Here is a 72,089-nt window from a genome sequence, read left to right as displayed (position 1 = left end):
CTTTGGCACTCTGGTGAAACCTATTGTCCTCTTCTCAGAATATTCTTTTTTAAATGCATAAAAAGAAAACTCATAGGATTAGAAAGGAAACCAATTATATTGAAATAAAGATGTGATTTTTTTTTCTCCTCTAAATTCATGGATCCCCTGAAATCTAACCAAAGATCCCAAGTTAAGAGCTCATGGTACTTTTGGCCCAAGCTGGGGGTCTGGGGTTGGGCAGACAGCCAAACTCTCCCTGGCTTTCAGGTTTTTTACACTGACTCTCTGCCTCCAACTCCACCACCACTCCCTCTGTAACCATGACAAAACAGGCCATCTCCCTCACTGAGGACTATCTGGCTGGTGGCGTTTCACTGCTATCTCTGAGACCTCACTGTCCCCCACTGAGATAGACTACTACAGCAGGGAAAGCACACAAGTAAACAAATTACTACTAATAAGCAGTATAAAGGCACAATAGACTTTATAGTTTGAATTTCAAAGGAACAAAGTGTTTGTGGAGGAAATCTGGAGAGCCTGGAAATTTCTGACCTACTCCACCATCTTCCCACAATGCATCTTCTCCAGCAGGGTAACGTAACAAATGTCATCAGGTATTTCATCCCACCCAGGCCCTAACTTTGCCTTTAAGGATAAGCAATTAGCAGATCTTTTGGGGAGGATGTGCTCACAATTTTGGAAGTATTTTGCTGGTAATGTGACCTCTGGTGCTGTGCAGATAGAGTCACTTTTCTCCACTTTTTCTCTCTCTTGGATTTTGCAAGAACCCACTTGACCGCTGATGTTGGGAAATTTGCCACTGAAAGAGAATTCAAAGTCCTGGGAGACATTTTGAAAATCACTGTCTGATGGAATTTGTGGCTTGTATCACGTTTTCAATGTCTCAGAGCAAGGGGTTATTATCTATAGAGCAGCCTTCTTGTGAATCTGATACAGTAAAAGACATGCTTCCAGATGCTAAGATCATTCAGACTGTGATAAATTGGATGATTGAACAATCAGTGACTGCGGTAGCAGTGGTGTTCTCCTTTCCCTTTGATATGGTAAGGTGGTGGGTGATGACGCCAACTGGGCACAAGGTAGCTGATGTCATGTATACTGGGACAATTGATTGCTGGAGGAAGATTGGTAAAACTTTCTTCAAAAGTCCCTAGTCCAATGTTCTCAGAGGCACCAGTGACGATTGTGTACTTAATCTAGGTATATCCTAACCCCAAATGGGGTCATGAAGAGTTGGACAGGACTGAAACAACTCAACAACAAATGTATCTTTAAAAAAACATGTCTCTTATTTGTATTTAAGCACTATAGATAACTATTTTGCACAGCTAAATATTTGGTAGTTAGGATCTGTGTTGGGTGCTCTGCTATAAAACAATAAGCACACAAAATACTCTAAAAAAGAACTCATGGTTTAGGAAACCCAGAACATTTTCATATTTCTGACTAGAAGTAGTTGCATGTTCTAGTGACTTGACAAACAAGGGAAAAGCTGTAGACTTAACCCAAACTTAAGCACCACTTTTAGGTATGTTGGATGGATAATAGTTGTTTGTTTATTTGTTGTTTAATTATAGGTGAGTTTTACTTCTATAAATGTTCCAATTTTAAATTTAATTATGCTTCTTTCCATAACAGGATAAGTTTAAAGAAAGTATTGATGCCTTTTAAATTATGAAACATCTTGTTCTTTCATATTGTATGTGGCTTTTATCTTTGTATGGAAATATGTGACCATTTAAATGGGAAAAAAAATTCTATCCTAGTTTGATACTGCTAATGTTGTGCATTTATCCTCCCGAGTTAGGAGGCCCAGTAGTTAAGGCTTTAAGGGTAGTATTAACTTGACCACCTGGCACCATTGCTCAGCCATAACACTTCCCATTCCTGGTGATCCTATTAAATATTAATAGAAAATGCTAATGCATATCAATATTTAAGAGGCCAACTAAATAAAAATTGCAGAGTTCTGCAACTTAGGTGATTCAGCATAGGAATGACAATGCAGACTACTGGTTTTCCATGGATGATGCTCAATTTTAATTCTTCCTAGCCTGTTGTGTTCAATGGTTCACAACATATTGGGATACCAGGAAGAAAAAGAGAAATTAAAACAAATGATAAAAGATAAATTGGTCAGGTAGGAGTAAAGAGGAATGACTATTCATATTACAAAAGGATTCCTGTTACAAAAAGCTTGCTTTAAATAAATAGGTACCCCCTTTACTTAGATATCATTAAAACTTACTGTGGTTGGTTTGGCTGGAGTCAGGGAAAGAAAGAGGGGCAAGGAAATTTACAAATGCAGGGTGAGGGTTCTACTCCCTACCTCCTTTCTTTTCTTTTAAAAAAAAATTTAAATTTTTTTTGTTTTTATTTATTTATTTTAGTTTTTTTTCTGTCACCTCCTATTTCTGAAGCAGCTTGTTGCCATTTAGATAGAATGCTGGACCCAGAGTCAAGAAGACTGCAGTTTAAATCTTACCTCAGACTCTTTCTAGCTGTGTGACCCTGGACAAGTCACTTAATTTCTCTCAACTTCAGTTTCTTCATTCACAAAATGGGGATAATGATAATATCTACCTCCCATGGTTCTTGTAAGGGGGGAAAATGAGATAATATCCAAAAAATGCTTTACAAATCTTAAAATGCTGTATAAATGCTACCTATTATTATCATTTGTAAATATAGATAAAGCATTCCTGGGAAAAACAGGTTTCAGATGAAGTGCAGTTTTGTCCATGAATGCATGTGTCCACTCTATAAACTGAGGTTACTGATACAGGCTGATTACTAAAGATGACAGAGTTGAGGCAATGTGGGACAGTTGAAAGAATGCTGGACTAAGTTTGGACTCAGGCTACTTTTCTGGACTAACCTTATTCTGCAAGGAGAAATTAACTCAAACTCTCACTTCATCCTTCGTACCCCTGGGGACCCTCCCTCTCTCTCATTGGATAGGGTGTAGGGTGGACACTGGAGAACTCCCTCCTAATTCTTCACCATTTAAGGAGGGCACCTAGAGAATTCACCTCATCGTTTCCCAATTGGCTACTTTCCTGGACTTAAAGATCTCCAGACACTCATTATTCTGCAAGATGAAGTCAACTCTGAAACCCTCCCTTCCTCATATTATGTCCTACCTGGACTGTAGGATTCTATCATGCCTAGGTTACTTTCCTCTGCCTCCCCTTCCTCCCCAAGACTTTCCCTTTTCTTTTCTTTTCTTTTTTTATTTAAAGGCAATTAGGGTTAAGTGACTTGCCCAGCATCACACAGCTAGTAAGTGTCAAGTGTTTGGTCTGAGGCGGGATTTGAACCCTTTTCTTTTTATATGTTGTCTTCTCCCATTAGACTCTGAGCTCTTTGAGGGCAGAGACTGTCTTAATTTTTATTTTGTATACCCAGAAGAGCTCAGCGCAGTGCTTGGCACATAGTAAATACTTAATAAATATTCTTTTATTCATTCATCCTCTTTCCCCTTTTCCTTCTTTCTCTTTTTTCCCCTGCTGCTCTTCTGCCAGTTTGTTTGGTTTTAAGGAAGGTTCCATTCTCCCTGATAAACTGGTGAGTGGAGGGGTATTCCTCCATCTTCTTGACCTCCCCTTTTAGGAGATAGATCAGCTTTCATTTTGTGCAGAGATGACTAGTTATAGGGACTGGACCTGTGCCTTCACAGATATAAGGAATTCCTGGATGAGGAAGTTCCCACTTCTAATGCAGCTTGATACCACTGGCAACTCACAGACTTAAAGAATTACCTAGACCAGACCTGCACAACTTGCCAGTAGGTAGGGGCCAAAATTAATAGGCTAAACTTCTTTGGGCTGCAGATAGGTTTTTAGCAGTTCACTTTCCAAGTAAAGGTATAATTAATGATTAAACTATTTTGCAAATAAACCATATTTTAAAAAAGGGAAATTTCAATTAATATTAGTTAATTATACTTATTACTTAAGATTTTTATTTATCATGAAATAGCTTCTCTCAGACTAGAGATGGGTTGGCAATGGTTGGCTGCCATGGGTCATGTGACAAAGAGGAGCGAATGCCCAGTGGCACCCCAAGTTCTATGATGACTGACTAGTGAAAGGCAGGTTAAGTGGGACATGGACAAAACACTTGTTACATCTTCACTTTCTTTTACATCCTCTACATTTTTTCGTGGGCTGTCTGGAATCCTTTGGTGGGTTGCAGGTGGCCCTTGGGCTATATGTTGTATAGGCCTGACCTAGAGCATGGAGAGGACTAGCCCAAGGTCTCATGACCTGTAAGTTTCAGAGGCAAAATTTGAACCCAAGTCTTCTTGGCTTGTTGTTGTTGTTTGATCTTCATTCTGGAAGAAGACTGGTGACATCAAGAGGGTGATGTCTTGACTTGCAAGTGAATTGGACTTAAGTGAGGCAGGGCAATGCAAAGTCATCAGTGAGCCTCATCTGGAGTCATCTGAGCACAGTAGCAAGATGTAGGTCAGAACAGCTGGAGATGGCCCCAGATGCAGGGGGGAGATCTTGGCATTTTTTTTTCCAGCCAAAGACAAGGTTTATTAAAGATCCACCATATTGGCCAGAGTCTTAAGGAATCTGAACATCTGTGAGCTGTTGGCTAGAATCTTAAAGGATCTGAGCATTTGGATAGATTTTAAGAATCTGAGCCAATCTTGGCCTTTCTAAGGTAAGTTCTTTCTTTCCCAGGTCTCAGTTTGTCTGAGGCAATACCCATTCAGTGATTTAAAGCTAGGTAAGAAATAAGGCAAAAGATGACCTAGAGGCCAGCTTTCTATCCACTAAGCAAAGCTGCCACTAATTGATGAATGAATAATCTCACCAGTCAGCTTAGCGCAGTCACTTCCTCTTGCCTGAAACCTCCTTTTATCCTCCAGTGTACTTTTCCATGTGATTCTGTAAACACTACAGGGGATCCACACAACTTGCTGGTGGGAATTTCTCTAGATATTTAAACATTTTTTTGGATATCCTTAGTGTCCATGGCCTGTCCACTGGTCATCCTTCAGTCTTCCTACATGACTTCTCCACCTCCTCGGCTGGTCATTCACTTCTCTGATGATATCTTTTAGACTGTTTCTTGTGGGTAGTCCTTCTTTGGTAACATGATGCAGATTATTTAGATCCACCATGTGTATATCTAGTGCCTTTTGGGTGACCTGCATTTCATTTCATTTTGTTCTTTTTGTTTTGCAAACTGGCTACTATATATTAAAAGCCTGGCTTTATTTAAAACACACACACCCACAATCACACCCACATACCCACACATACACAGGGAGAACCTAAAATAATTTGTAGTTTATTCAAGTTCAAAAGATTCCAAGACTAATATTTTCCAGCATCACTTCCTATTAATACCTTTTGTTTCTACTTCATATTCATTTCCAAATTATCTCTTCCCATTCATCCAAAGAGTCAGTTCTTGTAACAAAAGTTAAAAAAAAAGGACAAAAAGTAATTTAGAAAACCAACAAACATATCTACTGAGTCTAGCAGAACAGTCAATGTTTCACACTCATAGACTATCTCTACAATGAAGGGAGGGAAATACATTGCAGCCACTAGAGTGACAGAGTAATGTAGTGAACAGATTGAGCGGTGGGATTTAGAGTAAGAAAAATCTGGATTTGAATCTCTTCTCAAACACTCTCTGACTGTATAACCCCTGGGCAAGCCACTTAAATTCTCTCAGCCTCAGTTTCCTCAACTGTAAAATGGGGATAATAATATCATTTACCTCACAGGGTTATTGTAAGGCTCAAATAAGACAATTTATTTATAATGCCATGCAAATTTTATATCAGAGGTTTCTGAACTTATGTGGCTTATTGCTCCCTTTAAAAAAATTACTCAGCCCCCCCCCGAAATCTACTTTCTTTAACCCTTTAACAGTTTGTTGGATTTTTTTTTTGCATCATTTCCAAAAAAAAAAAATTTAAAAAAAGACACATCTTAAATTTAATAATTTATTGTATATTTGTGGGTTTTTTTCTGCATTGAAATTTTGATGGTGCAACATTGTGTCATGTAACTATATAGCATCATATTGTAAACAAGTCATTACATGCACCTATTCCTGCCTATGCATGCTGGACTTCCCAATAATGTACGCATGACACGCTCACCTGACAAACTTGCTTGTTAAGACTTGTAGGCAGACTTGACCGCTGATCGGTTGTAACTTATATTTTGTGTGTTTATTTGGAAAATAATGTAGTCATTAGACTTTAACTCTGTTATACAACAGATGAAACATGAACAAACTGTTTTTCAAAATTTTTCTTTTCTTCTTTCCTTATGCTTCCACCACCCCCTTATTTTTATTCAATGCTCCCTAATTGCCCCAGAGGCTACTACGGTCCCCCTCATCGTTCCAGCTCCCCCCAGGGAGCAGTATCACCCACTCTGGGAATCTATGCCTTATATAAATGTTAAGGATTATTTATTTTAAGAAAACTATAAAGGGCATTTTCTCTTTCTATCTTTCACCCAGAAAAATCTGGAGCCAGTTCACCCTTTCCCAAACATACACCCTTATTTCAATGAATTTGTTTGCAAATGTTAAATAATGCTTCTATTTAGGAGGAACCTACAAGCCTGGCATCTGAGGCTATAAAGGAAGCTGTCTTGAAATTTAGGCAATTTGCTGGCCTGCCGTGTGTTGCAAGGGCTGAACAGCACGTGCAGAAAAGATTACTTATCACCAAATCATGGCTGTGAGGAACTTTTCATTGAAATTCTAGACTCTGAGGCTTTGAATTCACTACCTGAATCTTGAACTAACATAGATTTGTGGCTTCCAATTGAATTGTTGAGATCTTCATTACTTGTCAGAAAGGCATTGCGTGTGACCTAAGAGTTCCAACTTTTAGAAAGGTAGCCGTAGGTATATTTGTAAGTGACTGCATTGCCCTCCTGTGGTGAAATGTATACTGCCTGTTTTAGCAAATTGATGTCCTGAACTTTCCTAACATGTGGCCTACATCTGTTATCATGAGACAAATGCTATTACATCTGCTCTTGGGTGCTTGCCCAAATTGTCTTGTTATCATATTTCACAGTATTGACTTGCTTGAAATAAGTGGGACATCAGAAAATGATTTGGAAATATTTGTTTTTCAGCTGGTCCCGAACTTCAAAGTGGATTTTGTTTGCAAAACTTTGTTTATAAGTCAGCTTCTTTCCTACAAAGTTAATTTCCCTCTAGAAACAGTGCTATAAGTGATAGCTAAGTTTCTAGACCTAATAATGGAAGCTTATTTGATTCAAAATGTTCCTACAATCATTGTAGAGATGCAAATTTATGTTTGATGTAAGGAACATGTCAAACATAAATCTGTATGTTTATACACATTATTATTGGAGGCAGGTTTCCCTTCACTGGGAGTCTTCAGGTATGTCTTAGAAGGGATTCTTGTTCAGGTAAGGGTTTGATTGGATGACCTCATAGGGTCTATTGTTATTTAATTATAACCCTGAGGCTTGAGCACCTCCAAAACTTCCCTTTAAAAATGTGCATCTTAGAACCCTGAACCTAATCCCAGGGCTTGATTCTGAACTCCTGAGACGGAAGGAAATAAAATACTGTGGAAAGAGTCAGTGACTGGTCTATTCCCTGGGCACAGTTAATAGAAAGCTATAGTAGCCTTGGGCAGCTAAGTGGCACAGTGGATAGAGTGCCTGGGACTGAAGTCAGGAAGACCCAAGTTCACATCTGGCTTCAGATATTTTCTGTGTAACTCTGAGAGAGTCAATTAATTCTGTTTGCCTCAGTTTTCTCATCTGTAAAATGAGCCGGAGAAGGAAATGGCAAACTGCTCCAGTATTGTTATCAAGAAAACCCCAAAAGGGGTCATAAAGAATTAGGCAAGACTGAAATAACTAAACAAGAAAAATCTGGTTCCTCCGCATAGCTCTGTTAGACTATACTGCCTCCAAAAACTTCTCAGGATCATAGTCTTTATGAATAGCTTTTTTTTTTTTTAAAGGAAGGAGGGGAGTTCTCTATGTCCAGCTATAGTTGCTGCCAACTAATAAAGAACTGATTCCAAAGCTTAATGATGCCTTTATTCAAAAGAAAACTTATCTTTCCTAGGATACCTGGGATGAAATCCTAATTGGAAGTGTGGAAATGAACAAGGTTTTGGCTTGCCCCAGGTAAGAGTTCTAACCCAAAATTAGTACTTAAAGCTTTGTCCAATTGGTTATTGTGCACATTTGCCTAACTCTTTCTTGGCTCTGTTACAGATGTATCATGATAACAGTGGACCCAGACACTGGAATCATTACTAGGAAAGAGCCCCTGGAAACATTGAAGAGGTAGATCATGGTGGGAGACTGGGGGTAGAGGGAGGGATACTTTTGATAGTCATGTATTATCATACTGTCATTGTATTATCATGGCAGAACTAGGTTTAAACATATAGGTAGTTAGGGATTGGACTGAATGGGTCTAGAGCCCTTCAGATCTTAGATTTTTAGATGCAGTGAAGTTAGCTTCTCTACCTTGAAGGCCCAGACTTAAGCGTTGCTTCAGATCACACCCCAAGTTCCTGTAAATACTATCTCTGTTTTCATGGTTGACTGCTCTGTTCTAGAAACCCAGTGATTGATTGATTCATTGTTAAGCTTATGAATTTGTCAGAATTCTAAGGGAATCTGGGCAGGTAGGTGGTGCAGTGGATAAAGTGTTGGGCTTGGAGTCAGGAAGACCTGAGTACAAATCCAGTCTTAGATACTAGTTGTGTGATCTAGGTCAAGTCACTTAACCCAGTTTGCCTGAGTTGCTCACCTGGAGAAGGAAATGGCAAACCACTCTAGTATCTTTGCCAAGAAAACCCCAAATGGGGTCACAAAGAATTGTACATAACTACTGAACAACTAAGGGAATCTAGAGTAATTCTTCTTTTCAGCTCTATTCCATTCAAACTATTATGAAATTGATTTATGTAGGTAGACAGTATATTTGAACAAGTAAATTAAAATTTTTTTTTATGGCCTCCAGGGAGGCCTCTCAACATAGATGCAGATACAATGCTGATAAGTCCATACATAATAACAGGATACTCTTGGAATTGCCAGAAATAAGTCTTTCCTGCACTTTCACTCCTATCAACTTTCCAAGAGAGGTTCTGTTTGCATGACTCCCTGGGCCAGTATATTTGCTTTATATTATATTTTTCTCCATTTGCATGATGATATTTCTTTGTCCCCTTCAGCTACCGCCTCTGTGATCCAGCGGAGAAGCATCTATACAAGTCAGACCCACTCTTTGGGATGTATTTTTCAGTGGAAAAAATTGGAAGCCTAAAAGTCGGTGACCCTGTGTATCTGATGACTCAGTGATGGAGGTCCTGGGGGGTGACTGGTTGATATGGTAAATGCAAAGCTTCCTTCCTGCACAAAATTATGATGAAATAAAAATAAAATTGGCTTATGTTGGAAGATTTTCCATTTTCCTTTCCTTAGATCTCTGGAGAGTGTACTATTCTTGATATGATATTGGAACTTGCAGACATTTCTTTCTCCCCTTCATTCTGACAACTTTAATCTCTATTTTAGTCTCAGCTTTTCCCATTGCAACTTTCCATTAGATTATAAAAAGTTTATATTGGGTTCCCCAGTGAAATGATGTCCATTGGTTAATATTTCTACTTCATTTTAGATGACCTTCATAATGCAGGTCATTTCTTCTCAAGAGTTATCTATTTATATTTTCTACATTTGATAGAAAAGTCAAAGAAAGGGACTAGAATCCAAAAGCAACTGTGTGAAGTTGTTAAACCAAATTTAAATTTCATCAGAATTTTTAAAAATGCAATTTAAAGTTTGAGTGTTTTCTCTCAAGGGCAGAGAACTATGCCTTTTGAGTGATGGTATAGTGCAAAAAGCCCTGGATTGGAAGTTAGAGGCCTTCATTTTAAATTCTGATTTTACTGATTCAGTCAAAGAGCCACACTTGAGGACTTAGAGGCCACAAGTGGTCTCAAGGCCACAGATTCCCTACCCTTGGCCTAGGCTATTACAACATCATATGTTGCATAAGAGACCTGTCTGAACACTCTTAGCTGAGACATTTCCTTTCCTCTCAGCCAAGGAACCTTACCCTCAAAGTTGAACAGGATCTCTTTGGATCCTTAAACAACATTTCCTTCAGATTGGCTGCATTAAAATCATTCTAGGAAGAGGACTGCCTTTTATTTCATCAAATTCAGCAGGGAGAATGTTCCTTAATTTATTCCCTCAGGATTTTAAACAGGAACTTACATTTTTTGCCAGTGTAGTGTTATACTGTTACCTTCATTATTCTTATTGATATTTAAACTAATGTAGTGCTATCTGGGACATCCATTTATTGATTTATGATCCTAAGAACTAGGTGTTTGGAAGAACACCTTGTATTCAGGGTGCAAAGCATCCCACATCCAGGTGACTAAAACAGCTGACATAGGACAACTTGTGATGAATGAGTAATTCTTGCATATCAAGACTATAGGTACGAAAGTATTGGATAATTAATCATTCCATGATGGCTTGACTGTCATAGCTTCTTTTAGTCTCTGTCACCTTGTCTAGGTCTGTATGTTCCTCTGCCCTTTTATAAATTCATTGATTTATTATTCATTAAATAATTGTTTGAGAGAATATTATTTGCCAAGCACCATCATAAGGTATATGAGAGAAAAAACAATGGATGAGACACTATTTTTGTCCCTGAGGAGCTTACAATAGAAAAGAAGACAAAATTACCACAATACAACACATGAATAGAATATGAAGGATACAGAAGAGTTAATAGCATTTGAGCTGTATCTTGAAGGATGGACAGAATTTCTGTAAAGAAAGATTGGGAAGGGGGTATATGTTTTATAGAATGAGAGACTGGCATGAACAGAGGTGCAGAAGCTAGAACTGATAGGGAGTGTGCAGGGAATGAGTATCTAAAACATAGAGTTCTTAGAAGGAACTAGTGGGATATTGGCAGAAAAGGGTAGTTTGGGCCAGGTTATAAGAGATCTTTGACTGTCCAACTAAGGAACACGGTGTTTATTCAATGCACATCAAGGAGCTGTTAGTTTTTTTTGTTTTTTTTTTTTTGGCTAGGCAATGGGGCTAAGTGACTTGTCCAGGGTCACACAGCTAGTAAGTGTTATGTGTCTGAGGCCGGATTTGAACTCAGGTCCTCCTGACTCCAAGGCCGGAGCTCTATCCACTGCGCCCCCTAGCTGCCCCTGCCGTTAGTTTTTGAGAAGAAGAGTGCCTTGATTGATTGGTGTGATATGGTCTGACCACTTGAGTGGAGGAACTGGAGTAGGGAAAGAGGTGGAGGGTTTGTAGGAGAAATTAAAAGTAGGGGTCAGGTAGTGATTGTGGTGCTGAGGGAAACATAGAATCTCAGAATTGGAAGGGACTTTAAGGATTATCTAGTCCGATCTACCGGCAGCTAGGTGGTGCTGGGGATAGAGGGCTAGGCCTGAAGTCTGGAAGACTCATCTTCTGAGTTCAAATCCGGCCTCAAACACATAGAAGCTGTGTGATTCTGGGCAAGTCACTTAACCCTGTTTGCCTCAGTTTCCTCATCTGTAAAATGAGCTGGGGAAAGAAATGAATGCAAGCCACTCCAGTACCTTTGCCAAGAAAATCTCAAATGGAGGTCACAAATAGTCAGACATAACTGAAAAAAGGACCAAACAACAGTCTGATCATAATTGAATTCAAGCAATTTAAAGTTTGAGAATTTTTCCTCAGGGGCAGAAAAGTATGCCTTTGAATGGCAGTGAGATGGATTTGGAGTTAGAGGCTTAGGTCCCTGGAGGGGAGTGTAGATTTAGACATGGCATAACGGAGTCAGTAAGTATGAGGAACAAATCTGGAAGTATAATAGTGTTACTGTGGGTTTTTTGGGTTTTTTTTGAGAGGCATTATGGTATATATAATGGAAAGAATACTAGACCCAAGTTAAGACAGACTTGGCTTTGAGTCCCAACTCAAGCACTTAACTAAGTGACCATGTGAACCTCAGTTTCTTTAGCTGTGAAAATTCATATAATGTAAAATTAAGTGCTTCCCTTAATCTCAAGTTTGTTGGGAAGATCAAATGAGGCAATATATGTAAAGAGCTTTATAAACTTTACAGACCTTATTTTCCATGCATTCTAGCAGCTTTTTGAGTTGTCCATGATTTGTCTTGACTGTTGTCCTATCTATACTAAATTAGTGTAAAGAGATGAATATAAAATTATTAATACAGGATTATTATTATTGTCTTGCTGAAATTAGACATTTATTAATGAATTAGAATTTATTATGCACTCCTTCAGATAGAGGCATACAGTAAATGGTTGTTAAACACAGTTGAATTAGGCCAGAAAAACACAGCTCTGTTATTCTGTTCTGTAGTTATTTGGTCACAAGAAGAAAAAAGATGAATTAGAATTGCCTAGAGTTAGGAAACTTGTCCAAACTCTTACAGATTATTAATGGAAGAGCAGGATCTGAGATTTTAAACACCTTGGGTCTCTTTTGCTGCTCAATTATTGAGAAATATTATTGATCACCTGCCGGCGTTCTGTTGAATGCTTCAGGGAACATGGAGAAAGATACTTGGCCAGCAAGGAAATCTAGGTGGAACTTGGTTTAAACACACACAAACCCCCCCCCCCCCCCGCAAAAAAACATTACTCCTAATACAAATCTCACCTTATATTTATTTTGTGTTATTTCCATCATACTCAGCAAAGGGCTTGACCCACAGCAGACATCCAATAGATGCTTTCTTGCATTTTGTGATTAAATGGATAACATCTAGAATTCAGAGGCCATTCGTAGTCCTTTCAATTTGAACACACACAATTCAATTTCAGCTCCTCACTCTCACCCCACACATGCAGTCCTTGAAAAACCTTGTTTCTACCTCTAAGTCATCTCTAAATCCTCTTCTCTCTTTTCATGTAGACATCAACCTACTTCAGGCCAACATCACCTCTTTACTGGGCAACTGCAGTAATTGCCCCTTCGTTGGTCTTCCTACCTAAAATCTCTCCTTGGTCCAGCCCATCCTCCACAAGGCATCAAAGTGATTTTCCCAAAGCACAAGCCCAACTATGTCATTCCCATACTTAACAAATTACAGTGGCTTCCCATTGCCTCTAGTAACAAATGTAAACTCCTCTGTTGGCATTTAAAGGTCTTTACAACCTGGCCCCATCTTACTTTTCCAGTCTTATTACACATTGCTCCCTTTCCCAAACTCCAAGGTATAGCCAAACTGGTCTTGCTGACACTCCTTTTCCTACCTTTATGCCTTTATTTTAGCTATTTCCCATGTTTGGAATGCCCATCTTCCTCCCTTGTGATTCTTGCAATACCTTTGTGACCTTGAGCAATTCAGAACCTCTCTGGGTCTCAGTTTTCTCATCTGTAAAATGGGTTAGATTAGATGATCTCTGAAGTGCTTTCCAGCTCTAGATCTATGATCCTATGAGTTAATTACACATATGATATCACAAGTAGGGAACTGCCTTACCCTTGCCCCCAAATTAAAAAAAAAATTCTCATCTATTGAAGTGACATGAGGTGGGGGTGGGGGATGTGACCCTGGGATATTATGTCAGAGCAACCTAGAAAGTAAAATAACCAGAGTCTTTTTTTAATTCATTCAGGTCACAATACTGAAAAGGGATTGACCAGGATCTCACAGTGACATTTCTACAGACCCATAACATAAAACCTTTTAGTAGATTTGTCTTGGAAAACCTCTATAATACTTCTGACTCCCTACTGACACTTATGTTCTGTGTGTTAATGTGACAAAAGGAAAAATCTGGGTGGGGGGGCTGAGGAGGGGCTGGAGTAGGAGAAGAAGTGATAATAATAATAAGCTAAACTTTCTGTGGTAGTAAAGAAATGGAAACAAAGTGGATGTCCATTTATTGGGGAATAGCTAAACAAATTTTGGTACATGAATGTAATGGAATGTTAGTGTGCTGTAAGAAATGATGAAGAAATGATGGAGAGAGAGAAGCATGGAAAGATCTATATGAACTGATGCAGAGTGAAATAAACAGAAGAAAGAAAACAACACCCACAATGACTACAATGATGCAAATGAAATTAAACAGAATTAATGTAACCAAATTAAACCGAAAGAATAACCACAAAATAATCAAAAGTGAAACTTGAAAATTTACAAAGAACAAACATGGCCCAAAGAACAGAAATGAGAAGACCCCCCACCTCCTTTGCAGAGGTGGGATATCCACAAGTGTGGTATGTTTCACATATGTTCAGACTTTTTTGATGTATTGATCAGTTTTGCTAATTTTTTTCTTCTTCCTTTTTTTCTTTTTTCTTTTCCTTTAAAAATATAATTTGTAATATGGAATGGCTCTCTTGGATGAGAAAAACACTGGAAGAAATTCTGGTGATGATAGGGGGCACCTAGGTGGCACAGTGGATAGAGCACTGGTCCTGGAGTCAGGAGGACTTCATGTGGCTTCAGACACATAACACTTACTAGGTGTGTGACCCTGGGCAAATCACTTAACCCCATTGCCTAACAAAACAAAATTCTGGTGATGTGAAAAATTGAAAGACATCAATAAAATTCATTTTTGAAAAAATAGGCTAGTTAAAATGGCATCTCTTAAACCCCTAACTTTAGTAGTATTGAGGAAAAGTAACAGAAAGAACTGAGGAAAAATCAGCAAGCCTCCTAAAGTGTAATGTTTCTCACATTCCCTATTTGAGGATAAATTGGAGGACTGAGACATTTGTTTCTTTCACATCTTCCTACTGTCTTTTTACCACTAGTAGACTCTATTTCACGAATCACTTGTTATCTTTGTTTTCCTGCCATTAGGAAATAGGACTGTACTTGATATGTGAGTTTTTAATATGGAGAGACATTATTTTGGAACTTTTCTGGGACAGGAATATTTCTAACAAGAATGGAGGACAAGAGAATAGAATTTCGATTGGAATGGAATGATAAGGCTGGGATTGGCCTAAGGGCAGCATATGAATGTTTTTAGAGATATTGAAAATTAGCTTAAACTAATGGACATTTCCTATTTTAGCAACATGATTAAGAACAAAATCTCCCTGAATCAGTCTGCCAATGAGATAATTTACTTCTGCTTTTATGGCATTTTTATTGTAATCAATATAAATTCAAATGAAACATTCTTGAATTTTGAGGCTTATGGGCTTTTGTTCCTGGCTGTATTCAAATTTTCACCATTTATTTTTCTCTTTATGGTTTAAGAACACAGTAACTTTCAGAGAAATGGCCACCTCACTTTATTATTTTTACTTTGTGTTTTCATATCACATTAGTGAATTAAGGAATTGGGGTAGTAAGAGGATCTTATTTGTTTTGCCCATTATACAAAAGCAAATGTCTTCTAAGTTGGTGATTTTGTGGTAAATCAGAAAAATGAAAGACAACCCATGTGCCAAACTTACTTACATGAAACTAAATTACTAGAAGGATATTTGGGGGGTAGAAGGGGGGTCTCCAGGAAAAGGTACAGGAACATAACACTTCCAATGGGGGCTATGATCCACCAGGTCTCTTGTCTTTGGGTTACAGTTGATCCTTCCAGTATAGGCACTGAATGTTGGGATGAAGGTCTGTGAAGAAAGCAATAACTCAAGGATGGAGGCTTCTGGCATTAACTTATGTTCAGGAGAAACACTATTTCCCCTAGTTGGGTATTATGGCTCTTACCAGTTTTTTCTGTTCAGAAACTATAGCTCAAGGGTCAAGAGACAGTGACTAGACAGAAGCAGAAAAATGCTTGATTCTCATCTTTCTCACAGCCTCAGAGTGTTGTCTTGAGATTGCCCTTAGCTGCACATCCATAGAGCTAAAGGAATCAACCCTCTGCACAGAGTTTTCTATAGCCAGCTATTGCTTCTTGGGATTTTGGAAAAAGGCCTTAATTCTCAAATATACCAGAAGATGGCAAAAGAGGCCTGGGGCAATCCATGCCTGGAAACTGGAACTGCAAGGACTGGACAGAATTTACACATGGCTTTGGAGTCAGAAGGATGTGAGTTCAAATCCAGTCTCAGACACATGACACTTACTAGCTGTGTGACCCTGGGCAAGTCACTTAACCCTGATTGACTCACTAAAAAAGCAAAAAAAAAAAAAAGGCACAAAATATTTATTAGGAAAGAAAAAAAAGAATTCGCACATGGCTTCAGCTGTGTAGCTTCATCCCAAGTTGGTGGGATAGCAGCCACACCTAGAAGATATCCTCATAGGTGGAGCATGCACACACACACACACACACACACACACACACACACACACTCACACAGCTCTGTATCAAGTGTGATGTCTGAGGCCCTGGTTATGCCGTTTCTGCAGTAGGCGTTATTTATTGACTCAAGACTTCTCATGACCTCCTGCCTCCCCTCCCTACTCCGATGCCTAATGTTTGGAGATTGAATACACACAACAACATCATTACTTGCACTATTATGGACCATGGAGGTTGGGGGCACCAACCAACTGGTAATTCCCCAGTCCTATGGCTATCAAATCTGCCCTTTTTTCTCCCCTGAGCACTGTGATTCAGAGTTCTCATTTCTTGAAATAAAAACTCCCCTCCCCTATTACCTCTCTCTAATCCTTTAGGCTCAACTCTATCCTTTCCCAGTCCTTTTCCTTTTGCTTTCTTTCCATTTTCCCCTCCCTGGAACTCCTCAAACTGACAAACTTCCTTTCATCCCAGATTTTCTTTAACATTCTATATTTTTGTGTTCATAGAAACTTAGTTCCTTCCAGAAGATACTGCGTTCTTAGCTTCCAAAATACATTCCAAAATGCATGCCAAAGTACACTGGACCAGAAGGAGGCAGCATACTCCTTGTTCTCTACTGTCATTTCCAGGACTTTCTCATACTACAATCATAAAACCTCCCCCTTTTCTTTTTGAGGGTCACTCTGTTGGCCTCTTGCATTGAGTTCAGATTTGTATTTCAATGATCTAGAGGCCTCCAGGTTACTTACTCTCCATTTGCAAGGAGGCTAGTACTGGTAAATGTCTTCCTCTCAGCCCCAACCCTTGCCCTGATAAAGTAAACATACTTACATCCCACAGTAATAGCCACCTTGTTCAGTGACTAATGTTAATAGACTTAGCCCTTCTCAGCAATGAAAGAATCTAAGACATCTCCAAAGGTCTCATGATGGAAAATACTATCCACATCCAGAGAAAGAACTATGGAGTTTGAATGCAGATCAAAGCATACTATTCGCTAATTTTTTTCTTTTGTGTTGTTTTGTTTCCTCTTTCTGGTGGTTCCTCCTATTGGTTCTAATTCTTCCTTACAACATGACTAATATGAAAATGTGTTTAATAGGAATATATATGTATAGCCTATATCAGATCGCACACTGTCTTGGGGGGGATTTAAAACTCAAAAGCTCATGGAAGTAATTGTTGATAAATCAAAATAAATTAATAAAAATATTAAAAACTACAACAACAACAACAACAACAAAACCAAAACCGAAAACATTCTAACCTTCCAGTTCATTAACCTTCTCAACTTCTATGAGCCATATCTTTACTTCGGCCACATACAGGGATGGTGACATCTTAGGTCTCTCCGTCACCCATAACTGTGCCACCTCCACTGTCTTGAACTGTGAAGTTCCCTTCTCTTATCATAATCTCTTATTCTTCCCTAATCCTCTACATTGTCCTCATTAGAACCTCCATCTTTTTTCCTTCATTCTCCATCTTTCACCACTGCTCTAACCTCACTTCTTTTTCTTTAGTCTTAATCCTACAGAAAGCCAATTCTACTGTACACTGTTCTCCAACCTTGACCCTCCTGCCCCTTTTCTTCCCACTGTTCAAACCTTGACAGTCTTCAAATGTGGACCATCTTCACCATCTCCCATTTCCCATGATACTGAATATCTTTAAAGGAAATCAGACCACCATGCCAACTGCATCAGTACAAATTCAAGCTTTTTTTTCTCAACTAGGTCCTCATTACTATATGACAAAATTTTAATTCTTCCCTAATTGACACTCTAGATTTGTTGCAAACCTCTTCTCTCCTGTAGATTTCCTGCTCACCCAAGCCTTTCCTTCCTTTCACTTTCTTTAGCTCCTTTCAGATGGATTTTGCAGGATGCTTATCCACCTGGGGCCCCTAGGAGTATTGCTTCCCTTAGTTTTGCTGAGGCACTGGGAGAGCCAGTTGCTGTAGAATGCCAAGGCACCTGGTGGTTTTCCAAGCTGGTTTCCACTGGTTCCCCTGCCCTCACTGAGGCACTCGGGGGTCCAGGTGTTGGTGTTTGCCTGCTCCACCACCTGGGTTTCAGGATCTCCTCCAGGTATGCTGAGGTGGGGCTTTCCACTAGCTTGCTGGAACACCTCCGGTTCTTTACTGCTCCCCTTCCTCCAGGGCAAGAGGGGCCTTTCCCATTAATCTGTAAGCTACCTGGGCTACTAGACTGCTGCACCCCATCATTCTTCTGGTTCAGCTGTTCCTGGGTTTTTCCTGGGGTGATATTTTCTGAGCTTTCAGAGGTTAATAAGGGAGGGTAAGAGTGACTTCTTACTCCACCATCTTGACTCCTGCAAACCTCTTCTCTCCTTAAGCTCCCAATGCCACACCAAACCCTTCTCTCATCAGATATCTCCAACTTAACCTACTTTTTTAAAAAAAAAATTAATTCATTTTGATTTATCAACAATCACTTCCACATGCTTTTGAGTTTAAAATTTTTCTCCCCCTCCCTCCCTACCATCCTCCTCAAGACGGCACACAATCTGATATAGGCTATACATATACATTCCTATAAAACATATTTTCACATTAGTGATGTCCAACTTAACTTACTGACAAAATTGAGGACATTTGTTTTAAGGTCCCTTGTGTCCTGTACTCCAGACCTCACAATCCTTTACACCCTCACCCAACCTGTACTGCTTTATTCCAGTCAATGAGGAAGGACTGATCTTTCTTCTTGTCAAAGTCTCCGCTGTCAACATTCCTTCTGTCTCACGTTCAATTTCATCTTAGCTCCTGGAGCCTTACCCACTCCCTATAAACATATTCAGATATCCCTCATCCTTTAAAAAATCCTCACTTGACCCTACTGTCCTCTCAATCATCCTATCTTCTCCTATCATTGTATATCTCTTCTCCCTTTTACTACCATATTCCAGGAAAAAAAAATCTAAATTCATTTCTTTTATTTCCTCACTACTCACTCATTCTCAAATCTTACAATCTGGCTTCTGATCCCACAACTTGACTGACACTCTTCTCCCCCAGATTACCAATGATCTTTTAGGTAATAAAACAGCCTTCTTTCCATCTTCATTCTTTGTACTCTCTACCTTTTGACACTGTTAGCCACCTGCTTCTTTCTGGATGCTTGGCCTCTCTGCTATTCCCTTCTCTTGATTGTCCTGCCCCATGTCTGACTGTTCTTTCTCAGTTCCCTATGTTGGGTTATCGGTTATCTCCTGTCTCTTAATATGACTGTTCTCTAGAGCGCTGTCCTTAGGCTTCTTATATTTTCTTTCTACGTTTCCTCCTTTTATGATCTCACTTACTCCAAGTTGTTGTTGTTCACTCATTTCAGTTATATCCAACTTTTTGTAACCCCATTTGAGGTTTATTTGGCAAAGATATTGGAGTGGTTTGCAATTTTATTGTCCTGCTCATTTTAGAGATGAGGAAACTGAAGCTAACAGGGTGAAGTGACTTGCCCAGGATTACACAGCTAGCAAGTGTCTGCGGCCAGATTTGAACTTAGGAAGAGGTCAATACTGTCATTTCCTGAACTTTCTCATACCATAATCATAAAACTTCCCCAACTTGACATTCTATCTCCTACCTCCATGTATTCGCAAAAGTTGACCCTATATCTAAAATGCATTCCTCTCCATATACCTGAAATATATTCTTCTCTAGTTCTTTTCATTGGAGGTTCAGCTGAAATACCACCTCCTCCATGAAGTCTTCCCTGATTGAGCTAATGTTCTGTCCTTCCTAGTATACTTATTTTAATAAATGTTGTATTCTTACCCTATCCTCTGATAAAGCCAAATTTGTGGGAAGACATGGACAAGAGTCCAACAGAATGGGCAGATATGGATCTAGTTTTAATCTGTGTGACTGGAGAGAACACTCACATCCATGAGATCATAGATGCAGTTAAGTATTCTCCTCCGGGCATGTAACACAGTACCTTTCACAAAGTAGGTAGTTAACAACAAATGTTTTGTGAATTTGCCCAAGGTCAATATAAAGAGAATTCCATTCTATAGTCATTCTTCTTTTCTCCTTTGATAGTTCACTCAAACTCTACTGTTTTATTCCAGCCAAGGAGGAAGGATTGGTCTTTCTCCTTGTTAAAGTCTCCTTTGGGAAATTGCTCCATCAATGCACCTTTATGGTATAGTGCAAAGTTTGTAGTCAGGGACCCGTGGTTCAATCACAGTCTTGTCATTTGCTACTTCTGTGATCTCGGGTAAGCCACTTAACCCCTGTAGGTTTCTCTTTCATAATTCATAAAATGAGGGGGTTGGGCTGGATGATCTGAAGTCTCTTCCAATTCTAAATCTATGATCAAATGAAACCCTGGGTCTTGAGTTCTCCCCAAATCTAAGTTCCCTGTGGATCAGGGCCATCTGTGTCCTGGGCAACCTTTAGAAGTGATTAAATCTGAAAACCAGATTTTCACTGTCCTGTGGGACATCGAAGAATTTGGGTTAGAACAAAACAGATGATGACACTTGAATTTTCAAACTAAAAAGCTGAGGTGAGAGGAAGAGGAGGGGAGAAACATAACCATTAGTGATATGTATGTATATGAGCATAAGGAAACTTTTAGTTTCAGAATCGTGTACACTGCTATGCCAAGACATGAGACATTATGATATAATGGAAACAGCTGGATTAAGAGTCAGAGGACCTGGGCTCAATCCTACTTCTCCTACTTCCTATCTGCGTGACCTTTGGCAAGTCACAACTTCTCCAGGCCTCATTTTCTTCATCTGTAAAATGAGATGATTAGACCAGAAGACCACAGAAATTCTTTTCTAGTTCTAAATATATGATTTCATTTCCAGACTTATAACTACAACTGTTAATCAATGTTTCTTCCTCTAGGGCTAGACTTGTCCCAGTTTACTCTTCCCTCTTATCTGCTGGTGGAAAACATTACATCATTAACTCCTTTTCTCATCCTTCCTCTTCCCTCACATTCCCCTTTGTATACATATATAGATTTTTCCTAGAGGGTAAGGGAGGAGGTGGTGTGAGGTGGGCAGAGAGGGTGGAGCGAGTAGAACTGGGAGACAAAAGAGGTGATAATTTTAACCATAAAAGTTCATGGATGAGAATAGAGAATGAGGAAAATTATAGGAATGTTTCAGTTATTATTCAGTAAATATTAAGGTGCTCCACCAGTGCCCTATCTCTAGGTGCTGGGAAGTCAAAACAAACACTAAACAAAGTGTGGTGTCTATGAAAAACCACTAAATATTTCCCTTGCTTCAGACAAGCCCTTGAGTCTTGCATTTGTACACACTGGTGGGAGCAGATTCTTTCTAGATCTTAATCAGATGTAGGTATAACAACCAGCCTAATCAGTGCTGGGCTGGGCACCAAATAACATTGTTAAAAAAGAACTAACCCTCACTTTCTCTCTATTCTAGCCAAAATGGAACCCAGTGTTGCCTAAGCTCTGCATTTCATCCCTTAAGGTCATGACCTTGCATAGGCTGCCTGTTATGGAAGGCATGCCTTCCTTCCCACCCTTCTTCGAAGCCCTATCTTCCTCAAAGACTCAGTTCATGAACTATCTCCTAATGGAAGCCTTTCCTAATGCCCCTAGGTGTTAGTATTCTCTCTCATCTCAAATGATCATGTATATACTTATCTATTTACATGTTGGGATATAGGAGTGTTTGGGGAAGACTAGTACCTCTAGCGCGAGGGCTGCTGAGCCCTTTTCAGCGCTACTTTGCATTTTTGGTGTCCACCTGATTCATCCAATTCTCACCAGCAGCTCCAAGAAGCTATAGTGTGTTCAGTAGTAAGATCCTGGTAAACTGTTTTAGCAGATGGGCTAAACCAGGTTGAGGATGACTGAGGGGGTCCCAAACCTGTTGGTGAGCTAGAGTGGTGCCTACCTCAAGCATGTGAGGAGTTCTTGTGGCAGAATGGGCAGATGAGAACAATTTCTTCCAATGGCCATGAAGGAGGCTGAAGCAAGTGTTGTGGAGCCCTTTCAGTTTGGTCAGACATCGAAGACATCAAGGTCATCCACTGTATCCTGAGCCATCACCAGTTGTCTTGATTTTTGTCTTGCCACTGGACTGTGATGACTCTGGAAGAGAGAGTAAGGCTGAAGACTCTGTGTGACTCTGCTTCACTTAAATCCAATTTATGCACGAGTCAAAAGACATCACCCATACATATCATTTTATCCCAACATAATGATGTCATTTTGGTCCTCTTTAAGAACAAAGGACAATCCACCAACCAACCAACCAACCAACTAACAGGTTGTATCCCTCTAGTAATATGTAAGCTCCACAAGGAACTGTTTGTACTGTTTTGAATTTTGTCTTTGTGTTCTCAGTTCTACATACAGTGCCTTGAATGTAGTAAGAATTGGATAAGGAACATTTAGGATCATAGTGTCAGGGGTGGAGTTTGGGGAGGAAATAAAACACTCACGTGAAAGAGGCTGGAGAGTCTTTCTAGAAAGGCATTATAATGTGCAATAGATGCACTTTGCTCCCTGTGTTGGAGCATGCACAGACATTCTCTAACTGGTTCCAGTGTGCCATCCATAAGATGAAGATGTTGACTGTTGATTGATTGTGCAACTGGAACTGGGGTGCCCTCAAAAAAAGGTACTAGTTAACCAGAGTCAATTTTCTTGCCTCTTGATCTTTCCAGACTGGCTAACACAAGTGCCTAGCACATATGGAGCTTAATAAATGTTTATTGATTAGAGAAGAAGAATAAGATACTGAGGGTATAGAAGTTAGGAGAGTAAACAAAATCTCTCTTACCCAAAGTTGGCATAAAGCCTGGTGGATTCTGCTGCAAATGCCATTGGATGGAGAGCTCTCTGATACCTCTCCTGACCTTTCAAAGTTCACATGGTCATCACCTAGTCCAGAGGTGAGGAACCTGCAGCCTCAAGGTCATATGTGGCCCTCTAGGTCCTCAAGTGCAGCCTTTTAAATACAAACTTCACAGAACAAATCTCCTTAATTAATGAAAAGATTTGTTCTGTAAAACGTGGACTCAGTCAAAAGGCTGCACCCAAGGACCTAGAAGGCCACATGTGGCCTCAAGGCTGCAGGTTCCCTACCCCTGAAGTCAATTCCAAATCCAGATACTCATTCAGCTAAGATCAGAAAATAAACCCCCAAAAATCAGTGGTATTTCAAGGACTCTTGCAGGGGGTGGCACTTGAGTTAATCCTTGAAAAGTGATAGGACTTAGTGGTTATCTACAGGAGCTAAGTGATACAGTTCTCTCATCTCCAACAATCTAATACTGATCCTCAAGTCTCATCTGCTCCATGAAAGTTTACCTGACCATTTCAGTTTACAATGATCCCTTTCGTTCCTGAACTTTAGACTGTGAGTTCCTTGAGGACAGGGACTATTTTTGCCTTTCTTTGTATCCCAAGCACTTGGCAGGTACTAAATAAATACTAATTGACTTGACTGGACAGTTCATGTACTCTGAAATATTTATTGAATAATTAACAAATCTTCACCTCTATAAGGTTCAGGGAGGGTACTGCCACATAGTTTGGGTTCTAAGAATGGAGCAGAAATGAAAGGGGGTAGGGAAGAAAAAGGACAAGGGTAGGTTAATAACAATAGCAAATAGGGGAGGAGCCAGTATTGTGGAGCAGTACAGGAAGGAGCTTCCACCCCCAAACTCCTCCAAACAGATCTAGAAAAAGCACCAGATTGATTCCTGTTGGGAAATTCAAGATAGTCATAGCAAATCATTTTTATAGGCAGGGTTGGCACAAGGAGATAGAGAAATCTATGGACACTGCGGACTAGGTGTAGTGTGCAGCACTTGGAGCAGAGCACACCAGAGCCCAGGGAGAGGCTGTAAACTGAGGCAAGAAGTGGTTCCAGACCCATACTGGAGCACCCCCAGGCCCTTATCTGGACAGGAACAGATGGAAACTGGCACCTTTGTTGTCTGCTACCTAGTGCTAGGTCACAGACCCAGGGTGGACTGATGGGGATCAGGGTGGACTGATGGGGATCAGGGTGGAAATGGACCTTTGCCTCTTCCACCTTCCCCAAAGGTTTCAGGCCCTAGGTGGTCTATCTAGAGGAGATCAAGTTGAGGAGCCAGCAGCTGAACTCTGGTGCAGATACCAGAAGCAGGGTGGGGTATCTGTTCTAGCCTCCAGTCCAATCTGACAACTCTGGAGGAATAACCAGGGCAGGAATCCTAAACCAAAGAGGAGTTTGTAGTTCTGTAACTCTAAAGTAGTAGAGATTCCCAGTTGGATGACAGTGGCATAGTGACATCTAGAAGCAGTCTACTGTTCCTCAGATTCAAACTCAGGTTAGGAACTTGTAGAGTTTAGGCCAGGAAGCTAGTAGTCAGATTTAGCCCTGGATCAGATCACTTTGGGAGCACTGAAAAGTTTGTAGTTCCAGGGCCTAAACTGACTCTCAGATCCTGGAACAACACAACACTCAATACACCAAAGAAGCAGCAAAGGGATCTTCCTTGTTGAAGTATAAGGCCTGACCATAAGAGTCCAAAGCTGGGAAGTAAGTTGAAAGAATGAGCAAATAGAAAGAAGAATCCCACCATAAAAAGCTACAAAATACAAACATAGAAGAGAATGACTCCAAAACATCTACAAGAAAGTCCTCAAAAGAAAACACAGGTTGGGCACACATTCAACTAGAATTCCCCAAAGAGATGAAGCAAGAGTTTTAAAAAAGAGTTAAATTGCTAGATCAAAGAAATGAAACATATATTTAAAAAAAGTTAAATTTTTTTTTGTCAGTGAAATTAGACTGCTAAAGGAAAAAAATCAGAAAAGAAATGAAAACTATGGAAGAAAGAACTGGAAAAGGAATGAGCAACTTGCCAAAAGAAGTACAAAACCTGGCCCAAGCAATAAACTCTGAAAAATAGAAAGGATCAAATAGCAGATGGCTCCATGAGACAAGAAATATTAAAACAAAGTCAAATGTCTGGAAAAAAGAGAACATTTAAGGCGTCTCATTGCAAAAACAACTGATCTGGAATATAGATTGTGGAGAAAAAATTTAAGAATAATCAGACTACCTGAATGCAATAACTAAAATAAGAAGCTAGACATCATATTTCAAAAGATCTTAAAAGAAAACTGCCTAGATCTCTTAGAAACTGAAAGCAAAGTAGAAATAGAAGGAATTCACCGGTTACTTCCTAAAAGAAATCACCAAATGAAAACTCCTAGGAATTATGGCCAAAATTCAGAGCCTCCAGGTCAAAGAAAAAAATACTTCAAGTAGCCAGCAAGAAAGAATTGAAGTAGTGAGGAGCCACAGTCAGGATCATGCATGATTCAGCAGCTACCACTGTAAAGAAGAGGAGAGCTTGGAATACCAAAGTACAGAAGGCAAATACGTGTGTATGTTTGTATGTATGCATATATATGCACACACACATACACACACACACACACACACATATATATACACACACACACACACATAGATATGTGAAATCTTACAGCCATGAATTCCTTACCTAGCAAAATTGAATATAATCCTATTGGAGAAAATAAGGGATTTTTAATGAAATAGAAGACTTCCAAGCATTCTTGATGAAAAGACCAGAACTTTATAGAAATTCTGAAGTTCAAATACAGCAATTAAAAGAAAAATAAAAGTGTAAATACAAATGAACAATGATAAAAGACTAAACAAGGATAAACTGCTAAATTCTAGTATAGGGAGATGATACATATATTCCCTTTGAGCCCTACATAATCAGGACTCATAATTAGACAGAATTAGGCTGACATAATTAGACAGAAGGTCTGGAAGTAGTTCTTGTCTGTCTTGATTTTAAAAGAAGAATGGAAAGGGAGAGGAAGAGGAATATACTAGAGGGAGAAGGGAAAAAATCAGGGGGAAATTATGTCAAATAATCAGGATACACAAATAGACATCCTACAAGCAAGGATGAGGGGGTGGGGGGGGGAGTGGATAACACTTGAAATTCATTCTGAATTGGTTAAGGAAGGGAAGAAGACACACACAATTGGTTACCAAAAAATACATTTCATTCAGCAAGTAAATAGGAGAGAAAAAGGAGAAAAGAAAAGGGGGATTAGAGGGAAGATGATAAAGGAGTAGTTAGATGGTTAACTGGATAGAGTGCTGGTCCTGGAGGCAGGAAGACCTGAGTTCAAATCCAGCCTTAGACACTTACTAGCTGTGTGATCCTGGACAAGTCACTTAACCCTGTTTGCCTCAGTTTCCTCACCTGTAGAATGAAATGAAGAAGGAAATGGCAAACCACTAGAGTATTTTTGTCAAGAAAGCCCCAAATGGGGTCATGAAGAGTCAGACATGACTGAATAATAACAATAGATAAGGGAAGGATTAGAATTAAGTAAAACAAACCTTAAGGATATGCACAAATATTTATAGTTCTTTTTGAAACAGCAAAGTTTGAGAATTTGAGGGGGTACTGACTGAACATATTATGGTATATAAATGTGGTAGAATTCTGTTGTGCTTTGTTGTTGTTGGTCCTTGGTTCTTGAAGAGGACCAGTGGCATCAAGAGGGTGATGTCTTGACTTGTAAGTGAATTGGATTTAAGTGAGGCAGGGCTGTGCAAAGTCATCAGCCTCACTCTCTCTTTCAGAGTCATCCGAGTTCAGTGGTAAGACAGGTTAGGAGGACTGGTGATGGCCTGGGGTGCAGTGGGAGACCTTGGCCTTTTTAAGCTAAGGTCTTCCCAAGTCTCTGTTTGTCTTAAAAGAAAACTGCCTAGATCTCTTAGAAACAGAGAGCAAAGTAGAAATAGAAGGAATCCACTGGTTACTTCCTAAAAGAAATCACCAAATGAAAACTCCTAGGAATTATGGCCAAAATTCAGAGCTTCCAGGTCAGAGAAAAAAATACTTCAAGTAGTCAGCAAGAATTGAGACAAAAGATGGCCTAGTTTGCTTTCACAAAAGAATCAGTCTGGGAGGTGAAGACCCTCAGAGTTTCTGGCCAGAACAGAAATAATTGCTACTTACACTCCAACATTCTGTGCTATACTCATGGGAACAGAGCAGAGAAGCATTTCTTTGTGAGTGAGTGAGTGTGTGTGTGTGTGTGTGTGTGTGAACTATTGGTGCCATCTCTGCCTCTGTGGCTTCCTTCTTTCTGATAGCCTCTTCCTCCTTTAGTCCTGCATTTCCCTTTAAATTAAACTTAGTAGGATTAACCAGAAGCTATGAAGATACTACAAAATTCAGGATCTGCAAGGCTACCCAGAGCTGAGTACATTTCTTACGTGGAAGTGTCTGATGGTTTTAAAATTCCAATTCTTGTTGGTCCTTCCCTAAACTCTCATATTTTCAAGCAATAAATAAATATATGAATTTGTGGGTAGGAACAAAGTCATTAGGACTTCAGATTCATAATAAATGATCAACCATTGACTCCACAATACAGAACATGAAATATGCTACTCAGCTCTTTTTATTGGGGGCGGGGTGAGGCATGGGGGTTAAGTGACTTGCCCAAGGTCACACAGCTAGTAAGTGTTAAATGTCTGAGTGTGGATTTGAACTCAGCCAGAGCTCTATTCACTTCACCACCCAGCTGCCTCTGCTACCCACTTCTTGATGGAGGGCAGTAAAGTTTTTGGAAACAGCCAATGTGGAAATTTGTTTTTCTTGACAAATGTATACTTGTTACAGGGCTTTTGGTTTTATTTTTTATTTTCTAGTGGAGATGGGTGGAAGGGCAAGAGGGGTTAGAGACAGGATGGCAAAAAGAAAATGGAAAGAAGAGATGAGATTTAAGTATGACCATCTTCAAAGGGAACAGAAGGAAGGCCAGAACGTCTTTGAAAGCTTCAGACTATACTTATACACTTAAAGAGACAAGCTAACTATACAATGTATGTAAGAATTTTACAAAGAACTGCAGATCTATAATATATGATGTACATGAGAAGTGTCAAATATCTGGCCACACTTCGGAAAGCTGTTCCAACAGGATTAAAATATAATTGGGAAAAACTTAACAAAATAAATAAGAAATTATAATAAAACATAGATAACATTATGTTTTTAAAACTAAGTCAATATATAGCCCGCAGGGATCCTTGGGTGCAGGTCAGTGGCCTCCTGTTTCTATTTGAGTTTGCCACCATTGGTGTACATGATAGAGATTTACAGTTTTATATACAATACTTTTTCTCTCTCCCCTGAGTATATATAAATGACCGTTCTCTTTGGTGTTAAGAATAGAATAAATTTTAATTTTTAAAAAGAAACTTAAAGTCAAGATGAGACATGGATGATTTGTTAGCTGAAGGTGGGGAAGGGAAGGCAGGCTAGATCAGGGCTGATGGGGGCCTTCACCCTCCCCCGGAAAATGCCAGATATTTCTGACTCGGGGGCAGAGCTCTGGCTGCCCAGGGCGGGAGAGTAAAGGGTGCAGGGCTCTCCCCTCCCACTCGGGGCGTCGGGCCAGGGCCCGCGCCTCCCACCGAGGCTCTGGCCGGTGGCCGAGGCTGGGGCTCTAGCTCCTGCGCGCCCCGTCAGTGCGGGGCACCAGGAGCTGTCCACGCTCTCCTCTGCTCCACGGCCGTTCGACAGCGCGCATTTTTGGGTTCTCCCTCCGCAGTTATGGGCGCCGCAGCTTCGTCTGCCCTCACCGGACTCAGCCTCCTCCAGCTCCGCCTCCGCCATGCGCTCCCAGCCTCGGCGCAGTCCAGGGCCGCCCGTTTCTGGGCGGCCGCGCTGGGACTGGCCGCCGCCGCGGCGCTGGGGGCCGCAGCCTGGAGCACGAGGGACCGGCGGCGGCGGCGACGACAGCGGAGGCTGCAGCAGGTGGGCACCGTGGCACAGCTCTGGATCTACCCCATCAAGTCCTGCAAGGGGGTGCCTGTGAACGAGGCTGAATGCACCGAGTTGGGGCTGCGCAGCGGCCACCTGAGAGACAGGTACCATCCCGCTCTGGGCACGACTCCACTCCCTGCGATCGGGAGCGGGCGGGGGTGGTAGACTCCTACATTAATGTACAAAATGCAAAAATACATTTTGACCTAGTCTTCGGTTGCTGGCTGTTTTCACAGTCTCCCAATGTAGTTGCTGAGGAATTGTGGCTCACAATTTCTGCCAAGTCTCCACAGCCCCTCGTGTGTCAGAGTGATGGAAAATTCAACTTTATTAAATGTTTATTGAACACTCGGAAATGGAAAAATCATTTCAGAGCACCCTATAGGTACTGTGACACACTGGTTAGAGTACCAGCCAGACCTGGAGTCCAGACGACCTGGGTTCAAGTTATGTCTTTCACACTCACTAGGGAGAGGGGTGACATGGACAAATCACTTAATTGCCCGTCATTGACTTAAGCAACTCTCAAAAGATCTCCTTCAGTTGTGTTGGGGATCTGCATTGTTCTATATTACTCTATATGAGGGTACCCCTTACATAGGGAGTTCCATGCAGTGATGAATAATAAAACCAGACCGAGGCGAAAATGAACATTCAGAGACTTTGTGAAAGCCGGCCTCTTTCCCTACCGCATACCCCTAGCATCCCCAGCTCAATGAAATCAATCAATCAATCTGTTATTCAGTCATGCTGGACTCTCTATGACTCCATTTGGGATTTTCCTTGCAAACTGGAATGGTTTGCCATTTCCTTCTCCAGTGCATTTTACAATGAGGAACTGAGGCAAACAGGACTAAGTGACTTGCCCAGAGTCACACACCTAATTGTCTGAGGGCAGATTTGAATTCAGGTCCTCCAGACTCTAGAACCACTGCTCACTATTCACTGCACCACCTAGCTGGCCTAATCAATCAGTCAGCAACCATTTATTTAGTGTCACAGTAGACAGAGTATTGGACTTAACGTAGGGAAGTGAAAATGTTATCTCAGACACTACTTGCCGTGTAACCTTGACCAAGTCATTAGTCTCTTTGGGCCTCATTTTCTTCATCTATAAAATAAAGAGACTGGATTTGGCTCCCAGGGGCTCTTCCACCTGTTGTAGATGCCAGTAGATGAAAAGTAATTTAAAAAAAAAACCAAAGTAATTCCTAACCTTAAGGAGCTTAGATTCTACTGGGGAAAGATAACTTTGATGCCATCTTCCAGGGGTCCTATTTTAGATGCTGCTGAACAGCTACCTGCATTTTAAAATCCAATTACCCTTGAATGGAAAATGGAGTTGAGGACTGGAAAGAGCCCATTCTGGTTAGTTAAGTGCGTAATTAACTTCTGGGCTCCTGCATTTCATGAAACTTGGGGTAATGACAAGTTCACAGATCCAGCTTCTCTTAATCATTATTTTCAATTTCCCCTCACATCTTTGGAAGAAATAGGAAAATGGAGAGATTGAATTTGCTCCCTTCCTCCTTGCCCTGCTCCCCTGCCCCATTCCTTTGACCAATGGAGGAATGAGAGACCTGAAAGGTGAGCAGCAAGGGGAAGAAGGACAGATCTGTTCTGGAAAATGAGATTGCAGAATTTGAATAATGATTGATTCCAGGAGGATGGCATGATGCAGTGGAAGTAGTGTTTTGGATTTCAAGTCAGAGGACTTGGTTTCCAATCTTAATACTATAATTTTACTGCTTCTGTGATCTCTGACAATTTAGTTCACTCCTCTGGGTTTCAGTTTCCTCATCTGTAAAATGAGGGGATTGGATTAAGTGATATTTAGGGTTCCTTCTGGGATCCTTTGAATATATTTGTCTTGTCTATCGATAAAAAACAAAACATTCAAATGACACTAGTAAATATTTTATTGGGTAAGGGAGGATTAGGATGGAGAGAATTAGGGACAGGATTATATCCTTTGACCCGTCTGGGAATGATATGACCTGTCTTTTAGGGTTCTGAATATATTAGGATGTTTCTGCCACATGAGTATGATATGAATGGTAATGTTGCACCAATAGCTCTCCAAACAATGGATGGGGGTATTTACATCCAAATTACTTCCACATATCCTTATCAGGAGAGTGTCCCTACAAATTCCAAATGTACAATTTGTATCTTCAGTGAAAATGCCCTCACTCACTTTCTGCTCTCCTTTCTCCAAAGCTAGGAGTCCTTGACCTCCAATGCCCCTCAAGAATAGCTGTTGTTGTTCAGTCTTTCAGTCGAGTCTGACTCTTCATGACCCCATTTGGGGTTTTCTTGGCAAAGATACTGGAGTGGTTTGCCATTTCCTTCTCCAGACCATTTTACAGATGAGGAAACCGAGGCACACAGAGTTAAGTGACTTGCCCAGGGTCACACAGCTAGTAAGTGACTGAAGCCAGGTTTGAACTCAGGACTTCTTGAATTGAGGCCTGGTGCTACTGCTCCACTTAGCTGCCCTCCCCCCTCCCCCCAAGAATAGCAGTGCTTCTTTATTTAATACAGTAATAAATTCACTGAATTTGCAATACAGAATAGGTAAGTGTATGGATAAGGGGCTTGAATTGAATTGTGAACTTGGCTCATTAATTTCTCACATCTGTAAACTGAATTTTTTGTAATAGACTAATATGCCTTCTTCTGTAGTCTTTATTTAGGGAAAGGGTGGAAACTTCCAAGTAGAAACTCTTTTTATCTAGTAGATAAATCATGAGAGGTTGCTTATGCTCCAAGACATGAAGTGAGTGGCCTATGGTCAAATGGCTAGTGAGCCTCAGAGAAAGGATCTGGACTAGGTTCTTCTAGACTCCAGGTTCAACACATTATCTACTATTTTGCGCTGTAAATAATAAAGAAAAATTAACATAAGACTTCATTACAGGAAATGCCCACCAAAGTTTTCCATGAATTAAAAATATCATCTCCTTAGGTTATGTTTGAAAATGATCAGGTTTTTGCTGTTATCCTTCTTGTTGTGAAATTGAAAATTAATTTTTAATTCTATTTTGTTAAGACTTAATCAAGTTAGATTTAATATTCTCCTTCACTGTTGTTTACCCTAGTAACTTCACCCACCACCCACACTCCAGAAAAACTAGATAAACCTAAAAGGTTAAATCTCATCAATTTGAACTCTTGTAGCAACTCCCATCATCTGCAGACTAAACCCATTGCCTGAGGACTACCCCTATCACCTGAGAATTGATCTCATCTCCCAGTGATGTAACGGGAAGGAGCTGAGAGGACCCTTATCCCACCTTTCCATTAAAATGTCTATCAATCAGGATTATTTTACCTTTGTCTGGTAACACATATGTTGTTTATGGTTAAGGAGGGATTTCAGGAGAGGTCCAAACAATTGTAATGTCAAGCTGATGTCAAAAGGTCTTCACTTTCTGACCAATGAGAACACCTACGTCTCTCAGATACAGCTATGTTGATTTTGCTCTGTCATCCTGTTAATCACCATAAAAGACCCTGCCCTCCCTCACTCTAGGTCTTTGGTTATTGAGAGACCATAGACCCACTTTATTGGTTATTGCTAACCAAGCTAATGCAGGTGGCCTAGTGGATTAGGTGCTGGACATAGAGTCAGGAAGAACTGAGTTTAAACAGTGCTTCAGACACTTACTAGCTGCATGACCCTCGACAAGTCACTTACCCTCTGTTTACCTTAATCCACTGGAGAAGGAAATGGCAAACCACTCCAATGTTTTTGCCAAGAAAACTTCATGAACAGTATTGGTGTGCTATGGTCCACGGGGTCAGGAATAGTTAGATATAACTAAACAACAACAGCCTAGTTAATAAATTGATCCATGCTTGGAACTTTGTCTCTCACACCACCTTCTAGCACACCATTGTTAGGTGGGTCTGAGATCCAGAGCTGATTCCATCACTAGAGGGAACTTTCGGTGTGAAATCTCTCTCCACTGATACAGATCGCATTGTTTTGTTCTGTCATTCCACTTGTGTCCAACTCTTTGTGATCCCCACTTAAGGTTTTCTTGGCTAAGACACTGGAGGGGCTTGCTATTTCTATTTTCAGCTCGCTTTATGGATGAGGAAATTGAGGCAAACAGAGTTAAGTGACTTACCCCAGGTCACACAGCTAGTAAGTATCTGAGGCCAGATTTGAATTTAGGAAGATGAGTCTTCCTGACTTCAGAAAGATCACACACAGATCACTTTACCCATAACATTGTTTTAGAGTTCACTCTGAGGAACTGAGGGCTTAAGTCCTTTTCCCATGGTTGTACATCTAGTGTATGTCAAAAACAGGACATGAACACAGGTCTTTCTAACTCCCAAGAGTGGCTTTCTCCCCCATTGTTATATACTATCTCTCGATACTACTTTTAAATTTCCATAACCTCAAGCAACTCATAGTGCTTTATAGCTATGTATTCATTTACTGTGTCATCATTGGACCTTGAAATCTAAGAGGTAATAAATTCAGCATTGCTCTATGGTACCATATTCTCTCCCCCTCCCCTTCTCCCTCTCCTTCTCCATGAAATATAGCCTCAGGGCACTCTGCTGTTGTGCTCTGATTATCACATTGTGCCTCCTGTTGCTGTGTTCTGATAATGGCAGATTTTGGCTCATCATCAATGAAGAAGGGAACATGGTCACCGCTCGACAGGAGCCCCGCCTGGTGCTGATTTCCCTAGCCTGTGAAAATGACTCCCTGATCCTCAGTGCAGCCTACACCCAAGACTTGATTCTACCTGTCAAAGTACCCACCACCAATGTGGTGAGGAAGTGCAGGTGAGGTGGGAGGTAATTTTAATATTCTTTCTTTGGGGACTTTACTTTGTATGCATTTAATAAATTAGAAACTTTAGGAAAGAGAGTTCACTGAAGAATTTTTGAAACACCTATAGTATGTAGGAGAAGAAACACAAAATGATTACTAGATATAGGTAAAAGGTACAAAAATAACATATCACAAAACAATTTCTATAGATTCTAAAGATTTGGAAAACTGAGGTTACTAGCTTGTTGAAGCAATATTACCTGCCCCCCCCCCCAAAAAATTTTAGTTCAGTCACAGAAGTTCCTTTGGAGCTGTTTTAATGAAATTTGATCTTCAGTAATTCCTTTGTACAAGAAATTTTCCTGGTTCTACATGGTCTCATGTAAACCTTTTGGTCTGAAAGGTTAAACATTTATAAATAGCCAAATATTAAGATCTCTGTTAGCACGTAACTGGTTTGGACAAAGGTTGAGTTTGCTCTCAATGGATGAAACCATCCTCCTATAGAGGATATGTAACCAGAGCCCACTCATAATTTCTTAAACACTTCTAGTTAATTCATAGAGATTCTAAGTATTCTTCATGAAGTCAGGGTCACTTCTGGCTTTTCTCCACTACTCTTTGTGTCCCTATTTGGGAATTCCAAAAGATATACTGCTTTCTAATTATTTTTGCCCCACAATCGTGTTTTTGCTACCAAAAAGAAGTGGAGGCCTATGTTTCAAACTAGAATTTGATTTTTTTTAGGTCAAACTTTTTTCTTTCTTGCGGTTGATGTTGGTGGTGGGGATTGTGTGTTGGGTTTAGGATTTTGAGTCCAATTGATAGAGTACTCAGCTTGGAGGCAGGAAAACCTGGTTTTGCATCCTCCTTCAGATACATATTAGCATTGTGATCCCAGGCAAATCATTTAATCTTTCTTAGCCTCAGTTTCCTCATTTGTAAAATAATATCTACCTCATAAGGTTATTGTGAGGATCACGGAATCAATGAATTGGAATGTAAGAAGGCACTTCAGTGGCCATCTGGTCCAACTCATACCCAAAAAGGAATCCCTCCTATAATACACCTGACAAATGATCAACCAACCTCTGTTCAAAGATCTCCAGTGAAGGGGAGTTCACCACCTCTCAAAAGTCACTCATTCTATTATGTTGTTGCTGTTCATTCATGTCTGACTCTTTGTGACCCCATTTTGGGATTTTCTTGGCAGATACTGGAGTGGTCTGCCATTTCCTTCTTCCATTATGGGCCAACTTTAATTGACTTAGAAGATTTTTCCTACATTTCCTCTTTGCAACTTTTACCCATGGCTCCTGGTTCTGCCTTCGAGGACCAAATGAAACAAGTGTAATCCCTCTTCCACATGACAACCTTCCACATACTTGAACACACTGATTATGTTCTCCCTGGGTATTGTCTTCTCCATTCTACACATACCTAGTTCCTTCAACTTGTGATCCTCAGAAGGCATGAATTCAGACTCTTTGCCATCCTGGTTTGCCCTCCTCTGGATATTCTCTTGCTTATCAATGAATGGCTTCTTAACTGTGACACCAGGAAGTGAATATAGTACTGCAAATGTGGTCTAACTTGGGCTAGGTATAGAGACACTACAGCCTCCTTATTCTTGAAGCTATGCCTTTCTTAACACAGCCCACTATTGCATTAACTTTTTTGGGGAGCTGCCACATGATATTGCTGATTCATATTGAGTTTGCAGTCCACTAAACCTTTCAGATCTTTTTCTCTTTTAAACAAACCGTGTCTAACTGTGCCTTCTCCTGAGTCAGATGATTAAATGGGAAAAGGTATATGAAGCATATGGCAAACCTTAAAACACTATATAAAGGTTAGCTGCTATTACTATTATGATTATCATCACTATCATTATGTGTTATGTATATATTATATAGACATATATTATGTCCTTGATCTTTAAATTTTTTTTTGTCAGTAGATTATAGATCTCTAACAACACAGCCAGGCTAGGGCAGAAGACAATAGAGATGATGGTTGTAATTGAAGTCATAGAATCTGTGTCCATTCTCTGTATGCTAGTTGGCCCAGGCCTAGGTGTTTTGTGCTCCTGGCCTTATTTGCAGACTTAGTGTCATCTATTCCTTCTGTTTGGAGAAGTTCTATTTGTTGAAAAACTTCCCAATGATCAGAGTTGTCCAGTTGTGATAAGGAGGTAGCGATTTCCACCAAATGAGGGATATTCAAGAAGAAATTGTATGACCGTTCATCAGGGATGTTGTAGTCCTGTTCTGGGATGGATTGTACTAGATGGCCTCTGAAGATGCCCCTTCGACTGAGATTCTGTGGTTCCTTGACTGAATCTACATCTGATTCATTCTACACTTGGGATGGGGTGAGAAGAGTCATTTCTGTTCATCAAGCTTAGCTCAGTATGTGAGCATAAAAATAAATGCTTATGGAGTGGTTACTATGGAAACTGTTGGCAAGTGGAGGGACTAGAAATTCTTATCTTGCCCCTCTCCCCTGGTGCCATTGACTCAAGATAAATATAAATCCTGCTAAGGCAATTATTAGCTGTCATCTCTACATTGCATTATCACCCCTTTTCTTAAACTACTCCAACTCCCTCCCCATTCTCCCAAATCCTCTTTCTCCCCAAAATGAAGCTGCCCATTAATGCTCATTAGTAGGTTGACATTTTACTGCCCAAGACAGTGATAGATGGTTTCTAAAGACTGCCATGGTGGAATCTAGCGGAGAGGAATGAGGGGAACTGTAGAAAGTGTGATTAGAAGGTAATTTGATATTAGATTGAACACATTGGATCTTGTACTTCCAAATGAATATTCTTTTAGATTAGTTCTCTTAGGAGGCTGTGAAATGATTGCTGTGGTGCTGTGATTATCACAAACATTCTGGGAATTCCTCCTTTGGAATGGCTTATAGTTCATTCTTTGGAATATTTGCAGTTTTGGTGATTCTTTATTCCTTGGTGTTGTTTTTGAGTTGTGTCTGATTTTTGCTACCCCATTTAGGGTTTTCTTGGCAGAGATGCTGGAATGGTTTGCTATTTCCTTCTCCAGCTCATTTTATAGATGAGGAAACTGAGGCAAGCAGGGTTAAGTGACTTGCCCAGGGTCACACAGCTAGTAAGTGTCTGACCAGATTTGAACTCAGAAAGATGAGTCTTCCTGGCTCCATCCCCAGCCCTCTAGTCACTGCACCACCTCATTGCCCTAGTTCTTTGGTGAGAAGTTTTATTTTTTGAAATAGGCAAGAAATTATTCTTGTGAATGAAGTGTGTGTGTGTGTGTGTGTGTGTGTGTGTGTAGTGGGGGTTGGGGCAAATGGGGAGGGAGAGAGTGTCTTTTATTATGCAAGCTCTTTGAGAGCAGAGATAGTTTCATTTTTTATCTTTGTATCCCAAGTCTTGAGCACAGTGCCAGGGCCTTGGAGATGCTTAATAAATGCTTGTTGATTGACTGATTAAGTGTTTGGCACATCCAAACAAGGTATGAATAGAATGCTATGAGAGATTGGTTGTGTAGTACAGTGGAAAGTACTGTCTCTAGTCAGAGGACTGGGGTTCAGATCTCTCTTCTGGTTGCTTACTACAGTTGCAGTCTTGGGCAAATCGCTTAGCCTGCCTTGGCCTCAGTTTCCTCCTTTGTGTAATGAGAGAGTTGGACTGGATGGCTTTTGAAGTCTCTTTGTGCATTTCATCTATGATCCTAGGACCTGGTCTAGCTCTAGAAAGCAGCTTTGAAAGTGGAGTTCAAAGGTTTTGGATTTCCTTCTGTTTCTAACGTTTTCTCTGAATCCCCTGAGAAGAAAATATTCTCTCATGGTATACGATGTGAGGATAGGTATAATGCAAGGTAGGGTGTGATGGGGAAAGAGGACAGTTCTAGACAAAGGGGCCTAGGGAAAGTTGAGTGGAGAGAGACACCTTTTAAGTAGGTGGATCAGAGGAGGTTATGCGGCAGCTAGGTAGCACAGTGGGTAGAGTGCTTGGCCTGGAGTCAGGAGACTCATTTTTTCTTGAGTTCAAATCTGGCCTCAGACACTTACTAGCAGTGTGACCCTGGCAAATCACTTAACCCTGTTTGCCTCAGTTTCCTCATTTGTAAAATGGGCTGGAGAAGGAAATGGCAAACCACTCTAGTATCTTTGCTGAGACAGCCCCAAATGAGGTCATGAAGAGTCAGACATAACTGAAAACAACTGAATAGCAACAGTCAGAGAAGGCTGTTCACAAAGGACTTGAGCCCTGAAAGAAGAGGATAATAAAATACTGAATTTATACATTTCACATCCCTCTCTCCTTGTTTAGAGGGTAGACTCCTAGAGAGCGTATATTATTTGATTTTTTTTTAATATTTGTATCTCAAGTGCCTTGGGTGACATTTTTATTTTGGTCTGGATCTGTAACTTTATCCACTAGTGGTGTCAAATTCAAATAGAAAGATGGGGCAGAGACAATAAACCATACATAAGGAACCCTTTGGACCACATATTAACATTATCTATGTTTTATTGTATTTTTGTTTATTTTGTTAAATTTTTCCTGATCATATTCTAATGTGGTTCAGGCTGCAGGAGTCCTGTGGGCTACATGTGGCCCACAGGCCCCCATGTTTGACACCTTTGGTGTAGATAATTCCCAGGAGGGAAGTTCCCTGACTCTACTAATTCAACAATTCAATCTCTACCTTGTACCAGACACAACTTATTAGACACTTAGGATAGAGATGAATTGAAAGTCTTTGGCCTCAAAGAGTTTATGTTCTTTTGAAGGGAGACATACAGACAGAAGTAAATACGACATAGACACAAGGTTGATACAAAGCATTTTCTGGAGAGTGGCATTAGCAATTGGCAGGGGTACGGGTTGTAGATCAGGATGGACCTCGAGCAGAAGGCAGCACCGAAGCTAAGCACTGGAGGAAAGCAGAGATTCTGAGAGCCTCAGAGGAAGAGGGAGTGCATTTTAGGCATGGGGGATAGCTGTTCCAAGGAATGGAAAGAGGCGATGGAATGCTGAGTCTGAACAACTTAAGAAAGCCCATTTGGCCGGAATGTAAAGTGCATGATGCACAGTAGTATGCAATAAGTCTGGAAAATTAGGTCAGGTCTGGATTGTGAAAGGACTTTAAATACTAAACATAGAGTTTTTATTTTTCCCAAGAGCCACTGGAATTTTCTGAGGCAGGCAATGACATGGTCAGCCTTGTGCTTTAAGAATATCACTGTGGCAGGTATGCTATTATAATCGACCAGGCTAGAGATGATGAAGGTCTGAACTAGACAGGTGACCATGTGAATGGGGAGAAGCGGATGGATGCAAGACATGTTGTGGAGGTAGAAACAAGAATACCCAGCGTAGTTTCTGGCACATAGTAGGTGCTTAATAAATACTTGTTGGTTATTAGTTAATACTTCATACTCCCATTTGATGTATTAGGAAAATGAAGCATAAAATGGGTACCTGTGTAGTGCAACTTGTTGTCAAAGCCAGAATTAAAACTTGGGTCTTCTGAATCCCCACTTGACCTGTCTTTGGAGTATGAAGTTACTGTTTCAGGGGCAGAGGAAGTATCTAATAGTAGTAATAAAGAATACATCTTTGTTCAATATGTCATGTCTACATTTTTAAAAGTATGTGTTCTGAGTTTCAAATTCTAACTTTTCCCTTCTGTTGCCTCCTGTAGAGTTCATGGCCTTGAGATTGAGGGAAGAGATTGTGGTGATGAGGCAGCCCAGTGGATTACCAGCTTTCTGAAGACTCAGTCCTATCGTCTGGTGCATTTTGAGCCTCACATGCAGCCAAGGAATTCCAAACAAATAGTGGATTATTTCCGGTCTATAGATAAGGTTAGATGAGAATGATTTTCCTTTGATATGTCAATTTGTAAATTATTTTCTTCATGGTTCCTGAGATAGATGGTGTATAATCTCCATTGGCCATTAAACCAGTGTTAAATCCATGACAGAAGTTTGCCGGAGTAGCCACAATGCCTCTAGTAGGTGAGAAAATGAGTTAAAAATACCATTTTTGCTACATTAGCACTGATTGCTGTTTTGTATTTTGAACACCTCAAATTTTATCTTCCTTAAGCTTCTGTCTTCTTATTCCTGTTAGAGCTGTGGTAATGATATGGTTTGAAGAAAAAGAAACCAGTAATGTTTGATTTGTGAATATTTTTGTTCTTTTGCTGTTGGATATGGTTTAGTCAAGGGGTGGAAGGTTGGAGGAAAAGGAGAAGGGGAAGGGAAAAAAAAATTCACGTAGAACCTACTATGTACCAGATATTGTGCTAAGAGCTTTACAAATATTATTTATTTGATCTTTAATTGTCTTCCTTTCACTCCATAGTAGAATATTACTTTGATTATAAAATTCTCCTACTGTGGTTGCAGTTATGTTGAATTACAGCATGTGTTTTATACAGTTGTTTACTCAGAAGTTGAAAAAAATCAGACTGACCCTCAAAGAAATAAGACTGAAGGCAAATAAGAATTGTAATAAGTAAAATTGAACTGGGGAAATGCCATGTGCCTATTAATGAAAGATGAATCATCAGTGCAATGTTTTGACTGGCAGAAAGGATACTGGGCAATTTGCAAGTTGTTAATTTTTTTTTAGGTTACTCTGATAAATCTTTAAAATATTGGAGCTGGTGGTGACTTTAAAGATTGCTTAGTCCAGAGGATTTGGGGTCCCTGGAGAGATTTCAGGGTGTCTGTGACCTTGAGCAGGAAAATAATTACATCTTTATTTTTACTAACTTCCAGTTATTTGAAAAAAAAACATTGTCCTGATTAGTCTATAGGATCCATCAGACTGCCATAGGGGGTCCATGAAACAAAAATAGGTTAAGAATCCTCAATCTAGTTCAACTCCCTTAGCTTAAAGATGAAGAAGTGGCAGCGCAGAGAGGCTAGCTAACTTGCCCATAGTCACACAGCTTGTTAGTAACAGATTGGCCTCTAGATGACTATTCTCATTCTCTTACAGGAGCTATAGAAGTAAAGAAATAAATACACAATATGCATTTACTTTTTTGTAGCCCATTTTATAATTTTACCTTATAAATACACATACAACACAGATACATACACGCATACATACATACCAACACTTTGAGAAATCTAATCTAAAGCCATTATTGCAGATGGATATCTTAATTCCAGTCACTGAGTTTTAACTTACCTGTGAGAAAGGAATGTTATACAATGAGCATTTACATGCACACACGGGTACTTTTGTAATAACTGTAATCAAATTTGGGGCAGCTCATATATATGCACTTCAGACTAATCCTTTTCTTCCCCCCCCCCTTCACTGTGCAGGTCCCTTACAGCGATACCAGCCCTTTCTTGATTCTCTCTGAGGCCTCCTTGGCAGATCTCAATTCCAGGCTTGAGAAGAAGGTTAAAGCAAACAACTTCCGGCCCAATATAGTGCTTTCAGGATGCGGGGTTTATGAGGAGGTAAAGAATAGTATACATCTTACTTGCTCTTTGATTTGTGTCTTCTGTTTTTTTATTCCAGATCTTCCACTCTCAAGTGTTTGATTATAACATTCTGAATAATATAACTTAGTAGGGCTTTTGTTTTTTTGGTATATTATGTAATTTGAGCCATACAACAACCTGGGGAAGTAGGTAAGGCAGTAGGAAGGGGGAAAGAATTTATTAAGTTTCTAATCTGTGCCAGGCACTGTGCTAAGTGCTTTTAAAAGTATTATCTCATGTAATTCTTACAAAACTCCTGGGAGGTAGGTGCTATTATCCTCATTTTTACAGTTGAAGAAACCAAGGCAGACAGAGGTTAAATGACTTGCCCAGGGTAATACAGCTAGTAAGTGTCTGCGGCCAAATCTGAATTCAGGTCTTCCTGACTCTGGGACCAGTGCTCTCTCCACTGTGGTACCTACCTAATAATACTACAGGTATTATTATCTTCATTTTACACATGAAGAAATGAAGACTGAGTGGTTATATGACTTCTTCTTGGTCTCATTGCCAATACATCTCAGAGATAGGATTTAAACCTAGGTTTTTCTGACTCTGAGTGCAACACTCTATTCATACCTAGCTGTATCATATATGGCTCTACCCTATCAGTCTGAACCTTTAGCATCAGTAACAGAATTAGTAGTTCAAAGAACAGTATAGGCAACTGAAGCAGGAGAAAGTTCTTGTTCACCTCCCCTGAATGTAGCCTCTAGGGAAGCCAGGAGTACATACGATAGTGTCTTGGTGTAAAGATGCTTTCTGCCATGCTGTGATGCCTCTGTCTTCCTTCCCTTGTCTGTGTCCCGTAAGATCTAACATTGTAGGATCGTAGATTAAGATATGGAAAAGACCCCAGAGGCATCCAACCTCTCATTTTTATAGAAAGTAAGTATAGCACAGAAAAAACACAGGTTGTAGTAAGGGTGCCTAGATTTAAATATTGGCTTTTTCACTTAGTATCTCTGTGGCCATGGGCAAGAAAAGAGTCATTGTGGCATAGTGGATAGCATGCTATCTAAAGTCAGAAAGACCTGGGTTCTAATTATGCTTTTGACACTTACTATCTGATTGACCATACCCAAGCCACTTGATTTTTTTTTTGAGCCTTAGTTTCCTCATCTGTAAAATGAGGAGGTTGAAAACAGCTTAAAGTATCTTTAATCTCTATTAGTCCCCCAAACCTCTCTGAGTCCAAATTTCCTCATTTGTAAAATGAGGATATTTAAAATTGAACTACCTCTGTGGAAGAGCTTGTAAGGTCTTTGTGTACTCTCTCTCTCTCCATATATGTGTATATATGTATATGTATGTGTATGTGTATATGTATATGTATGTGTATGTGTATATGTATATGTATATTCCTATATCATTGTGAGCTATTGTTACAGGAGTTCTTACTCTGAGTCAGCTGCAAAGAAAGCAGTGTCTTCCAAAGGCAGCTTGATAGTTTAATGTGTAGTAGGGCAAGTGTGTTTGTTTCAGTTTTTTTTTTTTCAACTAAGATAAACTCTTTTCTCAGCCCCTTTCCTGCATCATACCATAAATACCCTGAGTTGGGATGACTCAAGATTTTTCATCATGGTTATGAAATATCTTCAACTCTGCATGGCACCATGGTGGTGAATCTGACCTCTTAATCCATGGCATGACACTCTATAGGTATCCCTGAGATATGTGGGTGAAAGAGAAGGGCATTTGCTGATTTTGACTGTCAGATACTGTCTTGAAGTATCAGTGCCATGTTCACTGCACATTTTTTTCAATCTGTTTACCTTCTCTGTCATCTGTGTTTCTGGATGTTGTAGTATGTGGGCAAGTGAAGTACGCAGTGTTGGGGAGCAGAAAAGAAATGGATTTGGAGAAGACTTGGATTTGAATCCTGGTTTTGCTGCTTATTACCTGTGTGACCTTAATTACCTACTTGGGTCACTGTTTCCTCATCTGAAAATAAGAAAGTTGAACCAGATGACCTCCAAAGGCCCCTCCAATTTGAAATCTGCTCCTATGATCCCATCTTAAATTCAATCTTTTATAAGCTTTTGCTAGTAATACAGCTTCTTGCTTCAAGAGTTTACCTGGAGAGCTCTTATTAGCAGAAAGGAAAGGAGTCGTGAGGTCTAAATTTTAGTATCAGGTTTCTCAAACCCCAGTTTCCTCATTTGTGAAATGGGTGTTACAGGATCTGTTTTGTTTACTCCCAGGAGAGTGTTTTGATAGGCATTATTAGGTTATGAAAATAAAGTTCTCACTGACAGTGCCCACCACACTGTAGTCTGTTCATTCCCACTTGGCCACCACCACTTTCTGGATCAGCATCTCATTAAGCACTTGATTTGTATCTTATTATCTTATTTCCCCCACCCTTATCCAAGAGTAATAATAATAATAATAATAACTAACCTTTATATAGTGATTTAACATTTATACAACACTTTATATACATTATCTCCTTTGATCTTCACGACCACCTTTTGAAGTAGGGTATAAAAGCTGTTACTATCTACAGTTTACAGATGAAGACAGGGAGGCTCAGAGAGGGGGAGATGACCTGTCTATGGCCACACAGTAAGTGCCAGAAGTAGGATTCAAACCCAGTTCTCTCTGGAGTCTTAGCCTAGCATGCTTTTCACCATACCTGCTTGTTAAAGTAGCACCAGGCATAGAAATACTAAAAAATATGATTTCCCAGATGAAGTTGGAAGTCAAATATCATACAGTGATTAAACTGAATCTCTCTGTCTTTATATAATCATATATATATATATATATGCATATAAAGTCTCTATATATACAAACTCTCTCTCTCTTTCTCTCTCTGTCTCTGTCTCTATCTCTGTCTCTTTCTCTCTCTCTCTCATCTTCATTGAACTATCATTAATTCCTAGCTACCTACATTAATAGAGGAGAGAAGAAGCTTTGATAATTCAGTTTCAAAATAGACAATTCTACTCCCTCTCAGCCCCCTACCCCCTTGACTAAATCATGTGGTCATAGTTCTATAATTATCTGCATAATACTCAGAGATTTCCTTTCTGGGCCCTCCCCTAACCTCTTTTCTAATCAAGTAGAAGTCCAGACAGCCCATGGATAATTGAAAGTTAATAGTAATATTACCTCTGTTATTTTCCTACCAAAACTAAACTTCTTGCTTCTTCTTCACTTTTGTGAAGGGCCATATCTCGGCCTATTAGAAATCATTTTGTACAAATGTTAGATAATAACATTTCTTATTCATTCACCGGTGGTCTAAATTAACTAGATATATGAGTGAGAGTTAACCACTGTTGTAGAACACTTATTTAGAGTTTCCTGTTTCAAGTTGGGTATTAATACAGCACTGTGATTGACTCATTCTTGTTTTATGTTTATAAATCAATATTTTGTGTGTGTGTGTGTGTGTGTGTGTGTGCAAAGAGAACACAACTGATGTGCTTAAGACTACCTCCCTGAGTAGTCCTCTTTCTAGTTTTCCATGGGAGGTGGCATAGTCCAGTGGAAACACTGACTCTGGGTTTAGAGGATTTGGGTTCAAACCTTGCATCCTCAAATCCTATGGGACCATAGGCAAATCATGTCATTTCCCTGGCCTCAATTTCTTCTTCTGTGAAATGAGAGGGTTGAGCCAAATGCCTTCTGAGGTCCCTTCCACCTATAGTTCTATCAGTCTTCCTTTCACTAGCATATTTTTCCCCCCTAAACTTACTATATCCATTGCCTAATTTCTCATTCCCTTCTTAATTCTTTGTAGTTTTGGTACCATTCCCACCATTCCATTTAAGCTGCCGTTTATTAAGAACCACTAAAACTGCCCTGTCAAAGGCCTTAGCATACATTTTCTCATTTGAATTTCATGGTGAACCTCTAAGGTATTATTATCCCAATTTTATAGATGAGGAAACTGAGGCTCAGAAACGTGCCTGTCCATGGCCCATACAGCTGGTAACTGTCAGAGGCAGGATTCAAATACAGTTCTTTCTGACTTCAGGTCTAGCATTCTATTCATTGCGCCCTTTTACCGTGTCCAGTGGCCCACAGTACTCATCTTCCTTGACTTGTCTATAGTATTTGATTATATTTGATTGACTATTGATTTGATTGGTCCTCTTCAAGTATGGGGGATGAACAAGAACATAGTATTTGGCACTGGCTTTTCCTTCCTCTCCTTCCTCACTGAAACTCTCTTTTTCTTTCTGTTTTCTGACTCTTCCTTGTTTATCTCCTTCACCAGTTCTTTTTATAGGGGAGCCTAGGCTTTAGGGATGGAATCAATCAATCAACAAGCATTTATGAAATGCCTGCTATGTGCTAGGGGTGCAATAACAAAAATTAAATAGTACTTACCTCTATGAAGCTCACATTTCATCAAGGTGGATGGCAAGTTGGTCAGCCCATAAACATTTATTAACTCCCAGGTATTGTGCTAAGTTGTGAATATGCTTATGTAAAGTGTGTACAAAGTATATACAACATAAACACAAAGCTTTTGTGTGAGTGTGTGTATGGGGAGAATGACACTGTCAGCTGGGAGGAATTAGGAAAAGCTTCAGGCTGAAAATGGCATTTGAGCAATTTTAAAGGAAATAAAGGTTTCTAAGAGGCAGAAGCGAAGAGTGAGTGCATCCCAGACATATGAGATAACCATTGCAAAGACAGGGCTGAGACTGGAGTGACATGTGAGAGGAATAGCAACCATGCCACTCCGGAATTGTGGGAAGGGGAATAATGCATTTATAATACGGTCAGAAACGTAGGTTGGGGTCAGGTTGTGAGGGGATTTGGAGGCCAAACAGGAGTTTGTCTTGGGTGTTATTCCCCTGGGGGAATGATTATGAATCATTCTGCCGGGTAAGATGGGAAGGGATGGAATTAAGGGTACATGCAGGAGATGTTGGCCTTAGGAAGAAGAAGGTTCACCTCTTCGTCAGAGCCTGGAATAAAGGAGGAGAGAACAGGGAATAATTTCAAGGTGGTTTTTTTTTTTTATGTAGAGAAAAGGGAAGATGGCTCTCACAGCTCTTTTTCTTACTAAAGTACGAAGTGAGCTTCTCATGAGAGACTATGGGCAGGGAGTGGTATGGGAAACTTGAGGAGAGAAAGGAATGTTTGGATCTGCCTACGAGGAGTGGTATTTAGAATCATTTGGATAGGAGTAAAATTGAGATCCAAGTTGAGATTAAATAATATAAATGTGTAGTGGACCCAGTTAGCTGAGTTGCATAATTTCTTCTGTTTCTCCTTAGTAGTACATGAGTAAGAGCAGAACCTAATGGTTGGAATAATACAGGATTGGGGGTTGGTAATGAAGAAATATAATAATTCAAGGGAGGTAAGGGATCCAAGAATAAAAGATAAGGTCAAGTTAAAGTGGTTAACCATAAAGGTGAAAGTAAGAAGGGAGGAAAATGAAGTGAGAACAGGAATGATCTGGCAGAGTACTGAAGGGTTGGAGCTGGAGGTCCCAGTGAGTATGAAGAAAAGGTCCAGGAAGGGTAAAGCATAAGGAGAGAAGGAATGATAAAGGAATTTTGAGTATTTGAATGTGGAATGGAACAATTGTGGGTAATGTCAAGATCAAGGGTATAACCAGCCCCCCGTATCAATGATGTGGAGAAGGGAGGGAGGTCATGGGCAGTGAGGAGGTTGAAGAATTGAGAGGTCATAGTGTTCAGTTGTGGTCCTTCATATTTGAAGAGGACCAAAATGACATCACTCTGTCAGGGTCAATGTATGATATGCCCTCACATCGGAGTACTAGTCTTCCTCAACACCTGTATACCCCTCAACATACATGACCTCCAGTAGGAATTTGGGTGGGGAGGAAATCTACAAACCAGGTATTGAACTCCTTGAGAAAGGAGGAAGAATGAGTCGGTGGCCAGTAGAAAGTGACACTAGGATTTGGATTGGGTGATAAATTGGAAAGACCTTAATGATCATCTAGTCTATCGTCTTGGTTTTACAGGTGAGGAAATTGGAGGCAACAGAGATTAAGTGACTTAGGACCATAGGGTCATAGATCAAGAACAGGAGGTCATGCAATGTAAGCCCTCATTTTACAAATGAGACACTTGAAGCACAGGGATGAGCACGGAATTCAAACCCAATTCTAGTTCAAAATCCATTATACTTTAAACTGCTCATTTCTTCCTTTTACTGCTCCAATGTGGGCATTGCCCAAGGTTCTACTCTTGACTTTCCCTCCTCCATCTATATTCTCTACTGTTCCCATGGCCTTCAGTGCAGATAACTCCAAAATCTTTATTTCCAGCTCCCCACTAGCCACCTCACCTGATGTCCTAGCAGCACCTTAAACACAACCTGATCAAACAGAACTCATCAATTTTTATGACAAGTTTGTTCCCATGTGGTAATTGATATAGCAGATCATTACTTACATGTGTGTTTATTGCTTGCTTAAGAATGCAGTTTAGAGAACCATTTTCATACGTTTTTTTCCAACACATGACTTATAGTTAATGCACATTACCATAATTTAGAGTAGCTTTCTATGCTTATTTTTGTATTTCTGTTGATGATACATACCTTTTACACTCCTAGTTATCCAGGTTTGACAGCTTGCCAGGTGATATCAGGTTCTCCTTCATATCTGGCTTTTATTTTTCTTTGTCATTACTATTGCCCAGCCACCTCTTTCCTCCCTCCTCCATCTAGCCAATATGTAATTGCTTAATCTCTGGCTCATACTTTCACCTATTTATACTGTGAACTCCTCCTGCCTCCTCCTCGCATACCCAACCTTTGGCTTCCCTTCTGTTGCTTCATTTAGGCACCTTCACTCAGATCATGATTTAAAATAATACACTTAATTAGATTAGTGAATGAATAGTAAAAGCAGAGACATCTATTGGATGCAACACAGAATGCATCCATCAGTCCTATAGTCCTAGGTCCTATATACACCTTGCCAGGAAAAAACACATTTGATTTGGTACCTGTTTCCCCTGGTGCTGGTAACAGCTAGGTGGCTCATTGGATAGAATGGTGACCTGGAGTCAGAATGTCTTGAGTTCAAATTTGGCCTCAGACACTGACATTTTTTAATATGTAACCCTGGTCAAGTCTTTTAAATTCTGACTCAATTTTCTCAACTGTGCAATGGAGATAGTAATAATACCTCCCACCCAGAGTTGCAAGGATTAAATGATATGACATATATAAAACATTTAGCACAATGCCTGGCACATAGTAGTCACTTAGAGAAATTCTTGTTTCCTGTTTTCCTTTCCTTCCCAGTCATAGATTTCCCAGCCAAAGTCTGGGTCATGGGGCCAAAGGATTCAGTATCTGGTCATAACCGTCTTAGCTCTGCATGGAACGAGGGGACACGTTAAAACTCAGAATAGGTATGGTGATCTGAAACCTGGAAGCACTCTTGCTTTCTTCTGCTGCCTTCTCCAAGGGCATTTTGAAGTCTCTTACTATGGTCTGCTTAATGTACTAGCCTCCACACTTGAATATTTTTCTGTTCTAGAAGCCTGGATTTCATTGAGGCTCAGATGTGTCTAATCTAAGGCTACTATGAGAAACAACATGCTGCAGTGGAAAGAATAGTGAATTAAGAGTCAGAGGAACTGGGTTCAAATCCTGCCTGTGATACTTATAGCCTGTGTTATTTTGGACAAGTCACTTAACTTTTTTGGAGGTATTGGACCATGAGCCTCAAAAGTCCCTTCTAGCTCCAAACCTATGTTTCCACGTCACTAAATTGGTCATCTCAAATGAAGACTGTAATTTTGTTTTAAAACCATTATAGGACCATGGAACTGGAAGAAACCATAGAAGTCATCTAGTCCAACTCTTTCATTTTACTGATGAGGAAATTGAGGCTCAGAAAAATTTAGTGATTTGCCTGAGCTCACACAGGTAGTAAGTGTAGAGCTTGTTGGCTTGAGCTGGGATTAAAACTCAGGACCCATGACTCCAAGTTCATTGCTCTTTCCATTGTACCTTGCATTGATTCCCCATTATCTTCAAAATAAAATCCAGAATCTTTAGCCCAACAAGTCACCTGTCTTCCCACTAGCACCTTCAACTCAGCTTGACTAAAATTGAATTCAGTTTTTATGATGAGTTTGCCCCCATGTGGTCAAATTTATATAGCAGGGCATTGCTGAAATGCTTATTTGTTGCTTACATAAGAATGCAGTTAATAGAATCTGTTTTCTCATTTTTCAAGTCTTTCTACAATACAGCCCTCAGGTCTCAATCTTATCTTCATGACCCATTTCCTTCACTGCTTTTCTACATAAGCCATACCCCGCAGCAAAACTGGATTTATTTGTATTTTTTTTTTTTTGCTATTGTTATATTTCTACACCACCCCTCCTACCTGAAACTTTGCAGCTAAAATTCTTCTAGGCTTAGCTCTCATCTGCTCCCTCTCTTGAGGGAACTGATTACCCAAGCAGAAGAGAAAGTGATCATTCTCTGTGCTGAGCATCAATTTTATTTTTTTTATTATTATTATTTTTAGGCAATTGGGGTTAAGTGACTTGCCCAGGGTCACATAGCTAGTAAGTGTCAAGTGATTGGTCTGAGGCTGGATTTGAACTCAGGTCCTCCTGACTTCAGGGTCGGTGCTCTATCCACTGTGCCACTTACCTGTCCCGATAATGTTTTGTTTATGCTTCCCTTATGGCACATAGTCTAGCTTGTACTCTAGTTATTTTTGTATTTAGAAACTAGATTTTATAAATCGTAGGTACTTAATACCTATTTATTGAATTGTATTTATGTAGTAAGTAATAATAATAAATAAAAATGTATATAATAAATAGCTGAACTCCCCAGCTTGAGTGTAACAGGTTGTGCTGGGCCACAGGGACCAAGGGTACATGTGACAGAGGTTTATAAATAGAGATCTGAAATGGCTAGTTCTACTTCCCCAAACCAGACTGGCATTTCTGCCTTTGTGGAAAGTAGGAAGAAGGTTATAACTATGTGATCATTCCTTTGCTTTCCTGTCTTTAAGAGGAATATTAGACTAGAATTATATCTATTAGACTTCAGATATTTCTAATCTAGTAATATGATGCTTTGGGTTTTATCTGATTGCTCTGGATGCTCAGACTGGGAAGGTTACAGCTAGCTTGATCTCAGCCATATTAGCTCCCCTCCAATTAAATGATTGTTACAGAAAAGATAATCACAGGTAACAGAAAAACATTTATCATAGCAATCAATAAAACAAATGGAGGGAAGCAATGCAGATTAGTCAGGGTGTTCAGTTGTTTCAGTCATGTCTGTCTCTTGGTGACCCCATTTGGGGTTTTCTTGGCAAGGATACTGGAGTGGTTTGCCATTTCCTTCTCCAGCTCATTTTACAGATGAGGAAACCGAGGCAAAGAGGGTTAAGTGACTTGCCTAGAGTTACATTTCAAGTAAGTATCTGAGGCCAGATTTGAACTCAGGTCTTCTTGACTTCAGGCCAAGTGCTCTATCCACTGTGCCACCATTCCCTAGGTACTCTAGGTGATAGACTACTCAAGATTAAAGGGGTTCTTTGATTCAGGAGCAATTTTTATATTAGCGGTTTCTGGCGGTACAGGTACTAGGAATCCAGGGACATGTAGGGGTTTTGGTTTTTACAACTGAACTGCCTATAACTCTGGGGAAGTCTTCCATCTACCATTCAAAGCCTAGGTCTTCCTTCTCATTCATTTTTTTTCTCTTCTTTCTTCTCTGAATTTTCCTTAATCAGAAGTCCCTCCATGAATCAGAAGTCAGGTTTCCCTCTGAGTATGCAACATTCAGCCCATGGCATCACAGGGCTGTACTTGTGAAAAACACCCAAGTGATCCACGAGTAAAGAAATCTGGAGGGCAAGGATTATCTTTTACCAAGAAAATTGCATGCATAGGAAGCTACAAGTAAACATTTACTAAGGGAATGAATGTATTTGTGAATGATGAATGAAGAGCATTGACCTTAGAATCAGAGGACCTTGGACAAATCACTTAACTTTTTTTGGCCTCAGTTTCCTAATCTATAAAATAAAGGGAAAGACCCTTTCTCGCTCTCAACTTATGATCCAATAATTTTGTTGGAGGAGAGTGGTATAGTGGATTGAAAGGTGGCTTTGGAGCCAAGAAGGACCAGTTCAAGTTCCATCTGGGATATATACTGACTATGTCCCCAGCCAGACAAGCCAATCAAGTGCTTTTTAGACAACCCTCTAACACAGTACGTTGCAAAGAAAGTGTTTACTTGAACTTTACTTGAACTGATAGAATTTCTTCCACCATGTCTTCCCTATGTGGATAAAAACACAGACCCAGTCTCTATCCCTATGATTCCATTAGTTTCTTGCTGCTGCTTTCGGGTTTTTTGTGTGTGACCACATTGCCCCCATGTGGTAAAATCCGGGATAGAGCAGGTCTTTGCTAAATAGTTGCTCACTCACTTGACCCTGGTATAAGAAGTCAGTGAAAGGAACAATTTCTCTGATTTTTTTCCGGTACAGCAATATACCCATCATGCAGAGTGCACATTAGCTCAATTATGTTTTGAGAAAGTATTCTGTCTTATGGTAGGTAAGCTCTGGCTTCAAACTGATAAAAGATGGGTCTATAGGAAGTCAAACACCCAGGTGAACATTTAAATCACTTGTAGAATATGGCCTTTGCCCCATCATACTTAATGTTCTTTTGTTTCAGTTGTGGCTGATGCTTTGTGACACCATTTGGAGTTTTCTTGGCAAAGATACTGGAGTGGTTTGCCATCTCCTTCGTCAGATCATTTTACAAATGAGGAAACTGAGGCAAACAGGATTAAGTGACTTGCTTAAGGTCACAGCTAGGAAGTGTCTGAGGCCAGATTTGAATTTGGGATGATGAGTCTTCTTGACTCCAGGCCCTGACACTTTTTCTGCTGAACCACCTAACTGCCCTCCCTATCACACTATATGCATACAATGCCCATCTCTAATGGGCTCTGCAGCATGTAGTTGTCCTTTGTCTCCCTGTTATATTTCTGATTTCTGTTAAGCATATTTATAACACCTCTAGTAGAATGTCTTATCTTGCCTATTCTTTCAACCTTTCAAATGATTATATCTTTCTTTTTTATTTAAATTTTTTATTGAAGCTTTTTGTTTGAACATAACTATAGTAATAGCTACCATTTATATAGTATTTTAAGGTTTACAAAGCAGGTTACATATATTATCTCATTTCTGAAATATCCCTTTCACTTCATTCTTTCCCCTTTCCTAGTGAGCCTTCTCTTGTAAGAAAGATTTTTTAAAAAAGAAAAAAAAGCAGTTCAGCAAAACTATCGAACACTGGACTACAACTGACACTGTATGTAAGATTCCACACCCATAGCATCTAGAACGGAGAGAGGAAGGTTCGTTTTCACATTTCTTCCCAGGGCCAAGTTTTATCATTATAATTGCATAGCTTTCAATTTCATTTTATCATTCTTTCCACTTCCATCAATGTAATCATTGTATATATTGTTTTCTTACCTCTTCTCACTTCATCTGTATCAGTTCATATGTCTTCCTTTTTTTGAATTCTTCATTATGTCATTTCTTTTAGCACAGTAATATTCCATTACATTTGTGAGGCACAATTTGTTCAACCCTTTCCCAGTTGATGACCATCTCATTTTTTTCCAGTTCTTTACTACCACAAAAATACTACAATTAATATTTTAGCACATGTAGAAACTTTCTGTCTTTCACCCTCTTGGGGTGTTTGCCTAGCCGTGGGATGTCAGGGTCCAAGCCTACCAATCTTTCAAGGCTCATCTCAAAACCATCTGTGATCATTTCTGTGGCAATTGGTATCCCTGTACTCCATTTGGCAAATAATCACAGACTGAGTATCCTCGAGTATCTTGTGACTGAGGTCTTGAACTATTTGTCTTTCTTAACTTTTTATGAACTTCTTCATGATCTCACATAGATTGTAAACTCTGTGAAGAAAGGAATTGTGGCTTATACTTCTTTATATCTCCTTTGGTTCCTAGGACAGTTCCTTCTGAATTATAAGTGCCCAAGAAATACTTGGGCTGGTTTAAAGTGTTTTGAAATGTAGGCCTTCCTTGAATAAGTATATACAAGGCATGTCGCCTGTGTCAACGTATGCTCACTCAGGAAAAGCATTCAAAAACTTTATGGAAGATATGACTGCACAAGAAGGGGGGCTGGTCATATCATGAGAATAGCGACAATAGATGGACATCCATGAGTGTCCCCAAGAAACTGAAAGAACAAGGACATCTTTATTAGGAGAGCTGTCTGTGGAACATTTGTGGGAAAAAGGACCCAGAGTCATGCAGAATGAGAAGGTAGCAGGGTTGGTGGAATGCCTTTATTGTTGAATGGATTCATCATTTCATAGATTATTGGAGCTGGTAGGGACTTTATGAGAGCATTTAGTCCAAGATGAGGAAATTAAGGCCTAGAGCAAGTAAATGAATTGCCAAAGATCACATTGGAAACAAGCATTTATTAAGCACCTACTATGTGCCAGGTACTGTGCTAAGCATTTAACAAATATCTCATTTGAGTATAGCCAGTTTGAAGGAGGTGAATTTTGAGCCAGGTTTTGGACATACAGGAGGTGAATTAAAAAGAGAGAGAGAATGCATTTTAGCTAGGTAGGGAAGAGTGGCACATAACAAAGGCAGGGCAAGGAGAAGAAGACCATTGATGTGTTCCATTCTCCCAGAAAAGGTGGCTTGGTAATACTTAAAAGAATTTTGAATTAAGAATCAGGAACCCTGGATCTAAGTCCTGAATTCTCTGCTTACTATCTCTGTGACTATGAGCAAATCTCTTACTTTCTTTGAGCCTCAGTTTTCCCATCTGTAAAAGGGGAAAAATAATATTTGCATCCATAGGGTTGTTTCAAGGACCAAATGAAGGTACTGTATATGAAAATATTTGGTAATGATAGAGTACTACATAGAGGTAAGTAGTGGTTGGTTTTGGAGTCATATCCTTGTTGTGACTTTGTGCTAAATAATTTAGAAGCAATTTTTATACTGCGTGTTCAAGACAAGTACTTTAGGAATGATGGCATAATGTGAATTTTGCCTATTTCCTAGGATTCTTGGAAAGAAATCCTCATTGGTGATGTGGAAATGAAAAGGATAATGGCTAGTGGCCGGTAAGCGCTCTACATCCATTGGAAGAAATAGTCATTGTCACTCATTTCCAATTATAATCTAATGTTTGCTGTATTTTGTTTAGGTGCATTTTAACAACTGTAGATCCAGACACTGGCATCATGAACAGGAAGGAACCCCTGGAAACCTTAAGGAGGTATGGCAAAACAGAAAGCCATCTGAATCTTAGATTTGTGTGTCCAGGACAGATACCACTTACTACTTAACATTGCAGGATTTTAGATTTTGAATGGATCCTAGAGACTAACTAGGGTAATCCCTTAATTTTTTAGATGAGAAAGTTTAGACCCAAAGAGGTGAATAATAATAATAATAGCTGACTTTTACATCTCACATGAAGTGAATTGGCCAGGGTTACATACATTGTAGTGGAACTAGCATTTAAGCCCAGGTCATTAGACCCCAAATCCTGCATTCTAGGATCATAGATTTAGTTATGGAAGGGACTTCAAAGGTCATCTAAGCCAGACATCTTCATTTTTAAGATGAGAAATCTGAAGCCCAGAGAAATGAGGTGACCTCTCTTCTCCTCTCCTTTCCTCTCCTCTCCCTGGATTTATTGTGGACACCCAGTAATCATTTGCCCTACCATAGCTCAGAACTCAAGTGATCCCCTAGCCTCAACCTCCCCAAGTACTAGGGATTACAGGCAAGTACCACTATATTCTCTCTAATATGCTTAAATGTGTTGTTTTTCTTTTTTTTTTTTTGGTGAGGCAATTGAGGTTAAGTGACTTGCTCAGGATCACACAGCTAGTGTTAAGTGTCTGAGGTTGGATTTGAACTGAGGTCCTCCTGACTCCAGGGCTAGTGCTCCATCCACTGTGCCACCTAGCTGCCCCTTCCACTATGCTTAAATGGAAGTAGAAAGAAATTTTGTGCACATGATCTTTTGCCTAAGGGAGTTACTTTGAAGTATGTATTTTGAAAAGAATTCTCCCCATTTGAAGAGGGAGGGGGTTTGGGGTGCTCCTAGATGCACAGAGGCACCCCAAGATCACGGGAAAAAGCCCAGACCGCAGCATGTATCTGCCTGAAAGAACTCGACCCAGATCTTCTTCCAGCCAGAGGAAAAGTTTATTAAAAATGAAGCATATAGGCCAGATTCCCAAGGAACCCAAACATCAATGATCTAAATGGGGGCTAAGGTGGTCAGGTGATGCTCATAAGTGGGCTTGAAAATCTCAGCCTCTGGGCGTGAGAGGTTCTCAGTGTCTGAATGGGGGCTGGGGGCTAAGGTGGTCAGTCCAGGTGAGCAGTGAGGCAGTCTCAACCTCTTGGGCATGAAGAAAACTCAGTGCCTGAGTGGGAGCTGGGGTGGATAGGCCACGTGACTCCAGTGAGGATAGGCGGGCATGAGGGTTCTCAGCCTCTAGGCTTGAGAACAGCTCAGCATCAGAATGGGGCAAAGATGAGTCTTAAGTACAGAAAGACTGGGGGAGGGGTCTAGGAGTGGCCAAGCAGTTTGGAGTGACGGGAGGAGGGGTCTAAGGAGATCTGGATGGGAGAAGCTAGTAAACTGGGATGAACAGAACGCCTGGGTCCTGCACCTTGTGGTGCCTAGGCCAGGATTAAGGGTAAGAAATGGCCAAAGGCCACAGGAAGGTGAAACAATGGGAAAGCCAGTTGATGGGGGAGGTGGTTGGAAAAAGAAAGGGTCCAGGTGAGAATTTCCATTTGGAATGTCTGAGGGATTTGAACAGACAATGAGAATAGATAATGAACGGAACTGGAAAGGAGAGTTTGCTTTCAAAGGGAAATAAAAGCAGTTTCTGAAACTTTAAGGTTTTCCTGGGACCAGCCAACAAACTGAAGCCAGGTTCTTTTCAGGGCCAGAGAAGAAAGATGCATTTAAATACTTTCAAATTGAGAGAGACAAAGTGAGTCTACAAGGAATCTAAAAGTTTTAAGGTTTTTCTGGGAATTGTAAACAAGGAGCCAAATTCTTTTTGGCAAAAAGGGGCAAAGGTAAATCTCTTCACATTGAGCTCCTTTGTGCTTACCTGGGCACCAAAGGGCAGTAGTTCAAATGATCATTCAAACTCCATAGGCCAATGGAAGGGTTGAGAGGTGGGAGCACTTACCAGCATGGTGCAAGTGTTAAATGATGATAAGCATTGTGACCCTCCTTGCCTTCCATATACCAAGAACAATAACGTAACAGGTGTTTGGGCGTAGTATAAAGAATGCCTGGATTTGGAGTTGGTCCAGTTTGAGTCTCAGCTCTGCAACTAGTGAGCTGTGTCCTTGGGCAAATCATTTAACCTCTTTGGGGTTCATTTTTCCCATTTGTAAAATATGGTATAGGATGGATTATATGATAATGTCTAAGGTGCCTTCTGGATCTAAATTCTATGTATCTATAGTTTAGAGGAAGCTAGGTGGCACAGTGGATAGAGTTCCAGGCCTGGAGTCAGGAAGACTTATCTTTATGAGTTCAAATCCTGCTTCAGACACTTACTAGTTGTGTGACCCCTGGGCAAGTTATTTCACCTTGTTTGCCTCAGTTTCTTCCTCTGTAAGATGAGGATAATAAGTATGTTCCTTTCCTTGTTTTTGTAGGGACAAAATGAGATGACAGTGCTTTGCAAACCTTAAAGCACTGTAGAAATGCTAGTTAGGTATTTTGTGTGATCTCTCTCTCTCTCTCTCTCTCTCTCTCTCTCTCTCTCTCTCTCTCTTCAATTGGGCAATCCTGGGAGCTTAAGGCATTATCTCTAGGAGCCTTGTGAAATTCTCAGCCATAACAAAACAAAGCCCAGAGGGTTACATTTGAATAGTATGCAGAGCAGCCTTTGTAGGAAAGGAATGAGGTGTTACAAAAACTCAAGCAGCTACTAAAACTCCATTCTTTCCAAAGCCTGCACTTAAAGAGGTTTATTGATTTGCCCAAGGACACAGCTCAGGACACAACTGATATTCAAACCCAGATCCCAGACTCCAAACTACGGATTCTATATACTACTACTACCACCGCTACTACTACTACTACTACAATTGGTATTATTTGTTGTTCACTTATGTCTGACTCTTCATAGTCCCATTTGGGGTTTTCTTGGCTGAGATACTGGAGTGGTTTTGCCATTTCCTTCTCCAGCTCATTTTGCAGATGAGGAAACAGAGGCAAATGGGCTAAGTGACTTGCCCAAGGTCACACAACTAGTAAGTATCTGAGGTCAGATTTGAACTCAGGAAGATGAGGTAGGCCCAGCACTCTACCACTGTGCCACCTACCTGCCAAGGTCATCCGCTGCATCCTGAGCCATCACCAGCCGTCTTGACTTTTGTCTTGCCACTGGACTTGGATGACTCTGGAAGAGAGGGTGAACTTTGTGAAACTGCCTCATTGAAATCCTCACCCCATGATGTCATTGATCCTCTTCAAAAACAAAAGACAAACTACTGCTTTTACTACTACTTCTACTTTTACTACTACTTCTACTTTTACTACTACTTCTACTACTACTACTACTACTCCTACTACGGCTGCTGTTGGTACTGCTACTACTACTACTATTACTACTGCTACTACTACTGCTGCTACTACTACTACTACTGCTATTGCTACTGCTGCTACTACTATTACTATTACTGTTACTACCACCACTACTACTACTACTGCTACTACTGCTGCTGTTGGTACTGCTACTACTACTACTGCTACTACTACTGCTGCTACTACTACTACTACTACTACTGTTATTGCTACTGCTGCTACTACTATTACTGTTACTACCACCACCACCACCACCACCACTACTACTACTACTACTGGTACTGCTACTGCTACTACTACTTCTACTGCTACTGCTACTACTACTACTACTACTACTACTACTACTACTACTACTAGTGCTACTACTACAACCACTACTAGCTAACATTTATGTAACATTTACTATGTACCAGGCACTGTGCTAAGCACTTTACAATTATTTTCTCATTTGATCCTCACAACAACCCTGGCAGGTAGGTGCTATTATTGTCCCCATTTTATAGATTAGGAAACTGAGGCAAACAGATTAAGTGACTTTCCCAGGGTCACACAGCTAGTAATTGTCTGAGGCTGGGATTAAAAGTCATGCCTTCCTAACTTCAGGCCTGACGCTCTATCCATTGCACTACCTAGCTGTCCCTGTTATATGACTCTCCTAAAGAGTCTCAGCAGCCAGGCTCCTTTAAACATAAAAGCACTGGCCCCTTCACATTTTTCTGCTGCTAGGATGCGTGAATCATCCAAGTCACTTTGGGAAGTCGCTGTTGTTCCATTTAAATGCTACCACCTCTCCTCCTCTCAGATCCCATATGGTCTTGGACTTTAAAACAGTCACTTTTGCCCACTGGAGTGAGAAAGTTCACTTTGACGCTTGTACCTCTATGGCTCCCAGAGCCCTGCATGCAGTACCTCATATTTTCTGCCCTTCCTCCATTTGTGAGCGTGTGTTTGTTGGAGGGGGATAATTGACTCCAGGCACAAAGGTAAACACAATAAGAATGTGCAGCCAGGAGCGGATGCCCTTGTGCTGATCTATTACAAGTGCTCATATATCCCAACAATCTGGGCCTAATTGCCTCTAATGCTCTGTGAGACAGTGCAGCCGACCTAGGTGTCTCTCTCTTATCTCTTACTGAGATTTAAATTGTCATAAGTGTAATTTATATGCTCCCCCAAGACAGGTGGTCATAAATTGGGAGGGAAAAGGGCCCTGTAGACTCACATAAATTGTAGAGAAGCTAAGTCAACATTAGAGTCAGAAAATAGCCCCTCTGTTTTTGTAGCAGGGAGCCAGGCGCTTCAGCCCTTCATGTCTGAGTTATTTAGGAAATGATACTTTCAGAATCTCCTATCTGAGCTGTCTAGCCTCTCTGCTTGACAACAAAAGTTGGGGTTTGCTAGCAAGTGATGTCTTGTGGGGCAAAGCATTAAGAGTGCAAGAAATCCTAATGGCTAACTGATTTTCATATAGAGATTTTAGGTTTGCACAATTCTTTGCAGACACTATCTCACTTGATTCTCAGCCACCTTGTATCATAGGTGCATATAGATAGTATCACTCCCATTTCATAGATGGGGAAACAGGCTGAGAGGGGTTTAACAGTTTTCCCACAGTCACTCAGTTAGTAAATGTCAGAGGAGAGAATGGAACACAAGTGTTACCTGACTCCAAGGTGAGTGAACTTTCCACTAGGCCACATTGTCTCTGACACTGGGGAAGCTGCCCAACAGCTGTAAGATGCTAGGTGAGAAGGCATGAGGGAGCTCTTCTCAAGTTGTAAGATGGTACCAGCACAACAAAGAGTGGGTGGTGCTGGATTCATGAACTAGCTAGGATAAAAGGGCAGATAAAGCACAGACTACAGTAGAGTGCGTACTGTAAGCACTTAATAGATGCTTGTTGAAGGAATGAATGATTTGGTAATAAGCCAGCCTTAGAAATATTTTCCCACATGTCTAGAGCAAGTAAGACTGTGCTGGTTTGTGAGACAGGATGATGTAGTGGAAAGAACATTGAATCAGGAGTCAGAAGACCAAGCTAGGTTCTAGCTTGTTACTAGATGTGTGATCTTGGGCAAGTGAAAATCTCCCTGAGGCTTTGTTTCCTCATCTGTATAATGGAATAATAATATTACTTGCTCTACTTACTACACTGGTATGCTATGAAGATAATGAAGAATGTAGGTGAAAACAATGTGTAGACCAGGATGATGAAATAAAATCCTGTAATCCTAAAAGATGCACTGTTGTTGTTCAGTCATTTTTCAATTACATCCTACTTTTCCTGACCCCTTCTGGGATTTTCTTGTCAAAGATACTGGAGTGGTTTGCCATTTTCTTCCCCAGCTCATTTGACAGATGAAGAAACTGAGGCAAACAGGGTTAAGTGACTTGCCCAGGGTCACACAGCTAGTAAGTGTCTGAGGCCAGATTTGAACTCAGGAAGATGAGTTTTCCTGACTCCAGGCCTTGCACGCTATCCATTGTGCCTCTTTGCTGCTCTTAAAAATCGTTGGTGAGGCTTAAACTGGATGGGGTAGTAGCAGAATCGCTGAAGATGCTGGGAGGACCTGGAGAAAGCAAACACTGGCACATGATGGGTTGATTTTCGTCTCCTTCCCCACTTCAGTGAAGCTGATCCCTAAACCCATAGGATCATAGATTTAGAACCAGAAGGAGCTTTAGAGATCATTTGGCCTAAACTCTTCATTTTCATATGTGAAGAAACTGAGACCTAGAAAGGATATATGACTTGCCCAAGGTCACACAGGGAGGAACCAGGTTTTGAACTGAGATACTTTGACTCTAAATGCAGCTCTCTAACCCCCCCACCTTCCCAAACTACTTCTGTAGGAGCTGTGGGAGGGGATACAAAGGCTTCAACTGCCCTGAGGGGTCAGTCTTAGAGCTTCGTCATTTCCACACCTCAGTTTTTCTCACTAAGCATTTGTCCAAACTGAACTTCCCACCCTGCTGGCACTAGTACCTTTACTGTAGGCTCTTGGGTTCTATGGGAATAACCGAGAGCTCTAAGTAAAATTTCATAGGGCTTCCTGGAAGGGTGGGGTAGCAGGAGGAGAAATTCTCATTAGTATTACAGAATTACACAACTCTCTGTAACTATAAGTTACAGAATATTTGCTGATCTGCATTGAAAGGAGTTTCTTGACTATACTCTTATACCAATGAAATTACAGAACCAGTCCAAAAGAGTTATAGAATAGGAGTGGTTACGTGTTGGCAGGAGACATTAGGAGTTGAGCTGGTGTATACAATTGACTTTTTGGCAGTGAGAAGGGAGAGGTGAAAATTCTAAGAAACTAAACTTTTTTTTAAACGAATGACTGACTTTATTAAAAATCCAAGCTATTTCCTAACCAGTGTTCTCCACTGAGGCCTTAGAAGGGGTTGTGTAAATGATGAAGAGAAGCTGGAGAGAAGTTGCTGATTTGTTCGTTTGTAACCAGTCAACACTGAGGACAAAGCTAGAGGGAGTGTCCAAGACTTAGGGCTCCCTTTATCAGCAATGCCCCCCTTCCTGGAAATAACCAGGGAAGATACTCTCCTTAACACATAGATGTAGAAACCAAAAGAACAGCGAGTATTTACATGCTGTTTTAAGGTTTATAAAGTGCTTTACAAATGCTATCTCATTTGATCTCAATAACCACCCTGGGAAGTAGGTGGTGTTATCATTCCCACTTTATAGATGAAGAATCTGAGGGAAAACAGAGGTGATGTGCCTTACCCAGGATCATACAGTTAGGAAGTGTCTGAGGTTGATTTGAATTCAAGCATTCCTGTCTCCAGGTCTAGTACTCTGTCAACTAGTTAGTGAAAGGATTTTTCTGGTTACTCGCATAGTAACATGGAAATATTAGGATTAGAACTCGGGTCTCCTAGCTTGCAGTCCTAGCTCTTTTTTAAAAAATCTTCAGTAACGAGAATCAGAGATCCCAAAGCCTGCAGGATTTGACTGTCATGGTAGTCCTAAAACAGGAACTTTAAAAACAGAGGGGCTCTGCCTCTGGGTCTGGGCTTCAAAGTGACAGATGCCTAGAATAACCTTGTTTAGTCATCCCACTGACAGGTGAGGCAGACCCAGAGAGACTCCCAGGCCCCACAGACTGTTCAGCATCATAACAGAGATATATTGTTGGACTGTGATATTGTCACGAAACAGACTAGGTAGGCTGAGTTAATTGCTCATGGCATGTGGAATTTATTCACATCAGGTAGCTCTAGGGTGTATTTAGTTAGTCTTCCCATTAAAATTTTTAGATTTGAAGACAAAAATTAGGAACAAGTTGCTGCAACATTCCTCCCTCCATTCCCCCTCCCTACCCACTATCCTAAAGGGTCCAGTTATAGGGTTTGAATGTTTGGTTTATTGGCCCAACCTCTATGGTGTGCTAGAATTATTGTTATGTATAAATAATTTCCTTTAAGAAAATGGATTTGGGTTTGAGTAGAAGCGAAAACTTAAGGAGGGAATTTTACTCTTTCGGGGTCCCCCCTCCATTTCTCTCTCTGTTTACCCCTCCCCACCCCTCTCTGTCTTCGTCTCTGTCTGTGTCTCTTCCTCTCTCTCTTTGTTTCTCTGTCTCTGTCTCTTTCTTTCTATCTTTCTCCATCTTTATCTGCCTGTCTGTCTCTTTTCCTGTTTCTTTCTCTTTCTCTTGCTATATCACGTCTACTGGAGCCTCTCATTCTCATTCTTCCTCTAATTTAGGTTTTTGTAATGTTTAACTTCATTAATTTATTCATTCAATAGATATTTGTTGAACGTATGCTATGTATAAGGTACTGTACAAGGAACAATGGGGGACACAAAGACGTTTAAGGCACTATATCTGTACTTAAGCAGCTTATAGTCCAATAGGGAAGATAAATTTTGGGGTTGGCAAAATAAAGAAGTGTCATGTGAGTGGTGTAAAGTGATATAGGAATTCAGAAGAGGGAGAAATCACTTCCAGTCGGGGAGGGGGAAGGCTTTATGGAGGTAGTGATATTTGATCTAGGCCTTTAAGGATGGATAGTTTAGATGGAAATTGGTTGGAAAGACTGGATGAATAGTATAGTTGGAGGTTGGATGGAGATTGGCTATGATGGAAATGATATGAAGATGTAGAAGTGAGAATATGTGTAAGGCACATTAGGCCAAAGCAAGGCAAATAGGCCACTTTGTTGGAGCCTACACTTGGTGTAGGAAATAGAAGTTGGAGAAGATAGGTCTATAAAGGTAGGGTGGAGCCAGATTAGGGGAGATTTGAATGCTAAACCCATTTGAATGGGTTCAGAGGCAATGAAGTGAAGACCTGAACTCTGCTGTGTTAGATGACAGTATGTATATATACACAAAACCACACCAATTCTTACATACCTCTTCCCTCTATTGGCTCATTTCCTTAATATTTTTCTACCTGGGTTCTAAGGAAATCAGGAGGTATGTTCTGGTGTTTCCTTTTGAATTAATGAAAATGTAAAATCTCTCATTAATTAATTAGTTCTGAGTACCCACCTTAGTTTATAAATAGACAATTATTTTCTCATTAACTCCCCCCCCTCCCCTTGCTGTCATAGACTTAACAGTATTGCTGCTCATATAATTTATTACAATAGCAAATAACAATACAAAGACACGATTAAGTATGTATATCCAGGGGGTAAAGTTTACAGCCAGAATCACCTCTATGCTCTTAAAAATCAGAGGAAAGAGATCTGAAATTGAATATTCTTACTAATGCTGCCAAACTAACTCCTCTGGAAATAGTCCTGTAAGGATATTCATTCAGCTTTAAGGAAATCTCCATAACATTTCACTTCATAAAGTGAGAATTAAATTCTTCTTGTCCTCTCAGTCTCTTCCCAGATGACTGTCTATGCTGGTAAACTCCCTCAATTCCAATCTCTCACATAGATAGTTAAATCCCTTTAATTTCAGTCTCTCACAAGATGTCAGCTAACTCTTGATCCTCTCATAGACTTTCACAGATGACAGTTAACTCTGTCTTTTTTTTTCTGGGGAAATGGCAGTTTAATCTTATTTTTCTCACAATATTCCACCATTGCATTTAACTGTGAATTCCCTCATATTTTTACCTTTTCCCCCCTTTTAATAGTATTTTGTTTTTTCCCCAATTACATGTAAAGATCATTTTTTTAACATTCTCCTTTTACATAAAATTTTGAGTTCCAAATATTTTTCCCCTCTCCCTTCCCTTCTCCCTCCCTAAGATGGTAAACAATTTGATATAGGTTATATATGTGTAATAATGTAAAACATGTCCATATTAGTCATGTTGTGAAAGAAGAAACAGAATAAAAGAAAAAACACACACAAAAAAGAAAGAGAGTGAAAATATTATGCTTCAATCTGTATTCAGACTCCACCAGTCCTTTCTCTGGATGTGTATTTTCCATCATGAGTCTTTTGGACTTGTCTTGGATCATTATATTGTTGAGAAGAGCTAAGTCGATCATAGTTGATCATCACACAAAGTCACTGTTGTTGTGTACAATGTTCTCCTGGTTCTGCTCACTTCACTTTGCATCAGTGAATCTTTCCAGGTTTTTCTGAAATACACCTGCTCGTCATTTCTTATAGCACAGTAGTATTGCATTACATTCATATACCACAATTTGTTTAGCCATTCCCCAATTGAGGGGCATTCCCTCCATTTCCAATTCTTTGCCACCACAAAAAGAGTTAACTATAAATATTTTTATACATGTAGGTCTTTTCCCCTTTTTTATGATCTCTTTGGGATACAGACCTAGTGGTGGTATTGTTGGATCAAAGTTTGATTACTCTTTGAATATAGTTCCAAGTTGTTTTCCAGAATGATTGGATCAGTTCACAACTCCACCAACAGTGCATTAGTAACCCAATTTTCTCACATTTTTTGCAACTTTTATCACTTTTGTTTTCTGTCATATTAGCCAATCTGATAGATATAGGTTCTTTTCATTTGCATTTCTTTAATCAGTGATGATTTAGAGTATTTCTTCATGTGACTATAAATAACTTTGTTTTCTTCCTCTGAAAACTGCTTGTTCATATCTTTCAAACCATTTGTCAGTTGACTTGTATTCTTAAAACGTTGATTCAGTTCTCTATATATTTGAGAAATGAAGCCTTTATCAGAGATACTTGCTGTAAAAAGTGTTTCCCAGCTTTCTGCTTTCCTTCTAATCTTGGTCGTATTGTGCAAAGTTTTTTTGTTTTTGCAAAATTTTTTAAACCTAATATAATCAAAATTATCCATTTTACATCTCATTCTGTGACTCTTGTTTGGTCATAAATTCTTCTCTTCTTCACAGATCCAACAGGTAAACTGTTCCTTGCTCTCCTAATTTGCTTATGGTATCATCCTTTATGTCTAAATCATGTATCTCTCACCTCTTAAAAACACAGTAATAATATCCATAGTTTCTGCAGAAAGGGATGTTGTGGGTGGTGTAACATTTCTACCCATAGTCAATGTTTAAATCTTTGCAACAAAACATTCTGAGAACATCAAATTCACATCAATAGTAAATGTAACACAATGAGGAATACCATTTGATAGACTGCTTCCTTGACTGTAAAAATATATACAAAACACAATACATTTAGATGTTGCAACAGTATGTGTATAATAAGATTGGAGATAACAATAGTCATGCAGACTTGTGTGGGGTGTGGTGAACTATTCTAGTCAACAACCAAACCAACCACTACTCTCTCTTATTGGCTCATTTCCTTATTCTCTACACAGGTTCTAAGATAATCAAGGGGTTTATTTCCAAATTTCCCCATAAATGGAATAGAGATGCACAATTTCTCTTAATAACCAATCAATTACCTACCAAATTTATAAATAATCAAAGAAACCTATTTTTCTCATAAGTTTTCATTCATCTCAAAATGAAACTTTATTCTCATGGCTTAGACACACATTGATGTTCTAGCTAAGCAATTTATGGACAGTATAATAAACAATAAAAAGACATATTTAAATATTTCAGCAATGTATCAGTTGAGAAAAATCATAGCCAGAGTTATCTCCAATAATAAACTGCAATTGCTTTGATCTCAACAGGCATCAGAACTATAGTTTTATCATTCAGTGCTCTCAGGGTGATAATCAAAAGCTCTCCAGAGTTCTCTTCAGAATATCTTCCTCACAGAATATCTTCATCACAGGATAAGAGTTAAACTCATTTCTTTCAAAATATCTCTTCGTTTTTCTCAAGGATGATGGTTAACTCAATGAGTTTTTCAGTAAAGAAATTTTCTTAGTCCTTTCTCTCTTGGCCATGACAGTTAACTTTCTCCGTATGACAATTAAAATGCTTCTCCCCAATATTCTATTCTCTTTCTCTTATAGATAGAGTAACAATATCAACATTTAATGAAGGGGGAAAATAACCCAATGTAACATTAGTGATAGTAATAATAATACAAAATATATACGTGTATATATATAATGTATATGTTATATAATGTGTAGTATAATAAATACATACATAAATTTTTTTATATTTCCCAACAAATATTTTATAAAATTGTATATCATACAAAAGCAACACTTAGCCACAAAGAAAACAGTCATTCCAGAACGTCAAGAGGGTCCATGGGACATATCTAAGTGAACTGATTTTAGGACTGTCCTTTGTCATAGAGCATTCAAATGGTGCTGACTCCTGTATTAGGGAAGGGAAAGGAATAAGCATTTATATAACATCTACTTTGTGCTAGGTACTATGTTATGCATTTTTACAAATATCTCATTTAATTCTTAACAACCCTCAGAGGTAGGTGCTATTATTATTCCCATTTTACAGCTGAGGAAACTAAGGCAGACAGAAATTAAGTAACTTGCCAGAATTACACAGCTTATAAATGTCTGAGGCTAGATTTGGACTCAGATCCTTCTGACTCCAGGATATCAGATGGAAAAGTAAGAGTTTTGCATCAAATGGGAGAACTGGTATAGTCTCCCATAGGGTGTCGCCCAGTGGTTTCAACCAGATATGACCAGGAGCCTGGCATTTCACCTTTATTCCTGTGGCCTCCATGGTTAGCATAGCCAGGCTACTTGGCCGTTTACCTCACTTTTTTCCTCTTGTATTTCAGCCCACACGCAACCCATACATAAACTTCTTCCTCCATTTGGCTTCATGGTGTAATGGAAGCCAACAAGACCAAGAGGATGTATGACATTTAAGGATATGAATTCAGCTCTTTATGTGCCTTGAACATAAGACCTGTTTAATAAATTTTGGTCAAGTTGAATGGGGCAATGACTTGACCAGAGCATTATATGACGAAAATGAATTTAGTGTGCAGAATGAATGCTTTTGGAAGATTAATCTAGTGTGCAGAATGGATTGGAGCAGGGAGGGAGTGATGGTGAGGAAGGGTCTTGAGTTCACAGAGACCAGTTAAAAAACTGTTGCAATGGTCCAAGTACAAAATAATAGGAGTCTGAACTGGAATGGTGTCAGCAGAACTGAAAGGAAGGGATGAATCTGAGAGACACTTTGAAGGAGAAATCAGTAAGACTTGGTGACTGACTGAAAATGGAGGGTGACAAAAAAGAGAAGTCAAAAATGTTTTCAAGGCTTGGTAACTTGATGAATGGTCGCACCATTAATAGAAACAGGTAAATTAGCAGAAAGAAATTGGGATTTTGAGGAGGGGGAGGGTCAAGATATGGTAACATGTTGAGTCTTTAATTTATTGGTGTCCAAAGAAGGGAAAGACAGTAGCAAAAGATGGTACCTGAGAGAGGACTTGCCATTCTGTTGTGTCTTATTAACATTAAGTAGAAGAAAATATCTGCTGTTTGGGAACCTGTGTCTGCTTCACCTAAGATTCACAATGGTTGTTTTCTCTTTACAGTTATCGGCAATGTGATCCCTCTGACCAAAAGGTGTATGGCAAGGCACCTCTCTTTGGACAGTTTTATGTCCTGGAAGATCCAGGAACAATCAAAGTGGGGGATCCAGTGTACCTCTTGGACCAGTGACAGCAGCATCATCTCTTTCTGTGGCATATCTCTTTTGTATATTTGCTGGGAAATAACCCCTTTTAAAAAGAGTTTTTGGCTATGAACATCCTTACAATCTCTTCTGATTTAAGTGTCTCAACCTTTTCTCTCTTAGGCCTCCTTGTGACTTCCGGTGTCCCAGAGCACCAAGAGAAGAAATGAGCCCTTCTTAATGCTGCTAAAACTTCTGAGAGTCACTCAAGTGATGTGATAAGACAGGCTTTTGATAATTCTTTTTTAAGTGGGAGTATTGGGGAGGGTGGATGAGGGTAGGTAATGGACAAGGAAAAGCCATCTCTTAGGGCTTTGCATTGAGGAGAGGAGAATGAGATACAGAAATCTCTTCTTCCTCACTCTACCCTCACATCACCACTACCCATAGGAGGACAGAAAAAGGAAAGGGAAAAGGTAGCAAGGTGAAAAGGAGGACAGAAAATACTTTGGAGGATATATTTTGTTGTTATTCAGTCATGGACAGCTCCTCATGACTTCATTTGGGGTTTTCTTGGCATTGCCATTTCCTTCTCCAGCTCATTTTACAAATGAAGAAACTGAGGTAAACGGCGACTTGCCCAGGGTCACATGGCTAGTAAGCATCTGAAGTCAGATTTGAACTCAGGAAGATGAGTCTTCCTGACTCCAGGCCCAGTCCTCTATCCACAACAGCACCTAGTTTAAATCCCTATTTGGGAATAGTTGAATAACAATTAAGTCACCCCCAAAGAGACACTGAAATTCCTCCTTATCTCCTTTAGAAAGCCAATATGACACAATAGAGTAGTGGACTTGTACTCAGGAAAGCCCGAGTTCAGATCCTGCTTCTGACATTTACATAGCTGTGTGACCATGGGTAAGTCAATGAACCTTTCTGAGCCTCAGTTTCCTCCTTGTAAAATGGGGATAATAATGTCTAGAGTACCTACCTCATGAAATTGTTGTGAGGCTCAAATATGTAAAGCACTTTGGAAACCTCAAAGTGTCATGTAACTGTTTTATTATTATTATCTCATTCCATGATTTGGGGCTTTTAAAAAGGTACAAATTGGCTGTCCCTACATGGGCCTGGCACAATTGGCTTCTCAGATAGAGTTGGTTAGGATTTAAATGATATATCCTTGCCTTGATGTATTCTGCCATCTCTGGACTAGATGACAACAGCACGACAATCAGATAAAAGTCACCAGCTATCAAATTGTCCTAAAATTCAGGACAAATTATCAAGTGTGTTTAGATGTATAATTTCAAAACTTTAATTGCTTTTAAGTTGTATCACTTCTTGATCAGTGCCCAGAGGAATGAGAATGTCCTAAGCTTTTTGTGTACTTGATAAATGGTGAACCTTTTGGGAATGGCAGGTGAGCTCAGGATGTCTAAGGGCCTACAAGACCGTCCATGTGTGATTTTGGTCATTCTGTCCTTGGAGAATTGACAAAAGAGAGAAGTGACGGCTCAGGATTTTACTTTAGAATGCTACCTGCTGTGGACATGTTGAATTTCAATCTAACCTGCTAAAGTCGATCTAAATCAATGTCATAAATACATAGATAAGTCTGTAACCAAATTCCACAGGCTCTTTTCTTAAGCCCACCAGTTGTGTAGCTGTGGGAGGTCTTGTCACCAGATCTGCCATGTTACAAATTTAATATTAAAAGTCTCTGGAGTCTGTAAGACAGAAATAGAAATGTGGTAATGTGATTTTAAAGTGAGCAGCTACTGAAGAAACTTTTCAATGAAGCAAGAAGAGACCTTGTTACTTTGTTTATAAACAGAGATGTCTAATTTTTCTACTGATCGAATTACAATTCTTCGAACCTAATTAAAATTTTAAAATATTTTAAAACCACAAATAAATGGAAATGATTTCCATTGTTAAAACTTCCACCTCCTCCCCTCCTTCCTTCAGCTTCCTGGCAAGAAAGCTAACCTTGTCGACTGTTTAAATAACAATTTGATTCAATTCATCAATCATTTATTAAATAGCTGCTCTGTGCAGGACACTATGCTAGGCCAGGGCCTGATAATAAAAAGATGACAATAGAACAATCTCTGCCCTCAGTGGCATTACATTCTAGGCTCAGATGAGATCATATATGTAAAGCACTTTGTAAACCTTAAAGTGCTATTACATAAAGAAAAAATGTCAAATATCATCATCACTATTAGACTCTGCCATATAATTAGATCTGCTATCTCATAGGAAGTGGGCAAAAAAAGTTTTATGTTTTTTAAAGTAGGCAGTGCCTACTTTAGCTGTTGTCATTTTACTGTGACTACAATAAAAAAAGTGATCAATAAAAAGTGACCAATAAGGAATGGACTTTTCAACTCTGAAGTGGAGCTATAGGAGAGTCTGGGAGAAGTACAAAGGTCCCCTGTGCTATATGTGTTGCTATTGGATTTCTATACATTAGTCGTAAAGTGGAAAATTAAGGCAATTATCCAGAACATTTTGTTCTAGACCTTTACTTTTGCCTGAAATGTCTGAATAATTAAAACAAATGTTTTGTTTATCTGAAAAATTGTCTCCATTCCTTGTTGGATTTAGATGCATAGACCATAGGCCTGGTATCTTTCTCCTTATGACAATGGGTAATAGGAATGGTCATAGCTGGTATTCACATACTGACTTAAGGTCTCAAAGCTCTTTATATTTGTTAATTCATGATCCCCATGTATTCTACAAAAGTAATTTTTACCAAGCATATTTCTAAAAGATTCTTCTAGAATTTAGAATTTTTCCAAAGCAGTGTTCATGACTTTTTCCTGTGTGTAGAAGTAATTTACATCAATATCCAAGGCTAAGCAGCTGGCTATGGGGTTTGCACCCATCCTATCCATCCACCCAACTGCAAACAGTCCACTGGAAGAGATCCCTTTCCTAGCATAAGGCAGATGAATGTTCCTTTTATTCGACCCTTGATGATGTAGATAAAAGCTGTTGTTTCTAGATCTTTTAGTATGGATGCCCATAGGTGCCACTTAGTTCAGCTAGGCTCTGTATACTAACGACGCAGGTTACTAGACACAGGGACAATGCTTATAGTGAGGCACTGCTGAGATTGTCACTGTGACAGTTTACATAAACACAATACCGATTTGTCTCAGGGCAGCTAGCTGGTGTAGGGAATAGAGTGATAGACCTGGAGTCAAAAGGAGCTAAGTTTGGATCCATTCCAGACACTCACTGACTGAGTGACCCTGGGCCAGTCACTTAGCCTCCTTTAGTCTCAGTATCCTCATCTGCAACATGAGAGATATTAACAGCACCTTTCTTACAAGGTTGTTGGAAGGTTCAGGTGAGATAATATATTTAAAGCTCTTTCCATACCTGAAGGCACTATATGAATGCTAATTATGATCATTATCATTCTCAGTGTTCTACAGTGTGTGTGTGTGTGTGTGTGTGTGTATGAATGGATGTCTGGCTATGTTCCTGATACCTACATAGATATGCTGTGGACTGAAAACTGAAAAGCATGGCAAGGAGTTTGGGGGTGGAGGGCTAGGGCCTGAGAGGACTTTTAAAAACACTGTTCCATTTGTAGATATCAGTACATCTTTTCAGGAGACCTGGGTATTTCCCTGGGAAGAAGGAGTGACAATGACTAGAGGCATTAGCAGTGGAAAAAGCTCCCCTTAAATAAGGACTGGAGAAGAAAAGTACTGACCATGATTTAAAAAAAAAGGAAAAGGAGGGGGGGAAAGTGACTGTAGGAAGCCAAACACTTCCCTTATTCAGGAAAAGAAAATGATTTTTAATAATTGTTGTGTATATTTATGAGATAAAATATTAGGCCAATTGAAAACATGGTTTTTTTTAAAGCACTATTACCTAATTCACTAAACATTTCTAGTTTTTTATCTTAATTTGTTTTTTCCCCTAATTTTAGCCTTATATGTATGTGATGTTCTAATTTAAATTAAGCTATCCTCAAAAGTATTTATATTATAAAGGAATTATCTCCTTT

At 39.8% G+C, this 72,089-nt stretch overlaps 2 protein-coding genes across 4 annotated transcripts in view; both read left to right on the top strand.

Moving 5' to 3' along the window:
* LOC114049538 (mitochondrial amidoxime reducing component 2-like) overlaps positions 1-13,851 on the top strand; it is a 42,860-nt gene extending 29,009 nt beyond the window's left edge. Inside the window, exons 5-8 of one of the 2 annotated variants that reach the window (XM_027870776.1) lie at positions 8,107-8,168; positions 8,259-8,330; positions 9,230-9,387; positions 13,673-13,851. In XM_027870776.1, the coding sequence (XP_027726577.1) occupies positions 8,107-8,168; positions 8,259-8,330; positions 9,230-9,356 (261 nt within the window). In that variant the 3' untranslated portion in view covers positions 9,357-9,387; positions 13,673-13,851. Of the gene's footprint in view, positions 1-8,106; positions 8,169-8,258; positions 8,331-9,229; positions 9,456-13,672 lie in introns of those variants that run through there. The other variant, XM_027870775.1, reaches the window with a different exon arrangement.
* A 14,982-nt stretch (positions 13,852-28,833) lies between these two features.
* Positions 28,834-68,646, top strand: LOC114050098 (mitochondrial amidoxime-reducing component 1-like). Of its 2 annotated transcripts, XM_027871657.1 has the most exons (8): positions 28,834-29,233; positions 33,765-33,938; positions 39,621-39,783; positions 41,263-41,403; positions 54,508-54,569; positions 54,653-54,724; positions 67,974-68,120; positions 68,237-68,646. In XM_027871657.1, exons 1-7 carry the CDS (start codon positions 28,917-28,919, stop codon positions 68,098-68,100), a joined length of 1,056 nt encoding a protein of 351 aa, XP_027727458.1. In that variant the 5' UTR covers positions 28,834-28,916; the 3' UTR covers positions 68,101-68,120; positions 68,237-68,646. The 2 variants fall into 2 exon arrangements, with proteins under 2 accessions (XP_027727458.1, XP_027727457.1); XM_027871656.1 differs by having other exon boundaries at positions 67,974-68,646.
* Positions 68,647-72,089: the final 3,443 nt, after the last annotated feature.

Source organism: Vombatus ursinus, unplaced genomic scaffold (assembly GCF_900497805.2).
Source record: "Vombatus ursinus unplaced genomic scaffold, bare-nosed wombat genome assembly UNPS02014798.1, whole genome shotgun sequence".
Taxonomy (NCBI): Eukaryota; Metazoa; Chordata; class Mammalia; order Diprotodontia; family Vombatidae; genus Vombatus; species Vombatus ursinus.
The sequence above is the reverse complement of the archived record's forward strand: the minus strand, read 5'-3'. Positions and strand labels throughout refer to the sequence as shown.

Bases quoted from the DNA above. Each gene is read 5' to 3' on its own strand.
- LOC114050098 (XM_027871657.1), top strand. From the start codon at position 28,917: ATGGGCGCCGCAGCTTCGTCTGCCCTCACCGGACTCAGCCTCCTCCAG. The intron at 29,234-33,764 runs GTACCATCCCGC...TGATAATGGCAG, and splicing joins AGCGGCCACCTGAGAGACAG to ATTTTGGCTCATCATCAATG. The intron at 54,570-54,652 runs GTAAGCGCTCTA...TATTTTGTTTAG, and splicing joins AGGATAATGGCTAGTGGCCG to GTGCATTTTAACAACTGTAG.